The sequence below is a fragment of the Dunckerocampus dactyliophorus genome, chromosome 16 (genome assembly GCF_027744805.1).
Source record: "Dunckerocampus dactyliophorus isolate RoL2022-P2 chromosome 16, RoL_Ddac_1.1, whole genome shotgun sequence".
Taxonomy (NCBI): domain Eukaryota; kingdom Metazoa; phylum Chordata; class Actinopteri; order Syngnathiformes; family Syngnathidae; genus Dunckerocampus; species Dunckerocampus dactyliophorus.
Window position 1 is genome coordinate 21,775,297 of NC_072834.1, and position 56,638 is coordinate 21,831,934.

Here is a 56,638-nt window from a genome sequence, read left to right on the forward strand (position 1 = left end):
GTCGAGGGAGTGGTTGTCCGATAATTTGGATCCAAGGTATGTAAACTCATGAACCACATTGAGTGGGTGGTTTTCGATATTTATCGAATTACCTTGGTACATTAATTTGGTCTTCTGCCCGCTGATGTTGAGACTGAAGTGGTTGCAGGCTTTGTTGAAGGTGTTGAGCATTGATTGTAATTCCAATTCCGAGTGGGCTACTAACGCTGCATCGTCAGCAAACAGCATTTCACTGATGGATACTTTTCAGATCTTGGATTTTGCGCTCAAACGTGATAAGATGAACAGCTTGCCCTTGTTGACCTTGTATGGAAGCAGATGCCATAGTTCCGACTGCCGAAAGCATACTTCAACATTTACTTATAATGTTACAAGAATAAAGTCCAAATATTATTGGAATAAGGTTATAATTAAGAGAAGAACATTTACAGCTGAAATAGTTGGCAAAGTAAAAAAAAAAACAGCAGAAAATGAAAAAAAATAATGTAATTTTATGAGAATAAAGTCAAAATATTAAGACAAAAAAGTTGCATTCTAATGAGGAAAAAAAGTCACAATTTTCCAAGAATAAAGTCATACTATTAGGTCAATTTTTGTAAACGTTGTAATGTTATGAGAAACAAACAAAATAACATTTGTAATTTTGGGGAAATTAGTTTTGGGAAAAAGTTCTAACGTTACGGGAATAAAGTCATAATAATCCAAAAAGAAAACTTCCAAAGATGATTTCAGAAGAAAGTTGAAATATTTGGAAAATCAAAAAAAGCAAACAGCAAAATGCGTCTGTGTAGGCTCTCAGTCGTACAGGAGTTGTCCATCGAGGGAAAGGCTTCTTGAGACGTCATCTGTACTTCTGTGAAGAAGGTGTCGGACGTTTCGCTCCTCATCCAAAGAGCTTCGTCAGCGAACTAATAAGTGCTGGTAGCCTAGGCCTAAAGTACAGTAAGAGTGGGCGGAATTGGTGTACCAACACCCTCCTCCTATTGGTTCCTTACACTAAATCCTAAAGACAAGGCTCCAAAAACCAAAAACAGAGCAATGTGATCTATTCCATCCACTGTAAAGATGAGGAATGCAAAGAGCACTACATTGGGGAAACTAAGCAAATGCTCCAAAAAAGGCTTTATCAACATCGCAGGGACAATTCTAGTGGGCCTCAATCAGCAGTACATCTACACCTTAAAGCAACCAATCACTCTTTTCAGGACAGCGATGTAAAGATTTTGGCCAAAGAAAACAGATGGTTTGAAAGAGGAGTAAAGGAAGCTATTTTTGTCAAACAACAGAACCCATCATTGAATCGGAATGGTGGTTTGAGGTTTAATTTGGACCCTGTGTTCAGCAGGTTACTGAGACCAAAACCCACAGCTCTTAGTCTTGCTAATGAGGTGAAGCCAGGGCCGAGCCAGAACAATAGATGCTAACAAGCCAGTATCAGAGTCGTTCATACCCAACTCAGGGAGCGATACTTCCCTTTTATCGGAGGTGCTAATAGCAGGAGAGGATTATACCACTACTCCGCCCAGGCTTAGTGTAAGGAACCAATAGAAGGAGGGTGTTGGCACACCAATTCCGCCCACTCTTACTGTATTTAAGGCCTAGGCTACCAGCACTTATTAGTTCGCTGACGAAGCTCTTCGGATGAGGAGCGAAACGTCCGACACCTTCTTCACAGAAGTACAGATGACGTCTCAAGAAGTCTTTCCCTCGAAACAGCAAAATGGTCAAAAAAGAGCAAAGAGTGCCATTCATACTAATAATAAGCTGAATAACCTTGTTCACAAAGCTGAGATTCAGTTTTCTTGACATAAATAAAACCTATAATATATAACCTATATACATATCTACATAAACGCGGCCCTTGCATCCTTTGAATTTTCAGCATGTGGCCCGCACTGGAAAAAGTTTGGACACCCCTTTTTGAAAGCAAAATTCCACAGGCAGTTTACCCATGTGTCCAGCAGGTGACTCCCAAATGCCGAATTACCTTCACAGCAGCGTTGAACCAGTTGGAGTTGAGATTGCGCATGCATGCTTCCCAGTTGATGAAGAAATAACACGCCTCCGTCTTCCTTGTGCGCCACAATCCACGCCTGCTTATCATGTCACCTGCAGGAACACAGGCTGTTTGGCAACACGACCTCACATGTCATCTGGTTTCCTCACGTGTCAAAATGGAGAAACGTGAAGTCATTTCACCTCTGCAGCACACTGAAGTTCATCAAATGGTAATACTTTGGTTTATTTCAAACATGCGGAGCTTATTTAAAGTTAGTCATTAGTGGAGTCTGCAGAAAGCTAATATCTGTGGTAACTTAAGCAGTGATAAAGAATAAATAGATGCTTCAGCCCTAATAATAATAATAATTGAATGTCTTTCATGGCAGAAGGTATGGGTTAGCTTCCCGGGAAGGGCGTCCGATGTAAAAACAAAGCCCAAACCATTCATGCGATTGACCAGCTGTGTTGACCTCTGACACTGGAAAGTGAAAAAAAAACCTTTCAACTCTCAAGCCACTGACTCGTCATATCCTGGAGGTCTTCTGCTTGCTAATCATTACGGATAATAAAATGTTATGTCACGCACCGTCACTTACATTACCATCCTCTTTTCCATGGAGTTAGGGTCCAGATGAGCGCCTGCACAGACACAGGACACGGGGCAGCAGACATGGACAAGCACGCCAGCAGGCCAACATGGAGCAGGCAGATCGAGTTCACTCTGGCGGGCATCGGCTCTGCCGTGGGTCTGGGCAACGTTTGGAGGTTCCCTTATCTCTGCTTCAGGAGTGGAGGAGGTGAGAAATGAAGCTGAAAATTTAATCCAACAAATGCATTATCATCAATGTACATGAGCTTGAAAAATATTCAAAGCACTGTGTTTTACAGTAGTGGCTCCGTTTTCATTATTAAAGGGTCTAAAACCCAATCGTACCAAAATTTAAACAATTTTTCCCATAAGAAACAATGCCAGTCCAATTAATGCGTTCCAGACACCCAAGAATCTTAACACAAAACACTTTTCATGCAGAATAATTAGACTTTTACACGCAGAAAACATTTCACAATGCATATAAATGATGAATGAAAGGGATAAAGGAACATTTAACATCACTTTTACTGCCATAAAAGACTCTTGTTGGCAAGGACCGGAGATGGACAAGTGGAAGAGAAAGCCACACGTACTTTGCTTTGAGTTATTAATCCCTTGTTTATCAGATCCAGACCCGTCCGTGATAAATACATTTCCTCGAAGTTATAGCCCTTATTTAAAAATTGAATATTTTCCTAGTTAGAGCAAACAAAACATCTTTACGACCTTCTAAATAGGGTTTTAACATTATTAGAGCCCTCTCAACATGAAATAACACCCATATAACCACCCTTACACTCGTAATACCCAATATAGTAGACATACCGTAATTTCCGGTGTATAAACTTACTTTTTTCTTAAACATTCAACCCTGTGGATTATACAGCAGTGCGGCTAATTTATGGCTAAATTCTAATCCCGTGACATTTCCTTTACTTCAGAACTACTACTAATCATTTAAATACTGTGCCGCTGGTGAGTCAGTGAGGAAACGGTAGCTCTTTCTTTGGCAGGAGCCAGTCACGAGCTATCAGTGCACTCACGACAAGCTTCTCAACCCATTGGAAAATGCAGGAGGTCATTACACAATATAACAGTCTGACTCACGGTGTCATCATGCAAAGAACACTAATACTCATCACACAGCAACTTAACACCTCCAATACCTAAGAAATATACAAACAAGTACCAATACGAGTTTAAAATGAAAAAAAACAAGTATTTGAAAGTTTTCCCGTAATGCATTGCGTCAGAGCAAGGCATCCATTGGTGCCTGTCGGTGGCTCTGCGATGACGTCAGCCTCCCTCTGGGCTCCTGCGGCTCCCTCTGGTGGACAGAGGCAGCATTGCAGGTCAATTCAAGTCCCAAGTCATAGGCTTGAAATTTTTGAGCCCTTACAAGTGAGAAGTACCATTTAGTGTTTATCAAATAAAATGCCATTTTAACAATGTAACAATCTATTACATTTGACAAATACAGTGAATACATTTTTAATTGTTTTAATTTTTTGTCAAATTTTTTTATTAATATAAATTAGTATTGGGATTTTAAAATTGTATAATATTATATTATTATATTTATATTATTTTATAATATATATTCTATATAATGAACCAATTAAAATTATTATATATCACTATAGTATTATAATAAAAAAACAATACAAATAAATTAAAAAAATTATCCAATAAAATTCCACTTTAATGATATAGCAATGATTGAATGCATTTTTAATTTTTTTTTAACAAGACTTTTTTTTTTAACAAGACACCTTCAGCAGTCTGGCACTCACAGAAATGTGAGCCACACGCTCGTTTGTTCTTAAACCTGATTGGATGTTCGGGATGCATTCATCGCGGTAGCTTCTGTGGGGAAACTTTGTTGTCTTCCTGTAAATGATTGTTACAAAAACAAACATGTTAGTTGAATATTATGAACGGGGGACACATTTTACTTCACGCACTCACTGAAAACCTCAAGTATTTTCAAGTCATCACACTAAAGTCCGAGTCAATGCCCGAGTCATTGATGTCAAGGTCCACGTCAAATTGCAAGTATTTGATGATATTGTCAACCCGAGTCCAAAGTCATCAATATTGAGAATCGAGTCCACACAGTATTGCGCGATAAACCGTGACGGTGTACGAGAACCTTCTGGCAAAAAAATGAATCATACGAAAACTGGGGCGTTCGAAAACCGAGATTTGACTTGTATTTTGCAATGATCTCTGCTGGTGCGGAGAAGCACGTGTAGCTTAACTTCATCACACGCAGTCAAGGACTTTGGTTTTACATTAACAACATCAGCCTTGATGAAAAGCCAAAACCACTCAAGACTTTCAACTGTCAAGATAAAGGTACGTGTCACAATATTTGTGGTAATGGCGCGAATGCTGGTGGTTTCCTTCACACACACACACATGCACACGCACACTTAACAAGGTTACATCATACGCCGACAGTTACACATTTCAATCATGTCCGAAAAGGAGTGGGAGGAAGCAAAGCTTATTTAACCTCCTCCGTGTCACAGTTGTTACTCATCATTTGTTCACTTCCTGTGCTTGTCATGGACCAGGTTACCAATTTTTCCATCGTAAAAAGAGGATAAATATGTGTAATAGTGAAGTTAAAGGAGTTATTCGGTAATAAAGAATAAATAAATAAAGGAGTCAAGTGGACACGGTCATTATATTACAGATGTTTCTAGAGATAACGCTGGCATTGTGTCATAAAAAGACGTCTACAATAAACGGTATTGTCTTATAAAATAATAAAAATCCAGGATAATGATATCAGATGCTGTGCTTCGGATTTTTTTTCTTCCTCATGCTATGTAAACACAACATGTTTGGATAGTTTCTTTAACGGGCTAATATTAGTACAGTGGAACCTTGGTTAGCATCCAGAAGGTCCGGACTCTAACCAAAACGGATGCAAACTCAAATAATAATGAAAGAAAGAAAGAAATAATGTACAAAGAAATAATGTACAGTGAACCCCATTAATTTGTACCAGAAAGCCAAAAATGTTGACACAAAATACGTTTTTGTAGTTTCACATGCATGATGCGACTGTTCACAAAGACACGATGTGGCAGCGAGACACCACGCAGACACCACCTTCCTGTTTTGACTTTTTTTTTTAATTCAATAGCTTTTCTCACCTCAGTAACCCAAAATGGAGCCAAAGAGAATCTCAAGTGCCAGCATTTTGATCAAGAAGGTGAGAAACACTTTGAATACAAGAGATAACTAGTGACAAAACATGAAGGTGGTGTCCACAAAACACGTTGTTATAGTTGTACAATTATAGTTTTACATGCACAAAACTATTCTAAATGCATATAAATGACGAAAGAAAAGGGATAAATGAACATTTAAGATTACTTTTACCTTCATTGAAGACGTGATTGTCGACAAAGTGGCAGCGAGACACCACATGGACACTACCTTCCTGTTTTGCCATGAGTTATTTTTTTAATTCAATAGTGTTTCTTGCCTTAATAACCCAAAATGGAGCCAAAGAAAATTTGTGCCAGCATTTTGATAAAGAAGGTGAGAAACACTATTGAATTCATGAAATAACTCATGACAAAACAGGAAGGTGGTGTCCACAAAACACGTTTGTATAGTTGTACAGTCGTAGTTTTACATGCACAAAACTGATGTGGCAGCGAGACACCACGTGGACACTACCTCCCTGTTTTGACGTAAGTTATTTCTTGAATTCAATTGTGTTTCTCAACTTCTTTATCAAAATGCAGGCACTTGCAACTTTCTTTGGCTCCATTTTGGGCTAATTTGCAGCCGTGATCAAAAGAAAAGCAGCGACTTGGGGTGGGAAACAATACCGAATTCAATAAATAAGTCATGGCAAAACAGGAAGGTGGCGTCCATGTTGATCTCGCGGCCACATCGTGTCTTTGCCAACACGTCTTCAATGAAGGGGAACGTAACCTTAAATGGTCATTTATTCCCTTTCATTTCTCATTTATATGCATTTTGAATTGTTTCCGTAAAACTATAATTGTTCAACTATAAAAACGTGTTTTGTGTTAACATTTTTGGCTGTCTGGAACGGAGTAATTGGATTTACGTGATTTCTTATGGGAAAAATTTATTTGGTTAGAGTCAGTTTTGGTTAGAGTTGGACCTTCTGGAATGGATGAATGACGCCAACCATGGTTCCACAGTGTAAACAGTGTTGGTTCCAGTATTGATCCCTGGGGTACACCGCAAACTATATCACCAGATGAAGATGTATGTTTGCTTGGCTCCACAAGCGCTTGTCACCCTGTTCATAACCAAAGGTTTACGAAAGTATAACGTGTTCCTTGCAGGTGCCTTCCTGGTTCCATACCTGCTGATGCTGTTGGTGTTGGGGATCCCTTTGCTGTATATGGAGTTGACTATAGGCCAGTATACAAGAAGAGGGCCGGTCCACGCTATGGCTTACGTTTGTCCACTGCTAAAAGGTACCATTATTATTCTGTATTAACTCATTCAATGCCAAAGACGTAGTTATATGTTTTTATAAACCCGAATGCCTGATCCAACAACTTTTTTTTATACGTCTTTGGGGGTTTTTTTAGGCAAAAGACGTGATGACGCAACTAATGGATTTCATTTAAGAGCAATTTTAAGCCGTAAAAACGGCCACAAGGTGGCAGAAGTGCGTTTGGTAAGAGCTCGGTGGAGATCATGTGGATGGAAAAACCACACATGACAGGAAGGAGGAAGTGAGAGAGCGTGGAGGAGTGTAGCGTGCAGAAGGGTACGCGTTGTGGGGAAATTGTAACACATGCACACACCCGCACACGTGCACACACATGGTTCAGTTCCAAATGTTAAAATTGTAAATAGTTTATGGCGTTATATTTGTAAATTGTAAATTATTTTGATGCAAAACAACCCCTTTTTTGTGTTGTTTCTGTTGGTATAGTTGTTTCGATATTTGAGCTGTCACAAAAGCAAAAAATATTTGTCAGAGTGAAAGTTGTGCTTCAAATGTATCTTTTCACAAAAAGCTGGTTTTCTCCCTTTTTTAGTCAGGAACTGATATTTTCCTGAAACTTACCCATGTTTTACTGATGATTACTAAAGAACGCAAAAAGGTAGAAACTAACTTTTTTTCTAATTAAAGACTAATCTTTCTTCTGGTAGGTTCCACGTTTATATAGCCGTACCACACAATATTCTGTGTGCCTTCAAAGATCGGTCAAAATGGTCTAAAATGGCCGCTACTGAATGGTTGCCTTATGAAAAATGGCTGGGATTGAATGAGTGAATGTTATTATCAGTATTGTTGATTGTATTGTTGATTTTTTCCCCGTCTGCTCAGGCGTAGGCATAGCATCTGTGGCCATTTCCTTCATCATGTGCACGTACTACAATGTGGTCATTGCCTGGGCCCTCTACTACCTGTTCAGCTCCTTCCAAGCGCCGCTACTCTGGCAGAGCTGCAACAACACGTGGAACACACCAAACTGCACCGATCACGCCACCAACAGCAGTTACTCCTCCACTGCCAGCCAGGAGTTCTTCAAGTATGTTGAACGCCAATTGTGTGAGTCATGTGAATGATATCAGTGGAAGTGATAGGCTGCACTGTGGTAGAGATAAAAACACCTGGCAACATTAGTCATGGCTTTCTCAAATGCTGGAATATATTTTTCTTCTTCATGCGTAGTATTTCAAATTAAACAGGTGCTGCATATTTGTTTTATAAAATCAGGATTGGATTAGGGTCCAAGGTCGGGTTAGCGGTTCAGGGTTAGGTAAAATAGAGGGCCATAATTGAGTGTATCTTATCAGAAGGTTTCCATATATCACGTTTAACTGCAGTCTTAACTACGCTGGATAGCAGTTGTTTGTATTGACAAGAGGCCCACCACTTCTTAGGGATGTTGAGATTACTTTAATTTTACACCAAAAAGAAAAAAAAAGTATATATATTTATATATATATATATATGTGTGTGTGTGTGTGTGTTTCAGTGGTGTACGCTGGAAAAACTTGAAGCAGTATTAAATATCTGAAATACAGTTTTGAAAAAACTGTATTTTTGACTAACAGGGATTAGGATGTGGGGGTTATAATGCATGTGTTACCTTCCTTTCAGATATTTAATCTTATACAGTAATCCCTCATTTATCACGGTTAATTGGTTCCAGACCCGACCGTGATAAGTGAATTTGTGAAGTAGGATTCCTTCTTTATAAAGGGAATATTTTCATATTTTCATTAACATTAAAACCCTCTAGACATGAAAAAACACCCCTGTAGTCACCTTTCCACTCATATTACCCAATATAGTAGACATAATAAGAGAAAATATGACATTTAAGACATAAATAAGACAAAATATAGACTCACACATGTTAGCATTGAGAGAGTTCCCTGTTTTTTTCTGTTTCTACACAGCATTTCATGCGGTGGCTATTGTCTCATCAATGTATCATTACTGACACCTAGTGACCAGTGTAGAATACTACATAACATCGCAATGCCTTCGAATGCGTTTTCTGAATGCCTTATACAGTATTTGTATCTTAGTTCAAAATATGTCAAATTTGCTTAAACATGCATATTTCTGGACTAATAGTCGGCCATATTCAACCACAAAACAGCATGATTTATTAATTAATATATTTTTGAAACACTGTGATAGAGTAAAGCCACGAAATTTAAAGCATCCGACTTTCTAAGTATGGTTTGTAACATTATTAGAGCCCTCCAGACATGAAATAACACCCCTATAGTCACCTTTACACTCCTATTCCCCAATATAGTAGACATAACAAGAGAAAATAAGACATCAATAAGACTCATGCTTGTGTGTCTGGCTGTAAATGTGCTTGGTGCTTGGGGAACTGAGTGGGGGGCGGGGGGCAGGAAGTGGCGTCGGGGGCTCAGAGTACAGTTTTTATCTTGGTGTGGATTAGGGTGTACGGGATTATTGTGCCTGTGAGATCATTCAAACCTGCAATAAAAGCCTGTCCCGGCGATCAAGTCTGGTGCTTGTGTGTCACACCAAACATTACAGTAACATTACTGACACCTAGTGACCAGTTTGGAATACTACATATCATCGCAACATGCCTTGTATTTGTATCTTAGGTCATTTAGCCATTTTTATGCTTAATTTAGCCAAAAGATACACACAGTTTGCTTAAATATGCAAATTTTGGACTGATAATAGGCCGCATTCAACCACGAAACTGCACGATTTGTTAACTGATATGTTTTTTGGAAAACCCGTGATAGAGCGAAGGTGTGATATGGGAAGTGCAAAGTGGCGAGGGATTACTGTGCTAAAGTATTTGCGGTGCAAAACCGCGCTGCATTACACGGAGAGATGTGCTGACTTACTTAGCAACACCTCCCACGATGATGCAGAAGCTGACCTGCGACTCGTCTGTAGTCAGACCGTGCAGAGATTCCACACCTGCTGGGGAGAAACATCCCAATGCTTTGTTGTCTGTGAAGGTACAAGATGCTGCAGCAAACACCAGGAGTTGGAGAAGCCGGAGCGATTCGCTGGGAGATTTTCCTTATCCTTGTGCTCGCCTGGCTCCTCGTCTACCTTTGCATCTTCAAGGGGGTGAAATCAACAGGCAAGGTGAATGGGACAGATAGAGCGGCGCACACGAGGAGTGAGCAAGAGCCTTCATTGCATGTTTTGTTTTGGTGTGCAGGTGGTGTACCTCACAGCTCTGCTCCCGTATGTCATCCTCATCGCCCTGTTGATCAACAACGTGCAGCTCCCTGGAGCGTTACAGGGGATTCTCTTCTTCATCGTGCCGGAATGGGACAAGCTACTCGTAGTGGAGGTGAGAAAGAGGAGGGAAATAGATGAGCTGCAAATGTGACCAGCAGCTTTTGCATGCAGGTTTGGGTGAATGCTGCGGCACAGATCTTCAACTCCATCGGAATAGGCTTTGGTTTCCTCATGTCCATGGCCAGCTATAACTCTTTCAACAACAGCGTTCTTAAGTAATAAGAAAACATTTTAAAAAGCCAACTCAGCGCCCCCACGCCCTGCACGGATAGAATCAAGATGTCCTCTCCCCCTCCCTGCAGGGACACACTGACCATATCCATCGTCAACTCCCTCACCAGCATCCTGGCAGGCTTTGTCATTTTCTCAGCGTTTGGATACATGTCTCATCTGCAGGACGTTCCTGTGGCCCAGTTGGCTGTGGACGGTAAGTCGGGATCATTAGAACAATTATTACGATCAATGAGCACTAATGCAGGCTGATATGGGGGTGGGGAGGAGGTGGGGGGGGGGGGGGGTGCTTCAAAAATCCTAACAGCCTTATAGAGCAAGGAGGGTTAAAAGTGTGAGAAAAAGCTTGAGAAAAAGAAAAAGATTCCTTGAACCATTTGACATTCTCTGGTATATTTGTTTTGACACTGAAAAAATAAATAATAATTTATAGTAATCTTAATTTTAATGATTTATTTTGCATTTTTAATGTACTTGCCATGTGCTTCAGGGTCGATGGTGAAAGTCTCAATTCGCGCACTTTCAGTCTTTCAAATGCACGAGTGCGTTCACACCTTTTTCATTTAATCCAAAAAAACCTCAAACGACGATTGGAGACGTGTGTGAACTAGAATACAGTACTTCCGTCAGTGCACTTAAGTATGTGTACCGTGTACGCTGCAGATTTACTTCCTGAGCGTGTTCATTTTGACGGTGTCGTCCCAAATCCATCACAGGTGGTCCAAACTTTAACAGAAATCGGAACATACGGTCGTCACTCGTTGGAAGCCGTCAATTGGTTCCAGACCCGACCGCGACAAATGAATGATTCAAAGTTAATAAATGTAATATTTTCATAGTTTGAGCATAGAAAACCTGTTTATGGCTTTCTAAATGCATGTTTTTAACATTATTAGAGCCCTCTAGACATGAAATAACACCCCTATAGTCACCTCTACACTCCTATTACCCAATACAGTAGACATAATAACAAATACATACCATCACAACGTCTTTAAAAGCGTCTTCTTGTATTTTATTTCATTTTGTCATGTTTATGCTTGAAAGTCTTTATTTTAAGCAAAAAATACGCACCATTTGCTGAAATATATATATTTCTTGACTACTAATAGGCTATATTCAACCACGAAACAGCATGATTTATTAATAGAGTCACCTTTACACTTCTATTATTCATTGTTTACATCACATTGCAACTCTTATACTGCAGGGACTTGAGACGTTCGCTAGCTAGCAAGCTACCAGTTTGCCTCGAATTTCCCACTTCCAATAATTTACCACTTCCACACTTATGGGAGGAGACCTTTTTTATCAGTCTATCATGTCGGACATGCCATAGCTGACTTCCTGACACCATGCAGCGCGTATTTTGTATGCCTTATATTTGTATTTTAGTTCATTTAGCCGTTTTTATGCTTGAAAATGTTTCATTCTAGGCAAAAATACTTAAATATGCATCTCGTTTGACAAATGATGGGCCACATTCAACCGTGAAACAGCATGATTTATTCATTCATATATTTTTCAAAAACCGAGTAAAATACAATGTTGCTGATTGCCCTTCAACGCGTCGTCTTTCACTCGGTTAAACGGTTCAGGAATGTGCACGCACGTTCTCCCAGGCAATATGTACTGTCTGTCAATGTTGGCTTTCCCGAAATGTTGGCTTTTCAACCGTATTGAAAGGTGGCATTTCTTTTGCAATGCAGCCGGCGACACCGTTCGTGAGCGCGCACCATTTTGCTCTGTTTCGTTTTATATTTATCTTGTCGATCAAACGCCTCAGTAAGCGTTGACTGTCGGGACGAAGGCTCTGCTGCATCGCCACACTGGAGCTGTGGCATTCCGCTTAGAAACTACTTCATTCATATTAGCGTTTGCTTGCCAACTTGCTAATGCTAGCACTCCGTCTTGTGTATCCACTCACGAGTAGCCCCGCCTCCACATAGTGGGACAAAGGCTGACAGGAGGGTTCACTCTCCGTTCATTCCACTACAGAACCAACGCGCACAGACACATGCAGAGTGAACCCTCGTGTCATCCAGCGAGACGAGGAAAAGGAACATGCATATGTGCACATGTCAATTTATTGAGGCCATTTTTTTTGTTGTCATTTGATTAATCGATTTATTAATTATCATGGCAGGCCTAGTGTCAATTATTATTATTATTATTATTATTATTATTATTATTATTATTATAGGGTCCATCGCTGCACACTCACCTTCTGGGGCGTGTGAGTGCAGCGCCCGGGTACTGACAGCGCACTGCACTCTGTCATACATATCAGTGTGAACGCACTTATGCTCTCAAAAAGTATGCAAGTGCACGAATTTGGACGCAGCCTAACTCATGTCGTTAAGTCAAGTACAGGAAAGTGTTATAAATGGCGTAAATATGTGAAAATACAGCATTTTGATGTATGTTTGTGTGCTATTTAGGTCCAGGACTAGTTTATATTGTCTACCCGCAAGCCTTTACCAACATGCCAGTGCCTCAGCTGTGGGCTGCGATGTTCTTCTTCATGCTACTTTGCCTCGGACTAGACAGTCAGGTAGCCAAAGTTTGCAATAAATACATCAAAAAACAGTCACGCACGCTACTTAATGTATCGTTTAATGTTTTTCATGTGGCCAGTTTGCAATGGTGGAAGTGATGGTGACCAGTCTGACGGATCAATACGATCGACAACTGATCAGATTCTTCAAGAAGAAGGAGCTGTTTGTTCTTGCGGTTTGTGTGGTGGCGTGTCTTCTTGGAATTCCATGCGTCATGCAGGTGAGGATCATCATTTTCGGTGAACCTGTTTTGGAATTGGCCAAGTGCGTTGTCTTTGCAGGTGGGCATCTACGTGTTCCAGCTGATGGATCACTACACCGCCATCGTGTCGATCATGTTCCTTGCATTCTTTGAGGTTCTCGCCATTTGCTGGCTTTATGGTGAGCGCAAAAAGAGCGCACGCGACCAAAAGCAATCCGGTTTGCTCAGTTGCTTGTTCGTACGTTCAGGCGTGAGTCGACTCTCGGACAACCTGGAAGAGATGACTGGAAACAGAGCAAACGTTTTCTTCAGACTGTGTTGGCAAATTGTAGCTCCTTCCCTCATCACGGTAAGTTTGTAGGTTTGTTGGACCGCTTACGAGTCCCAACTGAACGTGCTTCTTTTTGGGGCAGGTGATCCTGATCTTCTCCGTCATCCAATTCAAACCTGCTCGCTATGAAGACTATGTCTTCCCTCCTTGGGCCCAAGGTGTTGGCTGGGTGGTTGCCATGGGATCCATCATTTGGATCCCTTTGGCCAGCGTTCACACATTGTGGGTGCTACCTGGATCCTTTGTGCAGGTGATACACTGTATATATGCAGAGTACATTGTTTCCTTCCAAAGACATTGCATGTAGTTTAGTGTGCCAAATCCAGCATCATCAGTTCAGTTTAAAACATTTTTGCAGCAGATTCCTTAAATACACCGGAACACTCGCGTCCAATAGAGCAGGGATCCCTAACTGGCGGACCGCGACCCGACTCAGGCGCCGTCCAATACAGATCTGGACTAATAGTCAACAAATTATGTAATAATTTTATGAGTTGACGGGCGCATCCTTCTTGGTTGATCAGTTCATCAATTGCATGCAAGGTAAGATATCCCATGTGGCGCTACTCAGCCAATCAGACTCTCAAACCAACAGAGACAGATGGAAGAAGAGAGATGCGAAGCGAGTGACTCGGAAGAAAGCGTAAGACATACAGGGAAAGAAAATAGAAATGTATGATAGGTATGACCACTGCAGGGTCCGAAGTCAGCTGGGATAGGCTCCAGGACACCCTTGCGACCCTAATTAGGATAAGCGGCATAGAAAACGGATGGATGATAGGTATGGATAAAGCAGACAGCGAGACGAATGAAAGTTACCACGTGATGCTACTCAGCCAATCAAATCTGTGCATTGGCGTTAAAACTGTGACTCCATATACAACAGAGACGGATGAGAGAGGAGAGAAGTGAAGCGAGTGACACCTAAGAACGAGTGAGACAAACAGGGAAAAAAAGATAGAAATGAGTAATACTGTAGCTATGGATAAAGCGGACAGCGAGACGAGTGCATTGGTGTTAAAAATTGCGACTCTACATACAACAAAGACAGGTGAAAGAGGAGAGAAGGGAAGCGAGTGACACGGAAGAACAGTGAGACAAACAGGGAAAGAAGATAGAAATGAGTAATCGATGTGGATAAAACGGACAGAGAGACGAGTGCATTGGCGCTAAACATTGTGACACTAAATACAACAGAGGCAAATGAAAGAGGAGAGAAGGGATGCGAGTGATACGGGAGAACGAGTGAGACATGCAGGGACAGAAGATAGAAACGAGTGACCGATACGGATAAAGTGGACGGTGAGACGAGTGCATTGGCGTTAAACATTGCGACTCTACATACAACAAAGACGGGTGAAAGAGGAGAAGAGTGACACGGAAGAACGAGAGACATACAGGGAAGGAAGATAGCAACGAGTAAAGCGGACAGCGAATGGATAAAATGGACAAGGACGAGTGAAAGTGAAAGAAGAGATATACAGCATGTCTGCCGTATTTGTTATTTAGAAGTCTTCTTTCTCTCTGTTTTGTTCATCTTTATGCTGCATCTCTATGTATCTCAACTATTTGTGATACCAACATGGGTAATGTGAAAAGGGTCAACAAAGCTGCCGGTGGACCTTTGCACATGTGCACAGGCCGTAGCGCCACGGTCTGCACGGCTCAAGGTTCATTTGCTTTTTCCTTTCTTTCCACAGAAACTAAAGCTGTCCATTAGGCCATACTCCCTGTCGGAGACATCCAAAATGCCGTATTACGAGAGGGGAGGAGGTGACAGATACCCAGTCGTGTCTGTCATAAGCACCTCCATCCGTCTACAAGACAAACCGCCACACCAGGGCAACTGAAGAGGCGTCACTTAGGACAGCTTTCGTCATCAATAATCAAAAACTGTTGCTGCATTTCTGCCGTGCAGAAAGTAATATGGCCATTTTTTGTCAGTCACTGTCTTGCTTTTAGTGAACTTTGGTATAGGGAAGATGTGCAGTTATCCCTCGCCACTTGGCGCTTTGAATTTGCGGTCTCGTCTTGTGAACCGAGGATGTCGTGACACCCCCGTTCCTAACCCAGGCCACTGTTGTGGCCAAGCTAAAACTCAACTCTGGACCCACGGGACACATTTACAGCAACACACCTGAGCCTCGGTCTTATTTATGTCTTAAATGTCTTATTTTCTGTTATTTCTACTATATTGGGTAATAGGAGGTGACTATATTTCATGTCTGGAGGTGTTAAAAACTGCATTTAGAAGGTCGTAAACAAGTTTTCTATGTTCTAACTATAAACACGTTCCATTTAGAAAGAAGGAATCCTACTTCACGGTGGGGTTTGGAACCAATTACCCGCGATAAACGAGGGATTACAGCGCTGTATATCTTCTGACACTCTCCACCGGTGAAGAGCTCAGAATTTTGCTGTCATTCATTCAACAGCTTGCTTTGTTAACAGCAGCGCCATCTTTTGGCCACGTTTGGAACTGCAGTTATGAGTGTAAATAGTTGTACTGTCCTGTTATCTGTATTTAACTATTGCATTTAAATGGCATAATCATACTGTTTAAAAATGACCAAATCAAAGTTTATATATGTATATACGTATATATGTGTATATATATATATATATATATATATGTATATATATATATATATATATATATATATATATATGTATATATATATATATATGTATATATATATACATATATACGTATATATATATACATATATACGTATATATATATATATATATATATATATATACATACACACACATATACAGTATATATACACACACACACACACTCACACATACACATACATACTACATACACGACAGTGTTAGGGCCACACTGAAAAAAAAATCTGAAAATTTGAGAATAGTCGTAAATTTACGAGAGAAAAAGGTCCTAATAGTACAAGAATAAAGTCCTAAATTCATGAGAAAAAAAGTCTGTAGCATTACAAAAAAACCAAGTCGTAAGTTTACGAGTATCCTTGTAAAGTCATCAATTAACGAGAAAAAAGTGGTAAATTTACAAGGTCATACATAATAATCTGCGATTTCGAGGGTAGAGTCGTAAGTTTACGAGAAAAAAAGTCATAAATTTACAAGAATAAATGTATGACTCTCTTGTAAATTTACCAATTTTTTCTCGTTAATTTACGACTCTATCCACGAAATCGCAGATTATTTTAATACTCTGTCGCAACAGGCATTGCCTGAGACAGCTATGAAAAGGGGGAACTTATGTGGTTTTTTCCATGGCAAACTTTTTTTTCAATGGGGCGCTAATACTAACATACACACACACACACACACACACACACATATACAGTATATACTGTGTGTAAAAATAAACAAAGCACTGTGGACACGTTCCGTGTATGTGACGTATTTATTAGGTCAAATACAACAATGCAACAGGGCCTTGCTGATGAAAATAACAAAAGTCAGCTTTTTATCAGGAATACACAGGTCATGCTGCTCGTATATTTTGTGTCATGTAAAAGTGTAATAAAAACCTGCAACGCTTGACATGTGATAGGCTGACCTAACAGCGTGCATGTGCAAAGTACAGTGCTTATCAAAGTCCTACACTGGCGTTGATACGGTCTAGTTAGCATACAGGCAGGCGTGAGATGTTACGGAGGTGTTCCTCTTTCATGACACACATAGATTATACTGTATACTATTTGCGTTCCCTATACGTTGCCTTCAAATAACTCCCGGGAATTTCATCAATTCAAAGTGCTGGATTGAAATGACACGACCAAACAAATTGGATTGCAGAAATGACACATGCACAAAAAGGGTATAGTTAGGGCCTGTTTTTTGTTTTGTTTTGTTTTTTGCTGACTCCTCACATGGGATTAAAAGTGGACATATTTCAATTCAAAGTCCAGTGAGTATACCTGGATTGTAAGTACAGGCGGCAAGCCTTGGAGAATGTTAAATAGTTCAATTAAATCAAGTAGAAATGTGGCAGGGGTGTCCAAAGTGAGGTCCAGGGGCCATTTTTGGTCAAAATGAAATACATTATTAGACATTACACTCATTTGCGTTGTCGCCTGTGACACAACGATAAGATGTTCCGATAGCTTAGCAAGACATTGACCTACACCGTACTGTTGGGGTTTTTTGACGAAAAGGGCATAAAACATTTTTTTTAAAATATTAAAAAGTCTAAATTTTATAGTGACAGGTAGATCTGAAGTTGATATAGAAATTTGATAGTGAAAATTTAAATCTGAATATGACTTATAACACTTTCATGAGTGGGACCTTTTTGGGTCCCTGCGTACCATAGTGACTTTTTTTAATTAAAAAAAAAAATAATGCATCAAAATCAGTGTTATGAATTCTTGACCTATGCAAGGCTCAAATTACCTCATATCAAATATTCTAATATTGCATATTTTGTGTTTTTGCGATAAAATAACACATAAAACAAAAGATTCATATCGACGGAGAGCTGAAGTTGATCAAGAAACGTAAGCGGCCAAAGTAAAATAAAATCTGACTGTATGACTTAACACTTTAATGAGTGGGCTCTTTTTGGGTCCCGGGGGGGGGGGATGAGTGGGCTCTTTTTGGGTCCCTGGGGGGGGGGGGGGGGGGGGGGGGGGGGGGGGAATGAGTGGGTTCTTTTTGGGTCCCTGGGGTGGGGGGGAATTCAACAAGATAATAATGCATCAAAATCAGTGTTGTTATGAATTATTGACGTACGCAAGGATCTAATTACCTCACATCAAATATTCTGCTTTGAAACTCATTTTTGGAAAATATAGCATTGCAATTAAAAAACAATGTTTTTTTGGACAAAAAGGGCAATAAAACATAAAGAAGTAATAAAAACTTTATATTTGACAGACAGATCTGAAGTTGATGTTGAGATGTACTGTACGTGGTGTAAGTAAAAAATAACAAATCTGAAGATATGACTTCATTATTACGATGCAGTATTGAGGACACGTTGACAAAAAAAAAATCTGAGCATTCGAAAATAAAGTTGTAGATTTACGTGAATAAAAACTCTAATTTACAAGAATAAAGTCGTAAATTTACATAAATAAAAAGTCATAAATTTGCTAGAATAAAGTCGTACATTTACGTAAATAAAAAGTCATAAATTTGCCAGAATAAAGTCGTACATTTACGAGGATAAAGTGGGAATATTAGGTGTCATACGTGTCAGAGGGAAAATAGAGCATAGCTCTTCAGGAAGGAAGGAAACTTTCATCTTGCTTGCAGGCAAGCTTTTATTTATAACGTGGCAGCAAAACAGAGCAGTTGAGCACAAACAGATTAGCATGGCTAGCTAGCCCTTCTCACTTACGCCTTCCTTGCCCCGCCCACTCCATGCCCAAGGCCAAAGTTCACATAGGTCCCCCCTTTTCATAGCTGTCTCAGGCAATGCCTGGAACATACAGTGACGGTACAATTTTTTTCTTGTAAATTTACGACTTTATTCTCATAATATAAAGTTTTTTCTCGTAAATTTACGACTGTATTCTCGTAAAATTCTGACTAATCTCGTCATGTTACGAGTTTTTTCTTGTAAATTTATGACTTTATTCTCGTAAATTCACAACTTTTTTTCTCATAAAATTCCGACTTTAATCTCGTAATATTACGGGTTTTTTCTCGTAAATTTACAACTTTATTCTCGTAACTTTTTTCTCGTAAATTTACGACTTTATTCTTGTAAATCCACTACTTTTTTTCTCCTAAATTACAACTTTAATCTTGTAATATTACAAGTTTTTTCTTGTAAATAACTAATCTCGTAATATTACAACTTTATTCCCGGAACAACTTTTTTCTCGTAAATTTACGACTTTATTCTCGTAACTTTTTTCTCGTAAATGTACGACTTTGTTTGCATAATATGACAACTTTTATTCTCGTAAATTCACAACTTTTCCGCTGTACATTTACAGCCTTATTCTCGCACATTTACGACATTATTCTTGTAAATTCACTACTTTTTTCTTTCTTTTTTTTTTTTTTAAATGACAACTTTAATCTTGTAATATTACAAGTTTTTCTTGTAAATTCAAGACTATTCTCGGAAATGTACGACTTCATTCTCAGTTCTTTTTTTCTTCTCAATGTGGCCCTAAAACTCCGTCGTAAATTGTAACTTTATTGAGCGGGGAACCTTTTGGGAAAAGTAACGCATCAAAACTGATGTTATGAATTATTGACCAATGCAAGGCTCCAACTACGTCTTATCAAATATCCTACTTGGAAACTCATTTTGGGAAAATCCTGCATATTTTGTGTTTTTGCGATTTAAAAAAATGTTTTTTTTGACAAAAAGGGCAATAAAACATAAAATGAAGTCATAAAAACGTTTTATTGACAGACAGAAGTTGATCTGGAGATATAAGTGGTGTAAGTAAAGAAAAGAATATATGACCTACTGACCTCGTAAGGCATGTGTAAAGTGGCCCCTCCCTGCATGCCACCCTGGGTGGGAAAGGTTTGGACACCCCTGGTGAATGGTTATTGTTTATGACAGCAGGTCTGTCGATAATCAGGAGGTAAAATGATTAGAATAATAGAAACAAATCATTGACTACCAACAAGAAATGCATTGAGTTCCAAAAAGAGATATGTAAGAGAACCTACAAATACAAAATTAAATAAAGAAACTGTGCAGTCAACAGGATACTCCTCCCTCTGCCGCTGAGGTCGTATCGATGGCAGGACCGCCTGATGCGGCGCTTCTGCCGTACGCCGGGAGTGGGAGTGGTCTCAGTGTGCGGCTGAGATGAACAAACTGGTGGCTGCATTCAGTAGTATTTTCTCTCTGCTCTACAAAGTCCACGACCTTCACGTCGCCACCTCCGGTCCTCCTCGACTCCTCGCCTCCCTTTCCACATGCAACCGCCGTAAGTAGATGTATTAACCCCGCCCCCCCTTCCCTCCCGCGCCCAGCAGAGGTCGCTAATGAGACGCCGTGGCCGCTGACTTTTGGGGCGGGCTCCTCCTGCAGCTTTCCCTTGCCGTCTGCCTGCTATGACACCTGCTCCACTGGCCTCATCTGAACATCTCCAATCTGGGGGGGAGACGTGTGGCAAGCACAAACCAAAGCGGTCGCTGACGTTTCTACTTTGACAGGAGACACGGACGTTTACGTACCTGGACATGAGGAGGGGCACCGAGGACAAAAGTGACCGCACCGGCGATGTCTTCTGCTTTCAAGCACTGCACATTTGCAGGAGAAAACAGAAACAAAAAACACACAATTTGCTAAAATTCTAGTATTGCAAAAGTCGATGACTTACTTTCATGCTCTCGTACACCGCAGCTGCTTTCTCTGGATCGTTGTTGTGGTGACGGAAGGCAAACTCAGTCTCAACAATCCCGGGAGATATACACTACAGGAAGGGGGGGGGGAGAAATAAAAGAACGGTGAACAAATACTTCAGGCTACACAACAAACCACCGGCACATTTAAAAGAGGCCTAAAGTGGAAAGTAAAATGGCGGAAGAGAAACACACTTAGTGGACTTCCATGTTTACGCTTCAATGTGCGTACAGTCCTCCCTCGTTTATCACGGTCAATCGCTTCCAGACCCGACCGAGATAAGACAGTTTCCACAAAGTACGATTCAATATTCATAAATTGAATATTTTCATAGTTAGAGCACAGAAAACCTGTTTATGACCTTCTAAATACAGATGTTAACATTATTAGAGCCCTCTAGGCGTAAAATAACACCTCTATGGTCACCTTTACACCCCAATCAGCCAACATAGTAGACATAATAATACATTCAGCGGTGTGAAAAAGTGTTTGCCCCTTCCTGATTTCTTATTTTTTGCATGTTAGTCACACTTAAATGTTTCAGATCATCAAACAAATGTAAATATTAGTCAATGATAACACAACTGAACACAAAATACAGTTTTTAAATGAAGATTTTTATTATTAAGGGAGGAAAACATCCAAACCTACATGGCCCTGTGTGAAAACGTGATTGCCTGTACATTTGTCAGCGTCAGACAACTCCAAACCGCTACACTGCAACATCATCTGGAGCAGTCCAGAATCAATATTTCCCAAATAACAAGACCAAAACATCCAAGCTCACCAGAGTATGCTCCCTTAGAGGCTGTAAGCCAGTTGTGGCGCTCGTAGACACTGGTCTGGAAGTGGCGAACAAACACCAGCTAGCTAGCTAGCTAGCTTCAGGGTTACGACGTCGAGCTTTTCTGAAAAAGTCTGCCTTGAAAGTGTATTTTTAAGAATGTCCGACACCAAGTCAATTTTCTCGTTCTCCTCTGTCAGCCGTTCTTGTGTGCAAATTGCAAATTTGACTCTGTTTTGCTCAGATTTTCCTCTGAATTAACCAATCAGAGGACGGGGAAAACGCCAGCTGGCCCTGTGAGGCGCATCTGAAATCTTTGGTTAAAGAACGGTTAAAAGCACCAGCCCCGTTGCTAATAGAGCACTGCTGGCCCTGAAGGCCCTGAAGGCCGTGGGCAGATTCCACTGACATGGCAACACATAGAAGCTGAAATCTGATTGGACAAAACAAATCTAGCATACACATACATGTCCGGGAAGCGGTGCAGCCAAGAGACACGCTACATAGACTATTGGGGATAAATTAATACAGTTTCGTGGAACAAATACTAGAATTTAAGTTGGCAATGTAGGTCAGTGCTAAGGCCAGCAGCGAAGGCTTTGGTGGCCCAGACGGCACATATATATGCAGACTTCAGGTGTCCATCATGTCTATGAGCCTGTATCAAAATGCTATCTATTCCCAGTCAGCATGAACACAGACACATGAACACACAAATACAGCGACATCTTGCACATGGTGACATTTAATTCACCAAAGGGAGTCTAAAGATGCTTCCAAGCGATGGAAAACTCACGGTGGCTCTGATGTGGGTGTTTGCTTCCCGTAGTTCTTGGCGTATTCCCTCAGTCAGAGCGGTCACCGCATATTTGGTGGCACAGTAGAAATGCTTGTCAGCACTTGTCACCATTCGATGCCCGCCCATACTGCAACGGGTGGAGGAGAAGAGATGGTATGAGTTGATGCTGCAGCTAATTTGCAGCACTTGTTTTCCTCTGGTACACAAATTAAGAGTAAAGTTTGTTCCAAGTGACTATAGAAACAATCATGTGATGTATATGCTGTAGCATTGTTCCTAGTGACTATAAAAACAATCATGTGATGTATATACTGTAGCATTGTTCCTAGTGACTATAGAAACAATCATGTGATGTATATACCGTAGCATTGTTCCTAGTGACTATAGAAACAATCATGTGATGTATATACCGTAGCATTGTTCCTAGTGACTATAGAAACAATCATGTGATGTATATACCGTAGCATTGTTCCTAGTGACTATAGAAACAATCGTGATGTATATACTGTAGCATTGTTCCAAGTGACTATAGAAACAATCATGTGATGTATATACCGTAGCATTGTTCCAAGTGACTATAGAAACAATCATGTGATGTATATACTGTAGCATTGTTCCTAGTGACTATAGAAACAATCATGTGATGTATATACTGTAGCATTGTTCCTACTGACTATAGAAACAATCATGTGATGTATATACTGTAGCATTGTTCCTAGTGACTATAGAAACAATCATGTGATGTATATACTGTAGCATTGTTCCAAGTGACTATAGAAACAATCATGTGATGTATATACTGTAGCATTGTTCCTAGTGACTATAGAAACAATCGTGATGTATATACTGTAGCATTGTTCCAAGTGACTATAGAAACAATTATGTGATGTATATACTGTAGCATTGTTCCAAGTGACTATAGAAACAATCATGTGATGTATATACTGTAGCATTGTTCCTAGTGACTATAGAAACAATCATGTGATGTATATACTGTAGCATTGTTCCTAGTGACTATAGAAACAATCGTGATGTATATACTGTAGCATTGTTCCTAGTGACTATAGAAACAATCATGTGATGTATATACTGTAGCATTGTTCCTAGTGACTATAGAAACAATCATGTGATGTATATACTGTAGCATTGTTCCTAGTGACTATAGAAACAATCATGTGATGTATATACTGTAGCATTGTTCCTAGTGACTATAGAAACAATCATGTGATGTATATACTGTAGCATTGTTCCTAGTGACTATAGAAACAATCATGTGATGTATATACTGTAGCATTGTTCCTAGTGACTATAGAAACAATCATGTGTTGCATATACTGTAGCATTGTTCCAAGTGACTATAGAAACAATCGTGATATATATACTGTAGCATTGTTCCAAGTGACTATAGAAACAATCATGTGATGTATATACTGTAGCATTGTTCCAAGTGACTATAGAAACAATCATGTGATGTATATACTGTAGCATTGTTCCTAGTGACTATAGAAACAATCATGTGATGTATATACTGTAGCATTGTTCCAAGTGACTATAGAAACAATCATGTGATGTATATACTGTAGCATTGTTCCTAGTGACTATAGAAACAATCATGTGATGTATATACTGTAGCATTGTTCCTAGTGACTATAGAAACAATCGTGATGTATATACTGTAGCATTGTTCTTAGTGACTATAGAAACAATCATGTGATGTATATACTGTAGCATTGTTCCTAGTGACTATAGAAACAATCATGTGATGTATATACTGTAGCGTAATATGCGTCTCTGGATCCTGTTTATGACCACCAACCGTGACAAAACTGGCACTGTGGCACCACAATTGGTAACCCCCCCCCAAAAAACATAATAAAAACGAACTTGATAATTTTGCCTGCCTCGATAAATTGACATGTGCACGCATGTTTGTTTTCCTCAGGCTGGACGACAAGAAAGTTCACACCTGGGAGGGTAGCGGAACGAACCCTAGCGAGTGAACCCTCCTGTCGGTCATCCAGTCTCTTTGCTACGCGCTAGCTGGCGAGCGCACTACTTGCTAGCTGTGTGATGGCGTGCTACACGATCCAATACTTTCTTTGTGCCTGTTGTGTATAAAACACAACCTGATGTCAATTTCATCCCATTTGTGCATCGTCATTCTGTGACGGGTTATTTCTAATCATGAAAGTGACACTTATTCATAATCACTAATATTGCGATTGATTTTGATTTTTACTTAAATGCAATTTTTGCTAAAAGAGACCGCAAGTCTGTTTTATTTTCATTGTTTTTTACTGTTTAATTGTTTTAATTAATAATACTGCTGATTACTAAACAACGGAAAAAGGTAGAAACAACCTTTTTTTTCTGAAGAAAGATGGGAGTCTAATCTGTCTTTTGGTAGGTTCCATGTTTATATAGCCATGGAACATAATATTCTGTGAGCCTTGAAAAATCTGTCAAAATGGTCTAAAATGGCTGTACTGAAGTGGCTGTCTTTTGAAAAATGGCTGGGATCGAATGAATTAAGGTTAAAGATGATTGAATGCTAATGAATGCTAGATGGGTCATGGATTCCGTGCGCTGTTACGAGGAGATCTGGGAGGGAAAAAGGAGGTTATCCTTCCAGACTAGCCTGGGACAATGTTTTAAGAAGGCAGATGAACTGTTGATACCGTACAGTTAGTCCATCTTACCTGTTAATATTGATGATGTGCCCATCATCCACGTTCCTCTCCTTCATTGATTTGTAAGCCTCCCGGGTGCAGATAGACAAGGCCAGAACATTCACCTGCAGAGATGACCTGATTTCATCCTGTGCACGTGTTAATTAATCAATCCATCTCAACGTGGAAGAATAAATGCGGCAAAAAGGCATTGGGATAAGTTGTGGGACATGCTTCTTAATGAATAATAAATCAAACAGGGGCTGGGTGAGACCACCTGACCTCCAGCTTAAAATGAATTCTTCAGCGTACTGACACGTTTCGGACACTTCTATGCTTCCGACTTTGAGGGAACAGTTTGAGGGAACCGGGCGCCATGACCTCAACCCTATGAAACATCTTTGGGGTGAACTAGAGCGCCAGTATTTTGGCTTTGCAGCGCACTGTATACCAGGGGTGTCCAAACTTTTTCCTTCAAGGGCCATATCCTGAAAAATGAAAAGATGCAACTTTGATATATGCTAAGACGTTATATATATTTTAAAAACAATGCATCTCATCTTTGTGATAGAGGGACAAAAGCCCATTTGTGGTATCAACTTCCCTCTTTGCCTTTTTTTTTTTTTTTTTTACACATTTTAGGTTTTTTTACATTTTCAAAGTTAAACTTTCTTCTTAAATAATCTTTGTAAATTTCCCTAATCATAATATTATGACTTTATTCCCATATTATAACTTTTTCCCCAACGTTATTTCCCAAAAACGACAACTTATGAAAAATAACATCAATAGTATTTTTCTTTAATATTTGAACTCTATGCTGCTAAAATGACATATTTTTCTTGTTAGAATATGACTTTTTTTTAATTTTTTTTTTTACTATATTCTCAAAAAAATTACATTATTTTTTTCAGTAGTTTTTTTTGTTAAGTTCCCAAATATTTCAAATTTCTTCTTAAATAATCTTCGTGAATTTTCTTCTGGTAATATCATGACTTTATTCCCATCATATTTTAACCTTATTTCCTTGATATTATTACTTTTTCTTCCAGATCAAATTTGACAAAAATTGCAACTTTTGAAAAGTAACCTATTTTTTCTTTAATATTTCAACTCTGTGACTAAAATGACATTATTTGCCCTCACAATATTACCACTTTATTCTCTTAAAATACTGACTTATTTCCTTTAATATTTTTACTTTATTCTCATAAAATTAGAGCTATTTTTTTTAATTTCTGCTATTTTTTTTTTGTTTCCAACTATTTCAACTTTCTTCTTCTTATTATGACTGTATGATTTATAATGACTTCATTCCCATCATATTCTGACTTTATTCCATCATATTTTGACTTTATTCCCATGATATTCTAACTTTTCCCCAACATAATTATCCAAAAATTACAACTTTTTGTTTGGGTTCTTATAATATTACGACTTAAAAAAAAAAAACAGTCTTTTTGTTTAATATTTCAACTCTACGCTACAAAAATTGTTATTTTTTCTCACAATATTATGAGTTTATTCTTGTAAAATTGCGACTTTTTCTTGTTAGAATATTAATTTTTTCTCTAAATGTATTGACTTTATTTTTGTAAAATTACTGCTGTTCTACCCTGTAAATTCTCACCTTGTAAAATTATGACTTTATTCCCATTGTATTTTGACTTTATTACCATAATATTATAACTTTTCCCCCCACCTCACTTTCCAAAAATTACAACTTTTTGCTTTGTTTGTTTCTCATAATATTAGGACTTTAAAAAAGATAGTCTTTTTTCTTTACTATTTCAACTTGATGCTACTAAAATTATGTGACTTTTCCTCATAATATTTCAAGTTTATTCTGGTAAAATTGTGTCTTAATATTTTGACTTGATTCTTGTAAAATGATAGCTGTTCTACCCATTTGTTTTATTTTATAACTATTTTAACTATTATAAATTTTCTTCTGCTAATTTGAACTCTTTTTCCCAACCTAATGTTTGAAAAATGACTACTTGTATTTTGTTTTGTTTGTTTTTCATAATATATTATTAATAAAACCCCCCCATCTTTTTAATATTTCAACTTTATGCTACTAAAATAACATTATTTCTCCTTATAATATTTTAAGATTGTAAAATTACAACTTTTTATCGTTAGATTACAACTTTTTTCTCTTCATAGTTTGACTTCATTTTTGTGAAATTACTGCAGAATTTTCCATTTGTGTTGTTGTAGTTTTTGTTTTTTTTTTAGTTTTCTTGTTAAATTATATTTAACACACGGCCCTCGGGCCACACTTTGGACACCCCTGCGCTAAAGAAATGTTTAGTTAAGCTGCCTTGTGGTCCGCGGCTCCCAACATTAGACCATCAGAACCTGCTCTTGCTGTCCAGCTTGTCCAGTCTAAGCTGCTCCTGCAGAGATGCTGGTGGCCAGAAGGTTAAATTCCACATCGAAACATTAAAAGGTTGGGGGAGGTGACCAAATCAGGTCAGCATGCAGATTAAACACAGGCTAAAAATATACTGGCGGAACACGTTCATTTGGGCTGCCATGACAACAGATGGACGAGCCTTACGAATGCCGGACTCTGGAGACTTTAGAGCAGGGGGTCTTTAGTGGTCAAGAGCTCAATGAGTCAGAATGTTTGGGTCTAACAAGATAAATAGTGCCGGCTTTCATTAGCAGCCCCCCCCGCTGTGCCACAACTTCTCTTCAGAGCCAACGGGGCATTCTCTGAGAGTATGCACACGTCTCTCCACTTCATTATAGTGTACATACACAAGCATTTATACACTTTAGACATGCTTTACCGCTTCCTGCTACTGCCCCAACCACTCACATCCACATTATGTAACCCTTTTCTAAATGTCTTGATACTTTTCCTCTACTTGTCCTAGCATGTATATTAATGTGTGCATGTGCATGTGCGGTTGGGACCACCCACATCGATCATATTCCTCCAGCCTTCTGTTTTCCCGCTGAGCAGGGGCTCGTTGTGGGCTAGTCCAGCATTGTTGATGCACACGTCCACGCCCTTGTGGAGCGTCTTGATGGCCGAAAACATGGAGAGGATCTCCTCCTCGTTGGACAGGTCGCACTTGTAAGGAATCAGTGTGCCGCTGTAGCCCGCGCTCTGACACTCGGCAGCCAGCTTCTGAAAAACATCAACCAAAGCAACATGTAAACCGAGGCTGGGCTTTTTGGCTTAAAAAAAAATATAAAATAAAATAAAATAAAAATTGTAATACAAGTATATATATTTAGAGCAGAGGTGTTATTTTATTATATTTTATTTATTTTTTATTTGTATAATTTATTTTACTGTTTTTTTTTTTGTTTTTTTAACGGTGTGTACAATAAATTCACAGCAACATCTAAACCAGGGGTGGGCACACTTTTTGGCTTAAAAAAAAAAAAAAAAAAAGAAATTTACATCATGCTTTGATTTTGTTTTTTTGTTGTTGTTGTTGTTTTTTTTTAACATTCTGTTTATTGTATTTATTTATTTATATGTATTTATTTGTGGTATGTATTTATTTATTTTACTGTATTTTTAATGTATATTTTATATTATATTTATTTACATTTTTATTTTATTGTATTTATTTTTTATGTCTATTTTATTATATTTATTTATTTGTTTTTATCTATTGGATGTAATTATTTATTTTACTGTATTTAATTTTAATTTACATTTTATTATATTTCAATGTCAAAGGTTTAAATAAATTACATAAAACTTGTGACTGTTCGGCGGGCCGGGTTGAAAAGCCTAATGGGCCGTATAAGGCCCGCAGGCCGTAGTTTGCCACGTCTGACGTGAAAGCACGCAACCCTGATGTTTAAAAACCTTTCAAACCTGTTGTCTAGGAGTTGATGAGAGTGTTAGAGACACTGTTGGTTAACCTGCAGTAGTCATTAAGTTGGGGTCCCATGACATACGCCCCAGTAAGAAGCCATAAAATCAACATCATGTCCCGTGTCAATGACAAAATCCGATATGAGCAATGGTGCTATGATGCTGTCCGCTTGTGCAGGCCGAGCAGGCAGCACGCCAACCAGGTCAGCTGTCCGTCCAGCACAGCGGGATTTGAAGCCACGCTCGACTGCCGGGCACAGCTGCACCAGTCACCTGATCTCTAGCCCCTGATGCCAGCCAGACACGAGGAGGTGCATGCAGGTGGCATACAAACATACTGGAGTGCAACCATACCAGGTTAGCATTGGAACTACCCTGTGTGACCTCACATACGCCAGGATTCGGCTGTGACACTGATCAGTCCGAGAGTGGCAACACGTGACGCATAGGCCTGTCACGATAATGTCCAGAGTTCTTTAATTACATTTTAAACAACATACAATACTAAATTAAACAGACACCAATGCACAAAGTGAACTCTCTTGTCATCCAGCCTGTTTGGTAGAGAGAGAGGAGGAAAACTAACACGCAACCACATGTCAATTTATCGAGGCCGGCAAAATTATCGAGTTCATTTTTATTTATCGCGTGGTTAATTGATTTATTGATTATTGTGACAGGCCCGGTGATGTCATTCAATACCAAAGACAAAGTTATACGTTTTCATAAACCCGAACGCCCGATTCCAACAACGTATTTATACGTCTTTTATGTTTTTTTGTGCGAGAGGCAAACAGGGGTAATGTCGCAACTCCACACTAGTGCATTTCACTTCAGAGCACTTTTAAGCCATAAAAACGACCACAAGGTGGCAGAAGTGCATTTGATAAGAGCTCGGCAGACATCATATGGACGGAAAAATCACACGACAGGAAGGAGGAAGTGAGGGTGCGTGAAGGAGTGTAGCGTGGAGAAGGTTGCGCATTGTAGGGAAATTTTAATGCATGCACACACACACAGTTTTGTTCCAAATGTGGAAATTGTAAATAGTTCATGATGTTATACTTGTAAATAAATTGTTATTTTGATGTAAAACAACCCTTTTTGTGTTGTTTATGTTGTGGTGTAGTTGTTTGGATATTTGAGCTGTCACAAAAGCAAAAAATATGTCAAAGTGAAAGTTATGCTTGAAATGCATCTTTTCACAAAAAGCTAGTTTTCTCCCCGTTTTAGTCAGGAACTGATATTTTCCTGAAACTTACCTATTCTGTACTGCTGACTACTAAGAACGGAAAAAGGTAGAAACAAACTTTTTTTCTGATGAAAGACGGGAGTCTAATCTTCCTTTTGGTAGGTTCCATGTTCACGAAGCCATAGAACACAATATTCTGTGTGCCTTGAAAGATCAGTCAAAATGGTCTAAAATGGTCGATACTGAAGGGGTTGTCTTTTGAAAAATGGCTGGGATGGAATGAGTTAAAAACAAGGCTTGGTTGAGGGGTTCTGAGGTTGTTGCAACCTCAACAAGTCAACCGCACAGGCTAGGTGTGGCTGAGCAATGTTTACATAAAACCGGGTGGTATGCCTCAACAAAAAACAACAAACCGTAAACAGCACAACCCAATTAGGCAATTAGCAGAATTGCTGCTGCTGCTGGAGGCAAAAATGAAAGCCGGCAATGGCAACTGGGAAAAGTGTCTAAATACTTCAGGTGATAGTTTAAAATGTCAAGAACAGAACAAAAAGGTTGCAAAGCGGTGCAAATGATAAGCCTCACTCTCTGGCACCTTAAGAGACAAGCGTTAGAGTTCGTCTCTTACAGGTTTAGGTCACAGGTCACCGGTTTAAGTGTCCATCGCTGACCCGCTTCATCGCGTCCCTTGGACACAACTTTAGTAACATGCCGTTAACTCAAGGTCGCAGGATTTTTATTGTACGGCTAAATGAAATTGGATTGAGGGATCATTCTGGTCTTTTTCAAGTAAAACACATGATAGAGCAAACCCACCCCACCTCACACTTAGAGTGTGCAGATTTCCTTGCTCTGCCTCTAATCTGTTTAGCCTGGATTATCCAGAGAGACGGCATTAGCTGACCAGACAAAATCAACCAAACGCTTCAACATTGAGCGCACTTGTTTTGACTGCAGCGAGTGATGCTTTTGCCCCATCAGGAAGACGGAGGAAAACCAGCTGAGAATGCCAGTGCAGTATTTCAAGGGAGAAGGAATCATGTTAGCAGGGGTAAAGTAGAAATTCAGCAGAGGAGCAACCAGGCTTTGGATGGCAGCTCCAACTACAGGAAGTCTCACGCTGTGAATCAATGCGTGAGTGAGTGACTTCGGGGCACCAGCTGTACAACCAGGGCCGACAAGGATTGGCCCTCATGCTGGCCACGGCTACAGCCAACTAACCTGTCTCACACGCACACACACACAAATCATTCATCTCCATCCAAAGTGTAACTGGATACCTTTGGGTGACTGCTCAGTGTTAATAGAAGAGTGAAAAATGGAAGACAGCAAACCATAAAACAGGTTGTATTGTATTGTGTGTGTGTGTGTATGTATATATATATATATATATATATATATATATATATATATATATATATACAGACCCTTTCCAAAAAATTTGAATGTCATGGAAAAGTTGTTTACTTTTCCATGACATTCAAATTTTTTGGAAAGGGTCTGTATATATATATATATATATATATATATATATATATATATATATATATATATATATATATATATATATATATACAGACCCTTTCCAAAAAATTTGAATGTCATGGAAAAGTTGTTTAATTTCCATAATTCCATTCAAAAAGTTAAACTTTCATAGATTATAGATTCAGGGCCCACAATTTAAACGATTTCAAGTATTTATTTATTTGTTTATTTTTACATTTGGGCTTCCTGCTCATTAAACCCACGAAAACAGGAATTCAAAAAATTAGAATATTGTAAAGAAATCAGCTCAAATTTTGCAGGGCATGAATGTTTTAAACTGAGTGTCACACATTAATCATCTACTAAAGTCAAATCACCTGCACAGGCTTCCCCCGGTGTCATTAAATTGCTTCAGTTTGGTTCAATTGTCTCATTTCGGTTCAATATGGGGAAGACTGCAGACATGACAACTGGCCAGAAGACCATCATTGATACCCTCCATAGGATGGGTAAGCCACAAACGTTCATAGCTAAGGAGGCTGGTTGTTCACAGAGTGCTGTGTCCAAGCATATCAATGGAAAGTCTAGAGGAAGGGCAAAATGTGGCAGGAGAAGATGCACCAGCAAAAGAGATGACCGTGGGCTTCAGCGGATTATCAAACAGGGAAGATTCAAGAATCTGGCAGAGATCCAGAAAGAGTGGAATGAGGCGGGAGTCACAGCTTCAAAAATCACCACATCCAGACGCATCCGGGAGGTGGGCTACAACTGTCGGGTTCCTCGGGTCAAGCCACTTCTGAACCTGAGCCAACGTAGGAAGCGTCTCCACTGGGCCAAGGAGAAGAAGGACTGGACTGTAGGCCAGTGGTCCAAGGTCCTCTTTTCTGATGAAAGTAAAGTGTGCCTTTCATTTGGGAATCAAGGTCCAAGGGTTTGGAGGAAGACGGTTGAGGAACAGAACCCAAGCTGCCTGAGGTCCAGTGTGAAATATCCACAGTCCGTCATGATTTGGGGTGCAATGTCCGGTGCAGGTGTTGGTAAACTCTGCTTTCTTAAATCCAAGGTCACCGCAACAGTCTACCAGAATGTTTTAGAGGACTTCATGATTCCTTCTGCTGAGGATCTGTATGGAGATGCAGATTTCATCTTCCAGCAGGACCTGGCCCCTGCCCGTACCGCCAGAAGCACCAAAACCTGGTTTGATGCCCATGCCATCACAGTGCTTGACTGGCCAGCCAACTCACCGGATCTAAACCCCATTGAGAATCTATGGGGTATTCTCAAGAGGAAAATGAGGGGCACCAGACCCAACAACAAAGAAGAGCTGACAGCAAGCATTAAGGAAATCTGGGCTTCCATAACTCCCAGGCAATGCCACAGGCTGATTGCTTCAATGCCACGTGGCATCGAGGCAGTGATTAAGGCAAAGGGATTCCCAACCAAGTATTGATGATTGACATATCGTTTTGAAAGTACCATATTTTGATTGATTTGATGTGATCCTAATTTCTTTCTTTTTTTTCCTGCAAAAACTGAGAAGTAAATGGTGATTTCGTCACAGTATTCTAATTTTTTGAATTCCTGTTTTCGTGGGTTTTATGAGCTGGAAGCCCAAATTACGAAAAAATAAACAAATAAATACTTGAAATCGTTTAAATTGTGGGCCCTGAATCTATAATCTATGAAAGTTTAACTTTTTGAATGGAATTATGGAAATTAAACAACCTTTCCATGACATTCAAATTTTTTGGAAAGGGTCTGTATATATATATATATATATATATATATATATATATATATATATATATATGTATATATATATATATATATATATATATATATATATTATACACACCCACTCATGCAAACTGAACACTGCATGTGTGCTTTTTCTTTGGCCTTTTACTATTTTCAAAGATGAACCCACCTCAACCTCTTTTTGCTGTCGTGTGACAAAAACTACATCTGTCAAGGGCATCTGCAACACAATGCTTTTAATGCGTCCCACCACAGATACATTTGGACTGCCACAGATAAATTTTTAGCACTCTTTTTCGCTAAAACCTTTTTTTTAAATTTTTTTTTAGATTTGGCGCCACCTGTCCTCGCTCGTAAACACATCTCAATTGGACTGTCTGCAGATTGTTGTGACAACTACGTACCGTAGATGGCACCGTAACTCTGCTTCCTAACACCAGAGAATAAGAGGACGTCACAGGCGGGAATTAAGTGACTAGCGACAAATCTAGTGACTGTTTTCGGGTTTTATTGGACACTTTTGGAGAAGCTAACATTAAATAACGTATGAGAGATCACCTAAGGCCACGTCCACAGGAACACAGATCATTTCAGATATGCACATTTTTTCCCCCCCTGAAAAAGCTACTACAGCTGACTTGGTCGGGCATTAAAGCGCATCTGTTCATCAATATAGTGAGATTTTAGATGTACAGTACATCACGTACTTGGGATCATATCTGTATATCTTGAGAGAGCCAGAAATGAGCACCAACTGCACCTCTATTTCTGACTGCGCCACAGACAGAAATGTGTTCAATCCATGAGAGAGACGTGTTTAAAGGCCGTCCAAAACGCACTCAGGAGGAAGTGGAAAGAACATTAGCTGAGCTCTAAGAGTAGAAGGCAGACACATTTAATGTGGAGAGCCAAATCAATATCGGGAGGCGGCAGCCGTGAGTAAAGAGAAGTGAAAAAATGTGATTTGTCTGAGATTGGCTCAAGAGAACACTGCGTCCCTTGACAAAAGAGGGTTTATAAATAGACTACAGTGGACTGGTATGTCCGACTGATTGACATAACCAAAACTAGCCAATGCTTGCACATTCACTTGCGACTTCGGCCAGAGACATCAGGGGAATGGGCGATAATGAAGGATTTTATTCCATGCAGTACAATTCATCAGGGTACTATGTATAGTAGTGTATGTATTATAGTACGAGCAGACATTTACTTGGTTGTAGCGTGCCATTAGGATTCATGCAGTTATGCAAGGTGTGCAAACATATTGTGTGAAATATACATAAATTAAAACTAGGGCTGTCAACCGATTAAAATATTTAATTGCGATTAATCACATTTTGACCATAGTTAACTTGTAATTAATCGCAATTACTATGGTGTCCGACTTGATCTGGCTGCCACATCTTAGGCAACAATCATGTCCTCAGTGAAGGTACAAGAAACCTTAAATGCTGATTTATCCCTCTCTTTTGTCATTTACATACATTTAGAATTGCTTTCTGCAAGCGTTTGTAACAGTGAGAGACAGGAAGACACTGGACAAACTGCTCTCCATCGTGGACAACCCCACCCACCCACTCCATCGGACAACAGAGGGGCAGTAGGAACTCATTTTCCAACAAACTCCTCCAGTTCCGTTCCCACGGTGAACGCTACAGGACTTCATTCATTTCACACCCCGTCCAGTTGTACAATACCTCACCTGTCTGTAAAAGATAATACAACATTATTGCGCTGTACTTGTCTGCCCTCTCTTGTATAAAGTGTACATTTACTTCTATTTACTTATATTTTTAGACACTATTTGTAAATATGCCAATCTTGTTTATCGCCCGATCCCAACAACGTATTTATACGTCTTTTACGGGGTTTTTTAGGCAAAAGAGGTGATGATGCAACTCTCCACGAATGCATTTCACTTCAGAGCGATTTTAAGCCATAAAAACGGCCACAAGGTGGCAGATGTGCATTTGATAAGAGCTCAGCATGGAACATGTGAACGGAAAAATCACACATGATAGGAAGGAAGAAGTGAGAGAGCATGGAGGAGTGTAGCGTGGAGAATGTTATGCTTTGTAGGGAAATTTTACGCATGCACACGCACACGCACACACACACACACACACACACACACACACACAGCGCGTCCACACGCATGCACACATATAGTGCAGTTCCAAATGTTAAAATTGTAAAAAGTTAATATTTGTAAAGAAATTGTTATTTTGATGCAAAACCCCTTTTTTGTGTTGGTTATGTTGGTATAGGTTTATATTATACTTGAGCTGTCAAAAGCAAAATATATGTCAATCTTTTCACAAAAGGCTGGTTTTCCCCCTTTTCTGGTCAGGAACTGATATTTTCCTGAAACTTACCTTTGTTCTACTGCTGATGACAAAAGAACGGAAAAAGGTAGAAACTAACTTTTATTTCTGATGAAAGACAAGAGTCTAATCTTTCTTTTGGTAGGTTCAATTTTTATATAGGCATAGAACACAATAATCTGTGTCTTGAAAGATCAGTCAAAATTGTCTAAAATGGCCAGTATTGAAGGGGTTGTTTTTGGAAAAATGGCTTGGATTGAATGAGTTAAGAACACAGACGGACTCATGCAGTGTATTAATAATAACGAGATGCGTGGCATATTGTACGCTAACCGAGGTTCCACTGTACTTGGTTATGGGTCCGGAAAATACGTGTTATAGTATGAAAAAGCTGGTCAATATCTGTAGAAAAGTTTCCCTTTTAGTACCTCAGACACACAAAGCAATTTTGCCTGTCATACTAGATTTCCATCATCATTAACGAGACTGTTGTGCAATGTCCACAAAACCTTTGCAGCCTTTGGGAGCAAGAAATTACAGGAAAAAAAAAAAAAAAGTGAAACTGTGGTAAAATGGGCCGCATAAAATCTGTATTGAACCTGACTGATATACATTGCACTGTGATTTACTGTACAAGAAACCTGAAAGACAAGGTGTGCTACAAATGCACGGCATGACCAAACAAAAGACAAATTGCACCGATTCCATCTTCGACATAATTGCACCGTCAGGAGTACCACTTGTGAGCTGATGTCTGACAAAATGCAACTTGAAGAGACAGAATAAAAATCCACTCCTTATCTATTGGGGACAAGAGACCTTGTGAGGACTCATCCTTGCGAGCAAAAACACTCAATGCCAAACATTCAGGTTTACCTAATGGGGTCGAAGGTGAGTGTAGTGCAGTGTAGACGGTTAAGTGATAATCTCTTCCTTCCACTAAAAGGTCTAAAGGTTGAACGGGATGGTTTTATAGCACTTTGCTTGTTATGGTCTCAATCACACTGGGGGAGATAAGCAACTTGATTACTTGTTTGTAACTGTGCTCAGGACCTCATGGAGACTTGGCAATTTAGGAAAGCCTCAGTTGGTCTGTTGATGGCCAACTCAACTCAGTTGGAGTACAAGACAAAGGGTGGTACTCTAACAGGGGCGGAGGGGGGAGGAGGGGTGTCGTAATAGACTGGTGCAACCAGTGAGGTAAGGTTGTATTTCCCCAAACAAAGTCATAATCACAAGCAAGGTGCAGCAGTGTGGTACATTTGTGTCAGCAGTAAGATTGACCATGAGAGAAGCCAGCACTGGCATGTTCACACGGTAATCATGTGACAAAAGTGGCCCTTTTGTTTGCAGTTGAGACATGCTGAGGTTTGAAGTCCATACATTATGTGTGTCCTCCATCTCACCTGACTCGCTTATTATTTGCAAAACTACTCACTGTTTGGGGCTTTGGTGGGTCTATTCGATCATACAGTAAGTGACATGGTGCTATCATTCCATGCAACCATTTTCTATACATTCATTTATTTGTGGCGACCCAGCATGATTGGACTGCCGCAGAAGGATTTGGCACTATCTGCTTGCCGTTGCTCACTATGACATTATAATAGGACTGTCGCCTAAACATGCAGAGAAGCTACCAACAAGTAGCAGTCATGGTTGAGTAGGAAGAGGGCAGGATATAGTACGTTCAAACACAAGTTGTTTTTTCCCATTTCTGATGTTTTTTCCCCCAACAATTTTCTTCTCCTAATTAGGACTTTATTCACATAATATTTTGGCTTTATTCTCGTAACATTATAACTTGATGGTACTAAAATTACGTTATTTTTTGTCATATTGCAATGTTATTCTCGTAAAATTTCGACTTTTTCTCGTTAGATTACAACTTCTTTCTCTTAATATTTTGACTTTATTGTTGGAAAATTACTGCATGTTTTTCCATTTTTGCTGTTTATTTTTTAGTTTCCTTGTTAAATTATATTTTTGAAATGTGAAAAAGCACATTGGACACCCCTGATTTATTCTGTTCGGGTCACTGCAGGACTTGCACCCATCCTCACAAACTACACGCTTGACTGTTCAACAGCCATTCCGGGCCGTTTCGAAATCTTCACTGACTGAGAATTTATACGGCAGCTGCACGGATCAGCGGTGTGAACCACTACACTACTCTTCCTGAACCTACTCCTCTGAGGTGACATTTGTTGTGAATCGGAGCAGTAAAATATAAAATTGTTGTCAGTCTCATGGCCACTATTAGTCCCAGCATTAAGCGTGTAAGACAAGTAGTTGGTAATGTAGCGGCTATGGCTGGATGGATGGACATGACTTCACGGGAGCTCAGCTCCATCTGGATCCCACATAGCTTGCCCTCTAGTCGCCTCACAGAGTTCGTGTTTACGAATCAACAACATTCTTTCACCTTTGCTCCCTGCTGCTGATATGCACTCACAGGCCACAACAGACACACACTAATGAAATCAAATCCATACAATCTACCGTTACAAAGACAATAACACTTGTTATTTGATGAATCTACCAACGTATTTATTACAGTGTGCTTGCGTGTTAGTTAGCAGGATTACTCTATCCACGTTTTTATTCCAATTTGCAGCAAAACTGAGTCTGTGTTTGCTCTGCACATGTGACAATCCATCAGATTGTGTGAACTCGCCATTACACATACAAACAGTACATATGTCATATTGATAGGATTTCTACTAGGGATGTCCCGATACGATATTGATATCCGGCGGATGTCAGCAAAAAAGTGTTTTCCCAAAATTAACTGGTTGAATATGGTCCATTATTTTTTTTTTTAAATGCATATCTAAGCAAATTGTACGTATTCATGGCCTAAATTAAGCATTTTCAAGCATAAAAACGGCTAAATGAAGGAAAATACAAACATAAGGTATTCAAAAGACGTGATATGAAGTAATGACAGTATCGGTGACTTGTGTGCGCTTTTAAGAAGCAGGGCGCCTTGAAGAAGCGGAGCCTAGGGAGTGACGTGTGTGACGTCAGCTAGCTAGAGTCAACTGTCAGCTGAGTGCGAGCAGCAGGTTAGCAAAGGAGTGTAGAGAGTGGCCGACAGCAGCTCCTGTGTGAATGTTCACTGCATGGGTTCTCTGCTTTTTAATAAAGCATTTGAAGTGCATCATCTGTCTCTCCTTAAACACAAACAGCGGCAGTAGAGTCATATTCTGCACTGGTCTCTATGTGTCAGTAACGTTACATTAATGAGACAAATGCAACCGCAGGAGCTGACAATGCTAATGTGCGCATCTATCTGATCATGTTTATGTCTAAGATGGCTTATTTTTTATTATTATGTCTACTATATTGGGTAATACAAGCGTAAAGGTGACTATAGGGGTGTTATTTCATGTCTACAGGGATCTAATAATGGTAAAATCCGTATTTAGAAGGTCATAAACAGGTTTTGTACATTCTAACTACAAAAATATCCAATTTATTAATATTGAATCCAACTTTGCGGAAATTCTCTTATGGTCGGGTCTGGAACCAATTAACCACGATAAACGAGGGATGATTTTATATCGGCCTGCATCTCAAATCTCCAATATTGGCACTCCGATACTAGCAGGCATTTCCAGACTCTGCTCCAGCACGTCTATCCATCACAACAACAGTTTAGCAAGAGTTTGCTAGCGTGCTGACAAAGTACCAAGGAGCAGGAGTGACGTCAGCCGTGTGGTAGTGAAAAAGACGTTGCAGCTGAGCACAAAACTTGTCATGCACACATTTCCTGTGGTGGCACAGAACCGGGGATGTTTAATACCACCGACCTCATTGCACATGTGAAGCGGCATCACACTGGAAACTCCCACTGGATGGCAAAAAGGTAGTAGTTGTAACAGAAAAGAGCAAGTAATGTTCGTTTGAAACGCTTAATTGAGCGTCTCCAATGTTGCTATATTATGCCTAGCTGCCACTACATTGTGGACAAAGCTACCGTAATTTTTAGGGTATAAGCCACTACTTTTTTTCCCCTCACGCTTTGATCCCTGGCTAAAACTACACTCCCATGATGCTTAGAGTGCAGCTTCAGGAAGTAGTGAAGTAGACACTAGGATCACGTTTTGAAGTTTTAGGTTTTGACCCAATCTGACAAGTTAGATCATTACTACACCTTCTATTCGGACTGCTCGGACCGCCAACTGTCACTATTGTAACACTTTGATTTAGAGTAGGTTGATTGGTCATGCTCGGAAAATGGGTTGCATGCATGACTGGCGACGAAGAGGACAACTCAAGCTAAAGGGCTAATTTGCCTCCAGACGAAAGACGCCGAGAGACTGACAAAGTGCGTGACGAAGGAATTATGAGGCTGGTTTTGGTTGGTTTTAGTTCCCAGGAGGAGGATGAGGACGGTGATGAATGACTTTTCTTGTAGGCTCCTGTTTAACTAGGCGTGTTCCACGCATTGTTCGGCATTGTTTAACTAACCATATTACACGCACTGTTCGGCATGGTTTAGCTAGCTGTGTTACACGCACTGTTCGGCACTTTTTAACTAGTTGTATTAGATGCACAGTTCGTCACAGTTTATCTAGCCATATTACACAACCTGTTTGGCTCTATTTGGGGAAAAAAAACATGTTATTCAAAAGTAAAAATAAATCTTTGGGTGTAACATCTTTCTGTGTACTAAAGAGCCCATGTTACGACACGAACACCTGCGGCTTATAAACAGGTGCGCTCTATAGTCCGGAAATGATGGTATACTGCATACACATGCACAAAAAAGTAAATGGGTGAGTTTTACTGTCAACCTCTCGCAGAGTACCAGCCAAAGAACAGCTGAAAACAATCTGCACGTCGACCTTTACGATGGGAATCTGTATTATCCCTTTCTTTTATTACGTATCTGCTCAGTGGTAGAAATTACGGGTGTCCCGATACAATGATGCCAATATTGCCTATATTGTCGATATTGATCCGATACAAACACGAATCATACATACTTTTATGACTTGAAAAGGCTTGATCAAGTGATATTACTCAAATAGAGAACAACAGTCCGCAACAGTAGGTTTGAGAACTAGGCAGTACCGTATTGGATCTGTTATTTGTGCTGGTGTACCCAATGTAGTGGCTAGCGAATACACTGGCTTGGAGCTGCCACTGTTGCACTCATTTTCCACTTCTTCCCTCAAATCACTCCCCTCGTCTCGTGCATGTACAAGCAGGATCAGAGAGCCAGCACATGCATAAAGTGTCTTTGACAAGACAGGACGGGACAGGACGCGCCCCACCTATCATGGCAGGAGGCTCAACCAGGGAGTGTCAAGGCCAGTAAACCTTAAACCTTGAAAAGGTGATAAGAACAGAGAGGACAGCTCAGTGGTGGTGCGGCTCTTAGGGGTCACCGGACTGTCCTGCCTCATTAGACTGTCGACCACACGAGACCACAGTGACCATACGACACTCTTGGCTACATGAAAAACAATAATAGGAATTTACGTGGAAACGCGCAGGTTGTGACTGTAAAGCAATATCATGGTTCAGTTCCCATGGTGTACGGAGGGAAAACAACGGTCAATAACTAGCCCGCCTGTCTGTGGTTGCTTTTAAAAGGACTAGGTGCACTCCGAAAGAAAGCTGTGAATGTTGCTTCTCTTCCCCTCTGAATCAACAAACACACGATGGATTATTCTCGTTTTGATTTAAGTCTTTGTTGGCTCAAAGTTCAAGTGGAAAACATCAGCGGAAAAGCTGTTTGAGCGGTACAGCAGAAGAGAAATGAAAACACCAAGAGAAGGCTGAGGGTGTGAGATAAAAGAGAGCAAAATCTGTCTGACCCGACCGCACACAATTCAAATCCTTTCAGGAATGAAATCAATCCGTTGTGAAATAAAAAAAGGACAGGCTTGTCCAGACATTACCTATGCTACAGTAGGTGGCCGAGACGGATTTGCAGACAGAGATTAAACATCTGGGCAATTAACCGATAGGAAACAACTTGTAACAAAACGGGTTGTCCACATAAATGGGGTCCAATGTGTAGCACAGTGCCTGTGCTGCCAATCCACCCAACCAATCCACCATCAATCCTGAATGTGACAGAGCATTTAGTTGCCTATAGCTAAACTGGGTTAAAAATGGAAATGATTACATAATGTTCTGGAAATAATTAAAGTGAAAGGATTAAGCAGCTTTTGCTGAGCATAAGGCTTTTTTAGGTGTGTTTAGGGGCTAAGAATTGAGTTGTCGATTTTGTGATAACTGTATTCGCATCACATCTCGCTCGGCAAACACATGGATGTGGGCTATGCTGGCTAAAGAGCTGTTAAAAATGGGGGGGATTTGATCCACATTTCAACCAAGTAGTGTCGGTGTGTTCAGTTCGCTCCCGTACAGTTTGGACCCCTGGTCTTGTTTCTATTTTCCACCGGGGGGCTGTGCTGACACACGCTCCTCATCAAAATGTTAAGGCCCGTTGAGAAAGAAGAATTAAAATTTTGCACTGTTGGATCTTAAGGTGGTTCAAAGCAGAGCTTCGAAATGCAAAAAGAAGAAATAGGAGTGAGACAAAATATTTTTAAGTAGGCAATTTATTGCAAACAAGCATTAAAGTGAAGCAGGTTGTTGATCGTTTCAGACCATAACTCAAAATAAAAAAAACAAAGTCCCCCTAAAATAGAAATAAAATGTTGAAAAAAGAAGTCAGTAATGAGTCGCTGTGCCATTCTTGTTTATCACCTCAAAAATGGATTTGGGCATGCATGATGCCAGTGTTTCCGGGAGGCTAGTGGGAATGTTGCTCCAGGTGGTGAAGATGGCTTCACGGAATGAATCCACTGTCTGGATCCGGTTCACATGGATGCATTGAACGTTTCGGTTCTGCATGTTCGGTTTGGTCCACTTGCGTACCGTTTTGCTTATATTTTATACTATTTTTCTCATTAAATTTATGACTGGAGTGATCTAAGCGCTTCACGCGGAACTAAAGTCCTGGGCGAGTTTCCGCACGGACGCCTCTGAGTGTCGCACACTACTGACTGAGGGGGAGGACCGCTAGTAGCTCGCAGGCGTGACAAATGGCATCATGGCAAATGCAAGCGAGAAGCCTGAGCTGGAAGACCCTCCCATCTCACTACGGTCTCCTGTTTGGGAACACTTTGGCTTCCCTGTTAAAATTATGGCTGGAAAAAGGCGAGTGGATAAATCCAAAGTTATGTGTGGACATTCTTCCATGGATATCGCCAATGCTGCAGGAGACACGTCTAACATGTTAGCGCACTTAAAACAGCATCATCCGGCAGTGAATGTTACATCTACAGTACATGACCAAGTCCCAAAGATCTACCTGCTACTATAAATATAGAAAGTATACAGTATATACAGTATTTACTATATTTATTAAAATATGAGTAGGTATTTAAGTAGGTTATACATGTATATCAGGAGTGCACGCACTCTTTCTATAAAACATAGAACATATACAAAATGTAAGCAGGAAACTGTGAAATTCTATTGTAAATAGTCATGATTAGTATTTCACATTCACATTTTCAAAGATTCCAGGTAATCAAAGTAGTTGCTATCATAATTCACTTCAATATGGAAATAAAGATCATTCCACATAAGTCCTAAATACAGTCAAACCGGTCTTAGCGGCCACCTTTATAGAAGGGCCACCTGCCTATAGCAGCCACTGAAAAATCCCCCCCAGCAAATTTACATGTTATAGACCCTGTGTATAGCAGTCACCTGTCCAACGCAGCCAGCAGCCACCCATTTTGTCTCCCTTGGTCAATATCTGACTGCATATAGCAGCCAAATTACCAACTCAAGTAGAAGCTTCATGCATGAAAAAGTTTTGTTTTTCAATCAATGAAGGAGTCGTGTGTAGACTTTAATTACTGAGTCCTAGCTCAGTCACAATCATTCACAAGATCCACACAAACTGTCAGTTGTTCCACATAAAAAAGCCGTCTTCTTTTGAGCTTGCTATTTCCTGGTCAAACATGTAACTTTAAGAGCATTTGCACCAAAACATTACCGCAAATTAGGCTGGGAACAGGACATGCTCCCATCGACGCTACAATTAAAAAAAAAACATATGCTATAATGCATGCGGCAGCGGGAGCATTGAAGTATTTTATCAGTTATCAGTTATTATTAAGCCTCTAGCTTCCTTTTAGTAAGTAAAAACCTTGGCTATGATTGCACTACATTGTCATGTAGACTTACAAAGTAGACTTGGAAGAACAAGAGGTGAATAAATGTATTGCAACTGATGTGAAACTGATGAGGGGTAGGATTAAATAAGCTTTACTTCTTCCTACTCCTTTTGGACATGCAAAATTGTGAATTGTACTATGTGATGTGCTACTGTTTGACTCATGCATGTTCAGGATTAAAACCATGAACCATGATAATAACAAGCCTAGTAGTGCTGTACAACTTTTATCAGCAGTCCGCAGTGCCATCTACTGGTCAACATTATTATTTTTTTTCCCTTTTTTTCCTCTACTGGTCAACATTCAAACTGGACGCCAACCTGTCTATAGAGGCCACCTGTCTATAGCGGCCACTTTTGCAGACTCACTCTAGTGGCCGCTATAGACAAGTTTGACTGTAGTTGTGTACTAGCGAGTGAGTACTGGTGATATGTCAGTCACATTAGCTACGTAACGTTCATTAGGGCACACACTTCATGTATTACATCCAGTTAGCATTTGCTAGCAAACATTAGCCACATACAAGAATATAAAATGATGATGCAAAAGACAATGCAGCCCAAGTCAAGGCAACATATTGAAAAGGTTTCACCAATGGGCACATTTTTTATTTCATCATGAAATAATAGTTTAAGAGGCCAATGTGTAGAAAACACTGATTTCTCTAGTAGAGTTCATGACGCCAAGCAAAGCCAGTAAACAATACACTTTTTTTCTACGTAGCTAGCCGCTACAAGTGAACAGATAGCTTTAGTTATAGATATAGACATCATAGACATCTTACCGCAGAGTTAGTTCATCCATAATTACAATCATAAAGATGAAAGTTGCATCTTCGTGTGTAGCTTGAAACGCTGCGGGGGAGCAAGCGCCAATCAGGAGGGAAGCTTAATGTCAGCTGACTGATGTCATATGACAACTACAAAGTGACATTTACGCCATCGACCCAAACTACCTTGGCGATCTACCGGTGGCTCGCGATCGACATCATGGCGACCCCTGATCTACAAGAAAGACAACCAGCTTAGTGCAAACACCCATAACTTCAGCATGTAAACAACCTCTAGCAAGCAACTCTGACCGGGCCAAAGCAGTAACACACGGTATTGGAGTTTTTACAGCCACGAGATTACGTCCATATTCACTTGTTGGGAGCGCTGGCTTTAAGTACGGTCATGGAAAAAATGATTAGACCACCTTTGTTTCTTCAGTTTTTTGTTCATTTTAATGCCTGATACAACTAAAGGTACCTTTGTTTGGACAAATATGACAATGACAACAAAAATAGCTCATAAGAGTTACAATTTTTGGCAGTACAGTGCTATCGCTATTCATGTAAGAACGTAAGTGATTTTGGTTATTATCAAGAGAACCATGGAAGTTGCTAGATATCAGCTCTTAAATTCAACTCTTATGAGCTATATTTGTTATAATCATTGTATTTGTCCAAACAAATGTACCTTTACGAGGCATTAAAATGGATCAATATACTGAAGAAACAAGGGTGGCCTAATCATTTTTTCCGTGACTGTATATAGCTTATTATTTATGCACATATTGACCACAGTTACTTTGAAAACAATTTAAAATATTATGAAAATGTTTCACTGCGCTTTATTTTGATAAGCACGCACCGGAATTGCCTGTCTGCCTTGCTGGCACTTGACCAGGGACCACATATGCGACACGTCTTGCGTTGACATTCACTTTGAGAAGAGAATGAACAATAGCCCGTGAAATGTGTAGTCAATTGACGACAACATGTCACATGCCAATCGTATCTATGCCAACGTGTCTGATCACTCACGTTTCGGTATCATTCCACTTTCTGGCATTTTTGTTTACATGCCTGGCTGGCGGCATCTAGCTAGCTCGGAGCTACAAGTGGCTATTATGTTCATGGGATACATCAACCATCAATTATCATCACAACTTGCTTTTTAAAAGTGTCACTTAACAGTCTTGCTCTCTTGTTGTCATTATAATACTTATGGCTTGTCTTCAAAACACTAGTTGTGTGTCGAAGTTGTGCACCTGAAACACGTAGCGTGTACAGCTTGAGACAGTGATGCTATCACAGGGGTCTCCAACAGGTAGCAAGTAAGCTAGCAGTAGCTCACCAACTGATGTTGAGTAGTTCACCAAGGAATATTTGCTTCACCTCTTAATATTCTTATAAATGTTCTATTCAAACATGGCACCTGTATTTAATGGCAAAGGAGCACACTGAGTGGAGATGTGCTTTGTAAATAAAGTGCCACTTAAATGTTGGCAGTGCTCTCAGCAACTTTGCCATTAAATTAATAGTTTTGCAATGTTCTTGGTTCATGTTTGGCTAGTTGTTGAAAACAGTTAAATAAATAAGTCATAAAAAATTGGCATCATCATTAAAAAAAATAAATAAAGCGGCACGACACAGCGGCGGCAGTCCGCCCTCCCATGCAGCCCACCACCACAGCTTCAGAAAATCCTAGGGTACACGCTGGTTATTCCTCTGGAAGAAGTCCTTTTGTTAAGTGCAGTGTTGTCCTGTTGAAAAAGCCGGTCATTACCACACAGGTGAGGGCCTTCTGTCATGAGGGATGCCCCCTGCAACATCTCCACATAGCCAGCTTCCGTTTGACGCCCATGCACAACCTGAGGCTCCATTGTTCCATTGAAGGATCATGACGGCTCCCCCTCCACTGTGCCGTATGGAAAACATCTCAGGTGGGATCTCCATATTCATGCTAGTAACGTTGAAAACCATCAGGACCGTCAAGGTTCCATTTTCTTCATCAGAGAATAAAACTTTCTTCCACCTTTCAATGTCCCATGTTTGGTGCTCTCCTGCAAATTCCAAAACGGGCAATTTTGTGGCGTTGAAGGAGACGAGGCCTTTGAGGACATTTTTTTTTCTTAAAACCCTTCTCTTGCAGATGCCGTCTGATGGTTACTGGACTGGACTCGGCACCACTAACAACCTTCATTTTTAGGCCAAGGATGGTCCCGTGTCTTGACGGACAGGCAATCGGATCCTCCGGTTTAGAGCTGTGACATTTTTTGGATTCTACCACTTAACTTTTTTGTTCCATAACCCTCAGGATCTTTGAAGAGGTTTAAAATGACTGACTTACTGCGTCCAACCTCGGCGGCAATGGCGCGCTGCGAGAGGCCTTGCTTATGGAGCTCAACAATCCCACCGCGTTCAAAGAGAGAAAGCTCTTTTGCCTTTGCCATCAAGAGATCAGGACAGCGTGAATATTTGCTTTATCCACATTTTTGCCAAGATTTCGGCTTTTAAAAGCTGTGGTCTTAAAAGTTTGTCCAGCTGATGAACAGCCTATTTCACGTCAATGCTTGTTTGCAATAAATTGCTTACTTTAATTGTTTTTTGTCTCAGTCCCATTTCTTCTTTTTGCATTTTGAAGCTCTACTTACAACCTCCTTAAGATCCAACAGAGCAAAAGTATTGCAATTTTTCAACTGGTCTTCAGAGTTTGACCATGACTGTATCTTACTGGACAACACTCTGCAATCTGCCATTCTCAATAGAAAACGAAGAACAACACAACTAAAGGACAACAAGAATGGAATGTAGGAGGACGCAGACCTCTGCCAAGGCCAAAAAGTTACCAGCAACAGAGGGGAAAAAATGTGGAACTAGTGAAGTGCCTTACTTGTGTTTGCATGTCCATCTGTGTACTGGTTAGCAAAGTACTTCCTGGTTGATGGAGGATGACGTAGGATGTTTACAACAGCCCATTTTGATCCTGTTGTTATGTTACGGCACTTCCATTGACAGTCTAGTGACTCAAACAACACACATGCACACACACGATGCACAGATGACTGATGGCAATAGAAAACAAACAATTTTAGTCATAGTCTTGTGATATTTGATTCTGACAAATCTACAGGCGCAGCTCGTCAAATCCAGCTTTCTTTGAGTCATTCTTACCTCCAGGTGTGCACAAACTACAGTCAAATCAAAATAAAAAAATAACAGATACAAAAATGTTATTGTAATCGGTTTAGGTCTTGAGAAGCAGAAATTTATCGGTATCGGCTTAGAAAAAAATAAACATTGTGCATCCCTAGTTTTTTTTTTATTTAAATTTTTTTCTATCCTCTAATGAATATATTTTTACTTCCTTTCAGCCTCATTTCCGGAAGTGACACGACCGGAGTGCTATCACGCAGGTAAACAACACCGAGGATGTTTACAGTGATTACAGCGATGTGATTTGAACAATGTGTCAATAGTTTTCGAGCAGAAATGGGGATGAAATAGAGAACTTGCAGAATGTGGACTTAAGACATGGAGAAACACAGAATGGTAAGTGTAAATTACTCTGGAGTTGCTTACCCTTCAATTATTGTTTGTTAACCCCGCCCCCCCACAGTAAACATACTGCACGTAGCGCTGTGAAAAGATGTTTATATAACATGTGTAATGCTTTACAGGCTTGTTGCTATCATGGAAGTGTTTAGAAGACATTCTGTGACCAAGACATGACTTACTCTGTTCTGTGGCAACTTTGTTTTCGTTCTTCTTGTCTTTTTTTTCCCCTTGTGTAGCCCTGCTATACTTTACTTTCAAGTCAAATGCTTCTTGTAAAGATGTTCCTTCATAGCAGTCATCAGTGAAATGATCACTGAAAGGACCAGAAGTTGAGGTGGGCGTCCATCTGTCACTCGTTCTCTGCACTTGCTTCATCCATTTTTGTCTTAAACCTTCCTCTTTTGGAAGAGAAAACAAGCTACAGTATCACTCGGGTACGCTGAACATCCAGCAGCAACAAAACACTTTGGCATGACTACAATTTTGCTGAAAAATAGGCTGAACCAAGTCGACGATCTACCTTGAGAAGCGTTTGCTTACTGTGCTTTAGCTGAGAGGTGTCACCCCTATGGCGCCACTTCCGGACATGAGACTGAACAGCAAGAGCTCGCTCGTCAGGGCTGGTGCAAATGTTTGCGAACGTATCGTTCTCTTTCAAAAACTGAACAATGTAGAACATAATTCCAAGCAATATATAACATATTAAAGCAAAGTTGATAAATCATGTCAGGGAGCCTTTAAGCGGGGTCAACTGTAGTAAGAAAAGGGGACACGTTTGTACTTGGAAGAATACACAGTGGCAAGATTTGTCTTTCAACAGAATAGAACCTTCCTCCATTTGGTCTGAAAAGAGTTAACGAGAAAGTGTATCGCTGCTTCTTGGATGCGGTCCCATCTCACCCATTCCTCCAGAAAGCCCATGGTGACCACACGTCTCCCGTCTGCCCCCACCACTGCCTGCTCCAAAGTCTTACAAGATAGCACAGCAAAATTGCTGCTACGCTTAACTTTTCTTTCTCAAAGTTGCACAGATGCGACACCATTTAAATCCATCTTTCGCTGCTCTCCGTGCTTCCATCTGCGCTCATCTAATACCGTACGAACAATAACGGTCTTTTTTTGCACATGTGAAAGAAATACGCACCAAAAGGGAAGTCAAGAACAATTGCTCAGTGACAGACACTTGCATCCCCCACTTGCTTTGGCACAGCTACAGCCCAGTTTACATAGCGGGGAGCACACAATACCGCCTTTGTCTCTCATCTCACACAGACAACTTATCAAGGATCTGTTGTCAAATGGAAGACAGCAACCTCTCACTCCTTTAATCTCGCTATTCAGCTCTGTGGCATCATATTTGGTAAGTGACTAAGAGTAACTAAGGCTGCTCTGGCTGAAATGTAGCCAAACGCTTTAACCATGACGCCCATTTGCACACCGCAATATCCAATTTGACCTTGTTTTGAGAGTCTATATGTTATGTCTAAGTGACAGAAGCAATGACAGCTTCTGCTGCAGTTAACTATTGACAGGAGAGGACATGTGACCAGAGTATGAATGGCGGTAAGGCAGCCTTATTGCGCAAGCCACACTCACAGGAAGCATGTATGGGCGTGGACAAGTGCGTGGAGTCAAGGTGGGAGATGTGTTTGTGTGTCAAAAACAAGGCATACATGAATAAAGAGTTAATCGTTAATCACTCTTTACGACCGCAAAACAACCTAACATGATTTACTGTATTTGACCGTCTACAGCAGAACTGCTGAAAACAGACAAACACCAAAACTTAGACTGAAAATTCTACACGTGTATTTAGTTAGTCAGTGGCTGACACAGCAGCTACAATCTCCAAGCTAGACACAATTAGTGTCCTAATGACACAACACTGCTGTCCAAAATACCCCATTTTTAGACTTTAAGACCATAATGAATACAACTTCAGACCCATTTCACATACATACAGGTCAAAAAAAAAAAAAAAAAGGTCCAAAAGACACGAAGGAAACGTGCACAGCGCACTAGCTGGTTGTGTTCAATAAATTCTAAACGGGCTGCACAGGTACCGTTTTCCAGTTTTGTAGTTACAGCGTCCTCAAAAAAACAAAACCGAAATGTATGCATTTGTTTGAAACAAAAGTAACATTAATACACTTTAAGACCTTTCAAAATCGTATTTAAGACATTTTAAGATCATAAGGATCTTAAGGCCATACATTTAGGGCTGCAACTAATGATCATTTTCTTAGTCAGTTAATCTGAAGCTTGTTGTTACGATTAATCGAGTAATCAGTTAGGCTCTAGAACAGGGCTATCCAAAGTGCAGCTTTGGGGGGGGGGGCAATTTTTTTTTGGGCGCGCAGCACATTCTAAAAATATAATTTAACAAGTTAGTAGTTTGGGCCGCAATCAGAAAAGGGGCAAAAATGTCAATCACTGTTCCAAAGCCAAAGCTGATGCATGTGAATATCTAAGAAAATAGAACATAGAAAAAGATAATAGCTCTGCTTTTAGGGATGGCGAAGAAAATTTTAAAAATATTCACATATGAAAGGCTGAAATCAGAGGATATTTACATTTTTAAATAAAAAAAAACAATCAAATACAAAAATTGTTCGACACTAGATAATCTATTAACCATTGATTCCTTGATTCTACTTAAAATTCAAATGATTGGATTTTACACTTTTTAAGACCCCGCAGATGCCCTGTGAATCCACACAGGTATCATATCATTACAGTTGCACATTACTTACAGACACACCGTCTCCAAGGCAGAAGTGTATTAATAAGTATTCTGGAACAAAAAGCGACCGGTATCCTTTGTGTCATTCAATCTGTGTGCCTAACTGCATCACAAGCTCAACTCAATTTCGGCCAGTACGTGTTGCCAAAAAAAAAAAAAAACACCCGACACCCCAATTTATATATACTGTATATAGTGATATATCAGTGGCATAAAGGACCAGCTAATCTTTGGGGAAAAAAGTGTGATTCATACTGCGGGAAATACAGTATGTATGAGTCATCCTACTATCGGACTGATATATCCATATTGGCCGATACTGAGGACTGCAACATCTAAGTGAAAAATTTGTATCGGAACACCCCTACTGCATTTCAGTATAGCTTTTAGTCCATTACTTTTTTTTAGTCCATTACTTTTCTACATAATTAGAATGCTTAAATAAAGCAGTAACAGCCGCCAATGAGCCAAATACAAGCCGACAAGAAAAGATGCACATGAAAGGCTGGCCTGTGCAGCTGACCTGTAGCATGCCACTGATTGTCACTGAGACACTTTGAGACGGAGGGAGGCTTAATTATTGGCTGACAAGATAAGGACGGTGCAGTCCCTTATGGCCAAGAGGTTGGTGAGCAAGAATGTCTGCGTGTCATGAAGTCAAACAACAACTCAGAAAAGAACAATTGGGAGACTCCAAGATTCAGATTTGTTTATCACCTATTTTTTAAGGTTAGCTTTACGATACTTTACGATACGGGTATCAACGTATGACCGCAGAAAGGTTGTATGATGACATTTAATATCAGAAGCAGGTTGTTGCATAACAAATCCATCGAACTGATGGAATTCAGGTGATTGTGTGGACTTCCTGGTGGATTAATAAGCAATCAAGGCACGATGGAGTGCAATACTTGGTTGCAACCAGCAGAGGCGCTGGTATCACTCTTCTTTCCCCGTAACTTTCACTCGTTTTGCTGTCCTCTTTATTCATATCTATCACTCCTTTCCCTGTAGGTTTCACTCGTTCTTTTGTGCCGCTTGCTTTTCTTCTCTCCTCTCCTTTCATCCATCTCTGTTGTATTTAAAGTCGCAATGTGTAACGCAAATATGTCATTGGTTTCGCTGTCCTCTTTATCCATATCACTCATTTCTATCTTCTTTCCTTGTATGTTTCACTCATTCTTCCGTGCCACTCGCTTCGCTTGTCTCCTCTTTCATCTGTCTCAGTTGTATTTAGAGCAGCGATGTTTAACGGCAATGCAAAAATTTGCAGAGTAGCGCCATGTGGTGACCTTCCACTCATCTCGCTGTCCACTTTATCGCTCGTTTTGCTGTCCTCTTTATCCATATCTATCGGTCGTTTCGCTATCCACTTTATTCATATCTATCACTCGTTTCTATCTTCTTTCCATGTATGTTTCACTCATTCTTCCGTGCCACTCGCTTCGCTTCTCTCCTCTTTCATCTGTCTCTGCTGTATTTAGAGCGGCAATGTTTCATGGCAATGCACAGATGTGACTGGCTGAGTAGCACCATGTGGTGACTTTCACTTGTCTCGCCGTCCACTTTATCCGTATCTAGCGCTCGTTTTGTTGTCTGCTTTATTCATATGCATCACTCGTTTCTATCTTCACCTGGTCTGCCACAGAATAAGAAGACAAAGCAGGAGGGACCGCTGTTGCCAACTTAGCGACATGGTCGGTATATTTCACGAGAACCCTCTAAATACTCTTTTTCAAAAGAGCGACTACAGACAAATCGAGTCAAGAGCCTTTTGGCGACTCTGACGTGAAAGCATGTGTCGCTCTTCTCAACGAGCAGCAGGTGCTGCTCCGGGCCGGTTCAAAACGTTTTGGTTTTGCTTTTCATGTATTTTACTCACTTTCTGCAAATGTGTCACGCCCAACTATGCACATGCAACGATTGCATCATCAACCCCCCCCAGTCCACCACCACCACAAATAGATTGCAGTCCTGTAGGAAACACTGTTACAAAAATTCTTTGCTGAGAATTGGCTGCTTTTTGTGGTATTCACCCATCCATGTCTCCATTTATACAGCTTCTGATCCCAGCTGTCTTTGGGCAAAAAGGTGCACTGCACCCTGGACTGGTCGCCAGCCAATCACAGGACACTCACATTCACGCCATCACCAGGTGAAAACTGAACCCGCGCTGCTGCAACTGAAGTCAAAAGAGTCAACCACTACACTGGGGTGTCCAAAGTGTGGACCGGGGGCCATTTGCGGGCCACAGCTCTTTTCTTGAAATAACGGGCCACACAGAAAACAACAACACACAAAAAAACTTATTTTGAGAGTGACATGTGTAAGTGACAGAAGCAAGGACACCACTTTGAAAGTGTGGCGGGTAGACCTGTCAAGATAACACATTGTACTGGGTGATAATTGTCCTACAAATTATTGTCGATAATCGATATTATTAACGTTTTTTGAGACCATTTTTCAAAAATCAAAAGCAATAAACTTTCATTTCTCAAGGGTATTTAACATTGTAATTGGAATGCCAAGATCTTTTAAATAAATTAAACAAACAAACAAAAAAAGACCAAAAAAAGGGCCGCACGGCGGCCGAGTGGTCACACAGTCAGGAGATTGGAAAGACCTGAGTTTGAATCTCTGCTTGGCCATCTCTGTGTGGAGTTTGCATGTTCTCTTTGGGTTTTCTCCGGGTACTCCGGTTTCCTCCCACATTCCAAAAACATGCATGTTAGGTCAATTGGTGACTCTAAATTGTCCATAGGTATGAATGTGAGTGTGAATGGTTGTTTGTCTATATGTGCCCTGCCATTGGCTGGCGACCAGTCCAGGGTGTACCCCGCCTGTCGCCCGAAGTCAGCTGGGATAGGCTCCAGCATGCCCCCGCGACCTTAATGAGGACGAGCGGCACAGAAAATGGATGGAAAAAGGCATAAAAACTGAATGAAAAAAAAATGGACTCTCATTCTCTTTTAGCAAAAATTGCACTTAAACAACTTTTCAACCGGATTAAAAGATTGCGCTTCTTTTGCCATGCAGCGAGCCACACTGCCTACGAGCGTGCACCATTTTGCACTATTTTGTTTTATATTTACTTTGCCGTTCGAACGCCTCAGTAAGCGCTGACGGTCGGGATGACGGCTCTGCCGCACCTCCACACCGGAGTTGTGACATCCGGCTTGGAAACCATGGCGTTTGTGCCTTCATTCATGTCAGCGTTTGCTTGCTAACTGCTAGCACTCAAAAGAGGCTGACAGGAGGTTTAACTCTCTCCAGTCATTCCACTATAGGACCAATGCACACAGACACATGCAGAGTGAACACTCTTGTCATCCTGTCTGTGCGGTACAGAGAAACGAGGAAAACAAACAGGCATATGCACATGTCAATTTAGCAAGGCGGCAAAATGATCAACTTTGTTGTTTTTTCATCGATTGTAGTGACAGGGTGAGACAATCTGTCACCTCCTGAAGAGGCAACCGATCGCTCCAACACTTGCAGCAGATGGATCACGAGTTACTTGCGCGCGCGCACACACACACAATTAGCAGCAATCATCCTCCTTTCTAAATGTGTCGCTGGAGTAAAAGTACACAACAAGCTTTGCTGGTTACGTCTTCACTCCCTGGTGTTTTTTTGACCTCTCTAAAGACGGTCATCCCCCCACCCCCAAAAAAATGATTGCTCAAAGACTCTAACGCATTAGCGTATTAGTGCAAAATTCCTCATTGCACGAAACACTGGGTCAGTGTAGAGGAGTAGGACTACAGCCACATCCCCGTTACTGATATTTCATTCACGCCATGTGTTTAACATGTTGTCTCTCTTGCAATCATTCACGTTTACGTTTGGTCATGAAAAGGGTTCTTCACTTCCTGTTTAGGTGTCACCATTTTCTAATTAGTCAAGAAAAAAATAAAGAGTGTGCAGCAATACGTTGATAGCCTATGGCCATACTTTGAATATATTTGCATACTTTGAATATTTTTCTTTTAATTTTGTAAAGAGGATTTCATTTTTTGATACATATTTAAAGACAAAGCATTATTTTGATTCGAGTGATTAGTATCAACATTTCAGTATTTACTCTTTGCTTTATTTTTTCCATTTGTAACTGTTTTTTTGGTTCTTTTGATTCTTTTTTTTTAAATTTTATTTTATTTCTTTTAAAATGCCTTATGCAGTGCCAAAAGTATGAAAAAAGGTGAAAAAGTGAAATAATAAAATAAAAACAAATAATAATACAATTAGAATCCAAACAATAAAATAAATACAATAATAAAATAACAACAATAATAAAATATAAAAAAACAAAAATCAAATAAAACTGAAAAAAAGGTGTTAAGAGTTTGAATTAATAATCTATAGACAAGGAAATAAGTTAAAATAAGTAGAGATTAAAGACGAATGTGTAAATAAATCAATACTGTAGCAAAAATAATAAATTATGCAATAACATCTTAATAATGAGCAATGAATGAAGTACATTGTATCGGGATAATTCAGTCATTTATTGTTCAATGTAATGGTTTTGCTGTATTGTTCCTGCGTGCAATAAAAGCAGTCATTGCTAAAACTGAAACAGAAACGAGTGTCTCGATCTATGTCATTATTTATAGTGTTGTTGATGACGGTGCCTCATACGGTGTCCGGTGAGTGCACTTTTAATTCAATGTGCGCATGATTTAAGTAAACGACGTTTTTTTACGTTCAATATGTCGTTCTGTTGCCTAACGTTAGCTAAAGTTGTAGCCCTAACGTTAGCTAGGTAGGTGTTGCACTAGCCTCCCCTGTGAGTCAATGCTCAACGATTTAGTTCACGATATTCAATTCAATACCTCGATTTTGTCGACATTCCTGGCACAGCCCACCACCCTCATGCCTTGCTGGACCAGCGCCCGGGCCACAGCCGCTCCAATGCCCACAGAGGCTCCGGTCACCAGGGCCACTCTGCCTATCCACCGCTCCATCGCCAGCAACGCAGTCCTCACCGGCACGGTACACTTAAGTACACTTAAGCCCACGATTCTTTAACTTCAGTCTGCTTGGTTCCGGTGGGCGTCTCCTGGTAATACTGGTAAATAACGCGGTTCTCGATTTGCGGGATGCTTCTATCTCCCCGCCTCAGACTGTGCAGCATCCAAGAGCACGGCGGCAGTGGTGCGTAAAGGCAGCAGATCCATGCGCTCCTCTGGCTGACATGAGCCCTGCTTGTGTTCAACGTTTACTTCACAACACCGCCCACTTTCTTGTTCTTATCTGCTCGTGCTCAAGTACTGTCGATGTCTGGGTCACTTCCGCCACCTACCGGAAAACAACAAACACTGCAATTGATTTTCTTTATTTTTTTTTTACCTTCCCGCTCGCTGTCTACTATCAGAAAAAAACGTATTTTCTGTGCGTTCTAAAGATACAAAAACAGCTAAAAAGTGACAGCAAATTAATTCACGTAATGGGACACACCTATTCTGCCTACAA

At 40.1% G+C, this 56,638-nt stretch overlaps 2 protein-coding genes across 2 annotated transcripts; one reads left to right on the forward strand and one right to left on the reverse strand.

Moving 5' to 3' along the window:
* The first annotated feature begins 2,005 nt into the window (after positions 1–2,005).
* si:ch211-283g2.1 (sodium- and chloride-dependent GABA transporter ine) lies at positions 2,006–16,300 on the forward strand. Its single transcript, XM_054754415.1, has 14 exons — positions 2,006–2,228; positions 2,622–2,798; positions 6,937–7,071; positions 7,938–8,142; positions 10,085–10,217; positions 10,294–10,428; positions 10,488–10,591; positions 10,679–10,803; positions 13,049–13,161; positions 13,245–13,385; positions 13,447–13,546; positions 13,616–13,716; positions 13,781–13,948; positions 15,399–16,300. The coding sequence occupies exons 2-14, from the start codon at positions 2,633–2,635 to the stop codon at positions 15,546–15,548; spliced, it is 1,776 nt and encodes a 591-aa protein (XP_054610390.1). The 5' UTR covers positions 2,006–2,228; positions 2,622–2,632; the 3' UTR covers positions 15,549–16,300.
* Positions 16,301–18,333: 2,033 nt separating this feature from the next.
* Positions 18,334–56,395, reverse strand: dhrs11a (dehydrogenase/reductase 11a). The gene is made up of 7 exons (XM_054754416.1): positions 55,999–56,395; positions 28,204–28,413; positions 25,299–25,393; positions 22,597–22,726; positions 20,994–21,086; positions 20,848–20,913; positions 18,334–20,764 (listed from the first exon to the last, which is right to left on the reverse strand). The coding sequence occupies exons 1-7, from the start codon at positions 56,128–56,130 to the stop codon at positions 20,723–20,725; spliced, it is 768 nt and encodes a 255-aa protein (XP_054610391.1). The 5' UTR covers positions 56,131–56,395; the 3' UTR covers positions 18,334–20,722.
* Between the last annotated feature and the right edge of the window lie 243 nt (positions 56,396–56,638).

Coding starts and splice junctions, on each gene's coding strand:
- dhrs11a (XM_054754416.1), bottom strand. CDS start 56,130: ATGGAGCGGTGGATAGGCAGAGTGGCCCTGGTGACCGGAGCCTCTGTG. Junction 25,394..28,203: donor GCTGGAGGAATATGATCGAT/GTGGGTGGTCCC, acceptor TCATCTCTGCAG/GTGAATGTTCTGGCCTTGTC. Junction 21,087..22,596: donor ACACCCACATCAGAGCCACC/GTGAGTTTTCCA, acceptor CCCTTCCTGTAG/TGTATATCTCCCGGGATTGT.
- si:ch211-283g2.1 (XM_054754415.1), top strand. CDS start 2,633: ATGAGCGCCTGCACAGACACAGGACACGGGGCAGCAGACATGGACAAG. Junction 13,162..13,244: donor GCCTCGGACTAGACAGTCAG/GTAGCCAAAGTT, acceptor TCATGTGGCCAG/TTTGCAATGGTGGAAGTGAT. Junction 13,386..13,446: donor GAATTCCATGCGTCATGCAG/GTGAGGATCATC, acceptor TTGTCTTTGCAG/GTGGGCATCTACGTGTTCCA.